This window comes from Podarcis bocagei, assembly GCF_964188305.1.
Source record: "Podarcis bocagei genome assembly, chromosome: W".
In the NCBI taxonomy this organism is placed as follows: Eukaryota; Metazoa; Chordata; class Lepidosauria; order Squamata; family Lacertidae; genus Podarcis; species Podarcis bocagei.
The window spans coordinates 66485872-66556932 of record NC_138131.1 but is presented as its reverse complement, the minus strand read 5'-3'; the positions used below and the strand labels follow the sequence as shown (position 1 = coordinate 66556932).

Here is a 71061-nt window from a genome sequence, read left to right as displayed (position 1 = left end):
TAGAGGAGACAATCTACTTGTATCCATTTTTTTTTTTTTTAAGACAATGGAAAGTTACTTTCATTTTTCAGATGTTTCAGATGTTTTTCAAGTATTTTGTTTCTTTAAAATGTAAAAGGCAACATTAGAATCAACTTGTTTCTCTTCATTAGCTGTCTGTCATAGTGTTACGTTCACAGTCAATGAACCTCTCCAACAGTTTCTGTCTCTGACACCCCGTTCCCAGGTTAGAGACGGTGGAAACTTATCCTTCTTCACTCCCTCTCCTGCTGGGGTTAAACAGAGTTCCCCCCCTTTTCTCCTCCTTCCAAGGGGGGTTTCAGTGGTTCTAAATGTAGGCAATTTAGTCTTTTTTAACAGCTTCCCGGCTTTAGCTTGCAAAATTTTTGCTTTAGTCTATATACAAAAAAGCGGAAGGCGGACTTCCTGTTTGCACCTTCCCGCTTCGATACCAAATTAATGTTCAGTTTCTGTTAATTGGTTCTCGTGGGAAACTTGCAGATTCTAGCTTCACCAATTAACTCAAGCTGGTGTCAATTTACTCTTGGCAGAAAGCCCAGGTCTGCTTGACCTAGAAACTACTCACTCTGATTGGTTAACGACCAGCACTCAACTCTGTTATCTAGGGATTGCTAGCACAGTTTGGGGTGAGGTGTGTTAGGAGTTAGAAGTGCTGTGTATGGTTTTGAGAGAGAGAAAGAGAGGATTTATTTTGCTTTTATTTGTATGCAGAAACTCTGCTGGTTTTATTTTTTCTTTTTTTAATAAATCCTGTAAATAGTTATTCTGAGTCTAGCTGACTAGTCATTACCGCCGCAACTAGCTTCCTCGCTGTGCAGGAAAACTCTGCTACGTTTGGGCTAAAGCCAGTAGGGCTATGCCTGACACTTCAAAGTTCCATGAGGTTATGGGCATTGTGCTGCCAGCCTGAGTTGCGGTGGTGTCAGCATCAACGGCGTTGGTTCCAGTAGTTCCAGAAGTTGTTGTTCTCTGGCTGGTTCCTGACCGTGGTGAGCTGGTGACGCAGCGGACACAAGGACAACAGCTGCAGCGTGTGAGTGCTGGGTGCTGTGGTTCCTGTTTTCTCTCTCGGTGGTCGTGAGTAGCTGGTTCCGGGTTCCAGGGACATCGCTCTCAAGATGGCCTCACAACCAGTTCAGATGGCTTTTGAGCGTCTGAATGACTCCAATTACTTGCTGTGGTCGGAACGCATGCAGGCAGTGCTGCAGAGGGATCGTCTCTGGCAAGTGGTGAGTAAGTTTCCTACGAAGCCTGATGATGAAGACCTCGATAAAGACCAAAGAGCAAGGGCCACAATTGTCTTGGGGCTGGAAGATTCCCAGTTGCCGTATGTGAGGGGAATCAAGACAGCTAGAGGTGTGTGGCAAGCACTTAAAGAACTCCATGTGCGTGAGACAGCGGTTTCCAAGCTGTTCATTCGCAAGGCATTGTACAAGGCAATGTTACAGCCTGGGGTTACAATGCAGGAACACCTACACAGTTTACAGTTAAAGTTTGTTGCGCTACAGGAAAGAGACTGTGCACTAGACCAGCAGGAGAAGGTGGCTATTATTTTGAGTTCTCTCCCGGAAAGCTGGGATAATTTAGTTTTGTCTCTAGAAGGCATACAGGAGCCTGATTTATCAGTCAGTTACGTTACTGGGCGTTTGATTGAAGAATGGCAGAAGAGGCAAGAAAGGTTGTTGGCTGCAGAGGCTTCTACAGGTGGACGGTTTGGAAGGAGTTCTCATGCCGTGCCAGAGGTGAAGCAAAAGCAGCGTACCGGTGAGGAGTCAGCGTTTGCTGTTAGGCGTTGTTTCCGATGTGGGTCTTCAGCGCATCTAAAACGACAATGTCCGGAGTTGGTCAAGTCTCAGTTGCCGGTGCAGGAGCAGAGACGAGATCAGCAGCAGCAGCAGCGTAAAAGGAAATTCTTCAAATGAAAACAGTCGGCTCAGCTGGTGACCGCCGTGGTCAAGATTGCTGATGAGAAACAAGCGGTCTGGGTGGTCGATTCGGGAGCGTCTCGCCACATCGTGAATTCAGATGAATTGTTTGTTTCCAAGAACTCAGCACAGCGCAGCCAGGTGGCTCTAGCAGACGGAAGTACTTCCGAAGTGATTTCGGGGGGTGCAGTTTTTGTTCCTTGTCTTCGTGAATGCCTGCAAAATGTACTTTGTGTGCCGTCATTAAGGAGCAATCTGATGTCTGTAGATTGTTTGCTAAAAGCTGGGTTTAAAGTGTATTTTGAAGGAGACAGTTGCATTATTAAGAAGGCTGGTGAGATTTTAGGCACTGCTAAGTCAGAGGGAGGCTTGTTTTGGCTTAAAGCAGGATCTCAAGTTGCAGCAGTAGTCAGTAAATCTCAGCCTGCAGTGAATAACAAAGCTATACATGACAACTGTGTGCACTTATTGCATAGGAAAATGGGGCATGCTTGCTGGAAAAGTGTACTAAAAATGTCTGAATTGGCTGATGGGGGTAATTTAAAGAGTTGTAACAAGTACCTAGATTGTAATGTTTGTAAAAAGGTTAAAACCCACAGAGTCTCTTACCCCAGAAGTGACAGAGTTAGTGAGTCACCGCTACAGCTGGTTCACATGGACGTAATTGGTCCATTTGCTGTAAGCAGGGGTGGATCGCGCTTTTCACTAACAATTGTGGATGATGCCACACGTTACTCTTGGGTTTTTCCCATGAAGAATAAGGGTGACGTGTTCACTAAGTTTAAAGGCTGGGTGGCATCTGTGGAAAGATTTCTGTCCATTAAACTCAAAAGGATTCAGACGGACAGAGGTGGCGAATTTATGTCAAATGCCTTTAGAGATTGGTTACAAAAGCGTGGCATTGGGCATAGAAAAACGAACGTTTTTTCCCCAGAGGAGAATGGCGTTGCAGAGCGAAAAAACAGATCTTTACAAGATATGATGTTTGCCATGCTTGATGATGCTGATTTGCCCATGTCTTATTGGGGGGAGAGCATGCTCACCGCGTGTTATCTCCAAAATAGGCTCTTTCATCAAACAATAGGTACAACCCCGTACTTTAAATTGTTTCAGAAAAAACCTAAAATTGACCATTTGCATGTGTTTGGATCAAAAGCCTGGGTATTAATTCCGAAACAAATGAGAAAGAAGGGAGATCCTAAGACCAAACAGTTAGTGTTTGTGGGTTACCAGGAGCTGGGAAAAGGTTTTCGCTTTGCTGAAGGGACAAATGGCATTGTGATCTCCAGGAATGCCAGTTTTTGTGAACATAGTGGCTGGGAGAGACTACATGCCAATACTGAGGTTTGGTTTGAACCTTCCCAGGAGCTTCATGACTCTGAAGGTAAACACAGAGAATCAGAGTCTGAGGGGGAGGAAAGTTCAGATAAGAGCTCTCAAGAAAGTGGAAGACCAGTTGCTAAGCAACAAAAGAGAGGTCGCAGTTCTGAGGAGGAAAGTGGGTCAGAAGAAAAATTTTCTCCCAGAAGATCTAAAAGACAAAACAAAGGAGTGCCTCCGGTGCGTTTTTCCCCAGATACTGCAAATGTGTTTAGTGTAAGTGCAGAACCCAAGAGTTTTCAGGAGGTGTTAAAGTTACCAAAAGAGGAGGCAGAGCGCTGGAAACAGGCAATGGAGGAAGAGATGTCCTCTCTGAATGAGCACAAGGTTTTTACACCAGTAGCAGCGCCTGAGGGGGCAAAGATTGTAGGCTTCAGGTGGGTGTACAAAAGACTTAGGCCCGGTTAGGACATATCTAGGGTTGGAAGTGTGCTGGGCCCAAGATGGCAGCTGCCTAATTAGTCAGCAGAACAAAGTTAAACAACTACTGACTACATACAGGATGCAGGATTGCAAAGGGGCAGCGGTGCCTATGGATCCAGGTTTCATAAAAACACTTCATACAGATGAGAGTCCTGAATTTGAACATCCTGATGTATATCACTCTGTAATTGGAAGTTTACTGTATATAGCACAGTGGTCCAGACCTGATATTAGCTATGCAGTAGGCATATTAAGTAGATTGGTCTCAAGGCCCACACTAAATGCCTGGAAAGGGGTAAAACAAGTTCTGAGGTATCTCAAACAGACAATTGGCTATATGTTACAATTAAATTCTTCCGAGGACGAAATGTTGAGTTGCTACTGTGATAGTGACTGGGGAAATTTGCCAGATAGAAAATCTGTCACAGGACTAGTCATAATGGTCGGTGGAGCTTTAATCAGCTGGCGGTCACGCAAGCAAGACGTTGTAAGTGTGTCATCAACGGAATCTGAGTACGCCGCATTGAGTGAATTGTGCAACGAGGTGATTTATTTCAAGCATTTGTTAGCAGATTTAAATGTAAATTGTGGAGAACCAGTACAAGTTTACATTGATAATCAAGCTTGTATAACCTTAAGTAAAACAGAGGGTTTCAAATCGCGTTCCAAACATATCTCTGTAAAATACCAAAATGTACGTTGCTGTGTACAAGATAATGTAATCACCTGTACTTATGTATCAAGTGAAGAAAATGTAGCAGATGTATTAACTAAACCATTGGCAAAGATAAAGAACAAGCGAATGTGCAAGGGTTTAGGTTTGCTGGAAAAATAATCTCGTACATAGGTGTATTTGGTGTTAATTGTTCAGCAGAATCTGTGAGGGGGTGTTCAGTTTCTGTTAATTGGTTCTCGTGGGAAACTTGCAGATTCTAGCTTCACCAATTAACTCAAGCTGGTGTCAATTTACTCTTGGCAGAAAGCCCAGGTCTGCTTGACCTAGAAACTACTCACTCTGATTGGTTAACGACCAGCACTCAACTCTGTTATCTAGGGATTGCTAGCACAGTTTGGGGTGAGGTGTGTTAGGAGTTAGAAGTGCTGTGTATGGTTTTGAGAGAGAGAAAGAGAGGATTTATTTTGCTTTTATTTGTATGCAGAAACTCTGCTGGTTTTATTTTTTCTTTTTTTAATAAATCCTGTAAATAGTTATTCTGAGTCTAGCTGACTAGTCATTACCGCCGCAACTAGCTTCCTCGCTGTGCAGGAAAACTCTGCTACGTTTGGGCTAAAGCCAGTAGGGCTATGCCTGACACTTCAAAGTTCCATGAATTAAAACAATTTCTTGATCCAATTTTCCGTTTCTACTCACGGGTACTTGTTTTAAGTCCAATTGTCCACAGGAAAAAGTCAGCGCTCTCTGGTAATGGCTGTGCGGCTCCTGTATGCTAATTTTGAGCAGCTCCTGCAGCCAAGCTGGTGCAAAACATATTGCTCTGCTTTCCTTTGGACCACACCAGCGAGGCTGAGCGGGGGATCTTGTCATCTGGGCATCTCAGGACCACCATACACACTGCCCAGGCTTGCACCTCAGGAAGGTCTCTTCGTTGTTGCCAATGCAGCAGTTTGACCTCACCTCTGGAGGCACACCCCATTGTCTCTCAAGACAGAAGGAAGTTAGCCAGAGGCCTCTGCACTATCCCTCAACTACCAGGAAATAGCTTTACAGCCTTGATTCAGGACCTGTTTGCAGAAAGTTCTTGTGGGGAAATGGGAAAATATCATAGTGTGCTTTCTAATAGGAATGGTAATTGCCAGATGCTTAAAAATCTTGGCGTTTGAGTCATTTCCAACTACTGTCTCCACTAAAGAGTATCTGGAACTTAGAAAGCTGTCTTCGTTCCAGCTAGCTCAGTCTTGCTGACACTGACTAGCTGTGACTCTCCAAGACCCCCCAATAAACCTCTGGAGGGTGTCTAGAGGTCTAGGTTCCCGGCGGTGTCAAAGCCGCTCATCCGGTTCGCCAGGTAACCCCTGAAAGGAGGCGAAGAGAGCGACGGAACGAGCAGCGGACAATCGGGCAGCCATTGCGGCGGCTAACTAGCGAAGCCCCGAGCCTGCAGAGAATAGCGCTCCGCTCTCGACACGAAGAAAGCCGGATTTGCTACCAAGAACTTTGAGAGTTAGTGACAAATAATAAGAAAGCTCCCGGCTAAAAAAGAGAAGAATCCGAGTTCAGCGGCTCGTCTGACATCATCGAAAAAGACGCAGCACTGTCTGCAGAGCCAAAAGAGAAAGTAAGTTGCCGCTAGCGGTTACTGTTTCTGTTTCCCCCGAGACTTTTTGGACTTGAGTTTAACTAAGTTAAAAAGTAACTTTCGGTAAAGAAAGAGGAGAAAAGAAGAAATTAAAGGGGGAACAGAGAAGCTTCGTGAGTAAGAGAGACCCAGTAATAACTGTAATTGAGGCTATAGGAGAATAGAGAGGACTATTGGTCACACCTCAGTGAAGAAGCTATTAAGCTAGAAAGAAACTCCGACGCCATATTAACTGGAGGATTAGAAGGACTTCCGACGCCATTCCAGACCACTCTAAAACATCTTTAAATAAAAAGGAAACTATTTGGAGGCCCCCCGGACTCCCCCCTTGCTTAAAACTCTGCTAAGGAACGTTCAATCAGTGTGAACTGAATTTAAAAAACAAACTAAAATGAACAGCTGGAAATAGGCAGTGTGGAAGTTTATTTAAAGACTCTCTTTCCCTAAGGTGGAAGAACCACTCTCTTTGTGATTTAGGTTGGAAGAATTACCCTCTCAGTTTGGTTTGGTTCAAGCCAAACACAAATTTGAAAATTAGGTGGCGGTGACTTAGGTTTGGCGAAATACTTAGGTGACAACTACGCAAGTGAGACACCCCCTCCACTACTGAACTACACTTTTGGGACTAGTATTAATATCAACTTAAAAACTACATTGGAAGATTTAAGCTGACCTACTCCTCAAATCTAGACATCGCCTTTTGGACTACTCAGAAATATAAAGTACAGTTCTACCTGTCTAACGCTTTGGTGGGATTTAGCCCGAATAGTGGCAAGAAGAGTATCTTGACCAGCTTGAACTGGATTAGCCCAGATAGGGGCAAGAAGAACGCGGATTAATAACTACCCCCCCCATATGGGTAGGGGAAGCGACAATATTTAGGACACTGAGAGGAAAGCTTAAGGAAATTGTGTTTTTGTAATTTGTTCTTTTTCTTGCTATACCTTTCCCCCCCCCCCTCTTATATAGGAGATATCTTCTGTTTTTGGGTGGTTAACCTAATAGCGTTTGAGAGTACTTAATAGTGACGCAAATACAAAACTACATAGTGTATACACAGTATATATTGGATATTGAGATACAGAGGAACATGTCGCATACACAGAAAAAAGGGACAGAAGGGGGGACACCAACAGACAGGAGAGCCTCAAAGCAGGAAACAGAATTTAGAATAGAAATATTGAAGATGTTTGCAGAAATAAAACAAAGTGAAAAGAATCTGGAGACAAAGTTAGAACAGGTAGACAATAAAATAGGGAAAATGGATAAAAAGATCGAGGAGACAGTCAGTGAACTGAAAGGACAGATTAAGGAGGTTTCTAGGAGAGTGGATGAGGGATTTAAGAAGACAAAGCAGGAAATGAAAGAGATGAAGCGAGAAGAGGAGAAGATGAGAAATGAGATTGCAGATTTAAATAAAATACAAGAGGAAATAAAAGACTCTATCGCAATGAACGAACTGAAACAGAGAGAAGTTAATTTAAGGTTGAGGCAAGTACCGGAAATGCAAAACGAGAATATAAGAGAAAGACTAATAAAGGAAATTGCGCAGTGGATGGAGATATCGGAAGAAGAATTGGCAAAGACAATACATAATGCATACAGAATCAAAATCAGATCAAGTAGGGTAAAGAAATTCCCAGGTGATTGTCTAATTACCTTTAAAGATAGAGAGATGAGAAACTTGATTTTGCAAAGGAACAGAGAGAAGAGACTTTACATTGATGGGAATTACATAATTATATTTAAAGATATTCCAATAAGGTTGTTGAAACGAAGAGAAGCCTACAAGCCACTGGTACAATTACTCAAGAAAAACAAGATTGATTTCAGATGGGAATTTCCGGAAGGTGTCTCATTCTTCTACAAAGGAGTAAAAAGAAGATTGCTAAGTCCTGAGGAAATTGGAAAATTCACAAGAAGATATAAAGAATTACAACAAGGGGAGGAAGAGAGCAAAGGAGCAGAAGGAGGAACAAGAAGGAGGGAAGAATTTGAATTAGGTGAAGAAGAAGAGCAGACTGAAAGAGAGTCGGAAGAGGAGGGAGAAGAAGAAGAAGGAGAAGAGACAGAAAGGTTTTAAGTCTAAATCTTTAAATCTAGATAGTGGTAAGGAGAATGACGCTAAAATTATGGAACTGGAACATCAATGGAATGAACGATAAGAAGAAACGGAACGGAATTGAACATATTCTAAAGAAGAAGAATCTGGACATCATATGCCTTCAAGAAACGCACGTGGCCAAAAAACATAGGAAAATCCTTATTAATAAAAGGTTAGGGAATGAATTTATATCTTCGGACAAAAAGAAAAAAAGAGGCGTTGTCCTATATATTAAAAACAAAATTGAGTCCCGTCAATTATTTAAAGATGAAGAAGGAAGAATAATAGCGGCCCAAATTAAATGGCAAGGCGAAGAATTGATAATTATCAGAATTTATGCTCCAAATGGGAATAAGACAGAATTTTTTAGACTACTGGAAGAAAAACTATTTGAATACTTGGATAAAAAAATTATAATAATGGGAGACATGAACGGTGTGGTATCAACAGAAATGGATAGATTAAGGAAAGCAAAGAGTAGGCATGCATATTTGTGGTATGACAAGGCGAAAGTTCATAAATTGTTTAAAAACCATATTGTCAGAAAATCAATTTTTGCCGTCTGGATGAAGTACAAGGATTTATTAGAAGGTAAGACCCCGAGGTGGCTATCACCGATGGAGGCCAAGGTTCTCAAAAAAAGGCCCAATATGGAGGCCTACTGGCCAAAATATTGGGAATTAATTGAAAGAACTGGAGACAACTGGAAGCTACAGAGCCAGGATAAACTAAAAAGTAAGGTGCGAGATTGGTTACATTATGCTCAAATTCAAGAGGTTTTTAAAATGGATAAAAAAGTTGGTTTCCAGGTGGAAAAATCGAAACTGGAGACGGAACTATTAGAACCAAAAACTAAGGTACTTTCGAGAATGTATAACTTGCTGCTTAAATGGAATACACAGGACGAGACAGTTAAATCTGCTATGATAAAATGGGCACAGGATGTTGGACATAACATTATGTCTGAGGACTGGGAAAGGTTGTGGAACACCGGTATGAAGTTTACGGCATGTAGTGCCTTGAAAGAGAACATTATGAAAATGGTATACCGGTGGTACATGACCCCAGTCAAGCTAGCTAAGATATACCACCTGTCTGATAACAAATGTTGGAAATGTAAGGAGGCAGAAGGGACATTCTTTCACCTCTGGTGGACCTGCCCGAAAGTGAAGGCCTTCTGGGAAATGATATATAATGAATTGAAAAAGGTATTTAAATATACCTTCCCCAAGAAACCGGAGGCCTTCCTTCTGGGCATGGTGGACCGGAAGGTGTTAAAGAAAGACAGAACTTTGTTTATGTATGCAACCACAGCAGCAAGAATTCTTATCGCAAAGTACTGGAAGACACAAGATTTACCCACACTGGAGGACTGGCAGACGCAGATGATGGACTACATGGAATTGGCAGAAATGACTGGCAGAATTCGAGATCTGAGCGAAGAAACAATTGAGGAGGACTGGAAAAAATTCAAGGACTATTTGCAAAAATATTATAAGTTGTTTGAATGTTAAGATGGTGCACGACTAAGAAACGTTATGCTTCCGCAACTTGATTAGGTAAATGACAAAGTAAGTTATGAAAAAAAAAAGGAGACAAACTTGAAACAAATATATTATGTTTATTTTAAAGGTATCAAATTGAATTACAAGTTTTTGAAATTGGCAACATAATAAATTGAAAGGTACAGTAAGCGGTGAAATAAGATGATAAATTGCTGATATTGTTAGTTTAAAGAACGCAATGTTGGGAGGATGTGAGGAGGTCCAGTGGAAAGTAACTTATAGAAGGATGATCTGAAACATAATTAACTTGTTTTTTTCTTTTTTCTTTTTCTTTATTTTTTTTTTAAAAAACTGTTTCTTGTTTCTTGCTTTGTAACTGAATCTGTGAACCTATGAAAAGAAATGCAATAAAAAATTTTATATATAAAAAAAAGGAAAGCAAAGAGTAAAGAAGGGAAGCTGCCTAAGACTTTTTTTACGATGATCAAGAACTGTAACCTAATTGATATCTGGAGATTCAGGCACCCTCTAGAAAAACAATTTACGTATCACTCGGAACCAAACCAATCAATGTCAAGAATAGACCAAATATGGGTCTCGAGTGAACTCATACCAAGAATCCAAAAAATTGAAATACAGGCTAAAGTTATCTCAGACCACAACCCGATCAAGATGGAGTTAAAAGGATTTGAAGAGCGAACTTTCAGATGGAGATTGAACGATAACTTATGGGCCGACCAAAAATTTGCTGAAAAAATACAGAAAAAACTGGTAGAATACTTTCAGGATAACTTAGATAAAGGGACAAAACTGAGTACTGTATGGGATGCAAGTAAGGCAGTGGTGAGGGGCCTATGTATCCAACAAAACGCATGGAAAAGAAAGAATAAAGAAAAAAAGACAAGAGAGATTTTGAGACAGATTACGGATAACGAACAAAAGCTGATTAAAAAACCCAATAATGAGAAGATAAAGCAGGAAATAAAGGCTCTACAAACCCAATTTGCTATGTTAATAAATAAAGAGGTCGAATGGAATATAAAAATGTTAAGACAAAAAAATTTCGAGTTTGCAAATAAATCTGGAAAATGGCTTGCCTGGCAGGTAAAAAGAAGAAAAGAACAAAAACTGATTAACAAAATTGAATTAAATGGAGAAGAAATTACCGACCCGAAAGAAATCAGGAAAGGGTTTGTGGACTACTATAAACAACTATACAGGAAAAGTGAAAGGAACAACAAAGAAAAAATAGAAAGATATCTGGAAGGAAAGATGTTGAGGAAGATTCCGATAGATCAAAAAGAACAGTTAAATGCCTTAATATGTAGAGAAGAGGTAGAAGAAGTGATAAAAGAATTAAAAAGAGGGAAGGCACCGGGCCCTGATGGGTTTACATCAAGTTATTACAAAGAAATGAAAGATACGTTGATAGCCCCGCTGATTGAAGTAATGAATAACATATTAAAAGAGAGGGATATTCCAGATACATGGAAAGAGGCATTTATTACAATAATCCCAAAACAAGACTCGGACCCAACTCAAATTAAGAACTACAGACCCATTTCTTTATTAAATACGGATTATAAGATCTTTGCTGGTGTTTTAGCTAAAAGAATAAAAAAGATACTATCAAAAATCATACATAAAGACCAAGCTGGTTTTCTGCCGGGAAGACAAATAAGTGATAACACAAGAAATATAGTTAATATCATCGAATTCCTATCCAGTAGGTGCGACAAACCAGCATGTCTAATTTTTGTAGACGCGGAAAAAGCGTTCGATAATGTGGTCTGGGATTTTATGATGAAAAACTTAGAGGTTATGGAGGTGGGCCAGGAATTTTTGAATGGCATAAGGGCAATCTACACAGAACAAAAAGCAAGACTGATAGTCAATAATGTTATATCTGAAGATATCAAAATAGCTAAGGGAACAAGACAGGGGTGCCCGCTTTCGCCACTGTTATTTATAGTGATTCTGGAAACCCTATTAAATGCAATAAGACAAAACAAACAAATTAAAGGGGTGACATTAGGTGCCAATGAATATAAAGTCAAAGCTTATGCAGATGATGTGGTCCTGACGGTGGAAGAGCCGATAGAAAGTACAAAGGAGATTTTGGACGAGATGGGGAAATTTGGTAATATAGCAGGATTTAAATTGAACAAAGGGAAAACAAAAATGATTGTTAAAAATTTGGATCAGGATAAGATTGAATTATTGCAGCAAAGAACAGGGATTGAGGTAGTTAGAAAGGTTAAGTACTTGGGAATATGGCTTTCTGTAAAGAATATTGATTTATATCAAAACAACTACACCCCAGTTTGGAATAGAATAAAAAAAGATTTGGAGACCTGGGCCAAAATGAAATTATCATTCTGGGGACGAATATCAATGGTTAAGATGATGGTGCTTCCTAAGTTGTTATTTTTGTTTCAAACTATACCCATAATAAAAGGTACAAAAGATTTTAGAGACTGGCAAAAGGTGATCTCAAGATATGTCTGGGAAGGGAAGAAGCCCAGAATTAAATTAAAATTATTGACAGAAATAAAAGAAAGAGGTGGCTTCTCCCTACCAGACATGAGACTGTATTACGAGGCAGCATGTTTGTGCTGGTTAAAAGAGTGGGTAAAGCTGGAAAACAAAGAACTTCTAGATTTGGAAGGATATAATAACAGATTTGGGTGGCACGCGTACCTATGGTGCGACAAAAAGAGGGTCCACAAGGGGTTTGGTGACCATGTTTTCAGAGGCGCGTTAATAGAGGTCTGGGATAGATATAAAAACATACTAGAACCAAAAACCCCCCACTGGCTATCCCCGTTAGAGATAATGGGGGTAAAGAAAATCAATATGAGAGGAAAGTGGGGAAAATACGAAGAAATGGTGACCAACGAAGGAGGAAAGTGGAAAATAAAATCATATGACCAAGTCAAAGTTTTTACATACGATTGGCTGCACTATTTTCAGATTAATGAAATGTTTAAAAAAGAGGTGAAGGAAAGGGGTTATGAGGAAAAAGAATCTAGATACCAAAAAGAGATAATAAACAATGAACATAAAAATCTGTCAAAAATGTATAAAATACTGCTGGAATGGAATACGAAGGACGAAGAAGTGAAATCAGTGATGGTTCAGTGGGCGAGGGACTTTGGATGCAGTATCCAATTGGAAGACTGGGATAGGTTATGGAAGGTGAATATAAAATTTACGGCGTGTACCCTATTGAAAGAAAACATGATGAAGATGCTTTACAGGTGGTATATGACACCAGTGAAGCTGGCAAAGATGTATAAGGTAGACAATAAATGTTGGAAGTGTAGACAGAAAGAAGGGACATTCTACCATCAATGGTGGGAATGTAAAAAAAATAAAAGGTTTTGGGAGGAGATTTACAACGAAATGAAAAAGATGCTGAGATACACCTTCGCTAAAAAACCAGAAATCTTCCTATTGGGTATTGTAAGAAAGGATATTGAAAGAAAAGATCACAAGCTTTTCCAGTATGCGGTAACGGCTGCTAGAATTGTGTTAGCTCAGAGATGGAAGCAGGAGGAAATCCCAACCGTGGAAGAGTGGAGAGAAAAATTGACAGAATATGTAGAACTTGACAGGTTAACAGGGAAAATTAGATATACTAAAGACCAAAAGTTTATTCAAGACTGGGGGAAATTTGTGGGTTATCTGGAAAATAACTGTGATGTAAATACAACGCTAATGGGTTTTAAAGAGGCACTGTAAAGATTCAATAAGTATTGTCTATTAGAAATAATGAAAGAAGGGAGGAAAAATGGCAATATGTAAGAATGGAATGTGTAAGAAAGGATAACTACGAATGATTGTCAGTAACGTTGAAGGAAGTCAAAAATGGACAAGAACGTTGTAACATGGATAAAATGTATAATTGGTTGGAAACCAATAAAATTTTAAAATGCAAAAAAAAAAAAAAAAAAATCTTGGTGTTTGAGTCATTTCCAACTACTGTCTCCACTAAAGAGTATCTGGAACTTAGAAAGCTGTCTTCGTTCCAGCTAGCTCAGTCTTGCTGACACTGACTAGCTGTGACTCTCCAAGATTTCAGGCAGGGACTCTCTCCCAGCCCTTCCTAGAGATACCAAGGATTGAACCTGGGAACTTCTGCATGTGGAGCCTGTGCTCTACCACATGACACAACTATGATGTACAATCTACTCTAACCAAAGCCCTTTAGTTCCCTTACATACACCCAGAACAAAATCATGGAACAAATGTTCCATGAGGCCTCACCGGGGATGTAACGTTGAGTGGCAGCAGAGCAGTTAACATCTGGTCCTGGATATGCTTTTCTTGAAGAGTGTAGCACTGGAAACTCCCCATCCATACCCTGAAGGCATTTCTGGCACTCCACAGAGCATTGATAATTTTGGGCTTTATTGGATTCTGGAGTATCATGGATCCAACTGATGCAGTGACAAAAGTTGGGCATCCTTCATATCCTGCTGCTAACTGAATTGATTTGTAGGTTTTTAAGATGCTTACCTCTTTATTTGTTGTTGTTGTTGTTTAGTCGTTTAGTCGTGTCCGACTCTTCGTGACCCCATGGACCAGAGCACGCCAGGCACTCCTGTCTTCCACTGCCTCCTGCAGTTTGGTCAGACTCATGTTTGTAGCTTCGAGAACAGTGTCCAACCATCTCGTCCTCTGTCGTCCCCTTCTCCTTGTGCCCTCCATCTTTCCCAACATCAGGGTCTTTTCCAGGGAGTCTTCTCTTCTCATGAGGTGGCCAAAGTCTTGGAGCCTCAGCTTCACGATCTGTCCTTCCAGTGAGCACTCAGGGCTGATTTCCTTAAGAATGGATACGTTTGATCTTCTTGCAGTCCATGGGACTCTCAAGAGTCTCCTCCAGCACCTCTTTATTACACTGAGGTAATTACATCATAAATGCAATTGACGGTAGCAAAACAGTCCCCTTTTCATTTTGGCACAGTTGTTTGCTATTACACTTCCTTATTAAGAAGCTGCCATTTGTTATCCGGGGGTGGAGGGATTTTCAGAGGAGAGGAATTCACCAGCTCATCTTTAATATTGGGGGAATCGTTCACAGCCCCTAATTTATGTTGACTTTTTAGCATATGGTATTGCAATTAAGTCAGATTAATGAAGGGTAAATTCCAGCTTCTCTATTAAAAAAAATAAGCCTTGTAAAGAACGTAATTAGCATGTTTGTTTGTTTAGCTGCTAATGGCTTAATTGCATCCTATCTTGCTATTCACAAATAGGGATCATGAAATGAGCATGAAAAGCAAAGTGTAGCATTCATACTAGCAGAAGAAGAAGGACGTGGAGGGTCAGCCATGGAGGGGAACTGTTGTTAAAACTTTTGAAAGCCATCTGAACTTTTTTTATGATGTTTATTGAGAATTTTAAAATTACAAAAAAAAACAAAGAAAAAAAGAGGGGGAAGAACAAGAAAAAAAAACAAATAACAATTAAACAATACAAATCGATAAAAGTCAAAAGCAAAAAGCAAAAACAAAACACATAGCACATCAAAATCAGAAAGCAAAAATAATGAAAGATTTTTTAGCGAAATTCCAGATCATGGGCATACAAGAGACCTGGTGCTTAGACTCTTCATCCCCCCCATCCCTACTGGGCTATGACGCCTTTGTGATTCCTGCGACCAAAACACATTTGTATGGGCGCCCTAGGGGAGGCCTGGTAACATTTGTTTCGCAGGAGCTACATCTTAATACCTCTCCTCTCTTTTGGTTAGAGAGTAATTGCATTCAAACTCTTCACATCACTAATAGCTCGGCTGGGGACTTCATATGTGTAAACTTGTACAATCCATCTGTCTATCCCTCTTCTCATTCAAATCAGTTTTGGGAGGATTTAAGATTTATCCTTGATAAATCTGTGGCTGAATTTCCAAAGTCAGAGATTCTTATAATGGGGGACTTTAATGCCAGAATCGGAGCAGATATAAGCTCATTTACCGATAAGTCGCAATTATTCATAGAAGAGGAGTGGTTTCCTACGTGGAATTCACATGACAAAATCATTAATAGGGCTGGCATCATACTGCTGGAGCTTACCATAAACTGCGGGCTGCATAGCTTGCATGGCACACCCAAAGACTGGTCCGGGGGATACTTTACTTTTCTAGGATCTAGAGGGGCAAGCGTTATAGATTACATCTGGTCCTCCTCGGCATTTAATGATAAGGTATATTGTTTCAATGTGTTCAACAGAACCGAAAGCGACCACCTTCCAATCGCCATCTCCTTCCACCACTCACTGCTGGGGCTTCCCAGCTCACCCCACCTCCAGGATTCACTGATCTTAGCCCCCGGACGTAAGAAGTGGGATATCTATTTGGAGCAAGAAATAAAAGTCCTTCTAAATTCCCCAGAGATCCTAGCCCTGAAAGCTCAGCTGTTAACAATGAATGTGAATCATTTCTCAAGTTTCCAGCAAATTCTGGCCTACTTGCTCCCTTCACTTACAAAACCTTCCCGTGCGATTCTAACCTGGAAGAATCAAACTTGGTTCGACCAAGAATGCAAACAGTGCAGAAGTAGGCTTAGATTTCTTCAGTCTGATATGAAATCAGACAGCACCCAGAGCAAAACCAGGGAGTTAGCTCAATTCCGTTCATACTACAAGAAGCTGCTCCAACATAAGAAATTGCTCTTTGTGAAAGATCGCTGGACGGCACTGTCAGTGGCCATTAAAACCCGTGACGACAAAAAATTCTGGAATTTAATTAATGCAGGTTTAAGACCCCCCCCTCATTCATCGTTAATAACATCTCAGCAGCCAGTTGGCACTCTCACTTTGCTCAGTTGTATTCCGCCCCAGATTCCGACGTAAACGTAGTCCCCACTCTCCCAGCATCTGCCTTGCCCACCTGGGAGCCAGTCTCCCCAGAGAGATGTATACAACTAATTAGCATGCTATCAGGGGATAAATCCCCGGGGGAGGATATGATTCCTCCTGAGGTATTCTTATCGAACCAGACGTGGTGGGCCCCTATTTTAGCATCTCTCTTTACCACTATTAATGCCACCCTTAAGATTCCACCTAACTGGAAACAGAGCATAGTCATCCCAATACATAAAAAGGGGGATCCACAAGTTCCGCGTAACTATCGACCTATCAGCCTGCTGGACATACCATACAAGGTTTACTCTAGATTCTTGCTAGAGAAATTATTCGAGTGGGCAGAAGAAACAAAGCTATTCCACCCGGAACAGGCTGGCTTCCGTAAAGGTCACAGCACATCCAGCCAATGTCTCGTTCTATCTACCCTGATTGATAAATACCTAAACAGGTTCAACTGCAAGCTACACGCGACTTTTGTGGACCTGACCTCCGCTTTTGACTCCATTCCCAGAGATAGGCTATGGCAGAAGCTTAGTTACACCAACATAGATAAGAGACTCCTCCTCCTTCTTATGGAAATTCATAATGACATATCGGCCAGAGTAAAATTCGGCCCTCTGGGAGCTCTTTCTGATTCTTTCCCTCTGAATAAAGGGGTCAAACAGGGCTGCCTCTTGGCCCCTTTTCTATTCAATTTCTATATCAACGACATCGTTACAACTATGAAGGCCCTAAATCAATCTGCCCCCTCTTTACAACAGCTTAAGATCCCCATATTACTCTATGCGGACGACATGGTGATATTGTCATTAACCAAGCAGGGCTTAAACAACATGCTCAGAGGGCTCATGACATATTGTGATACCAACTCCCTCAAAATCAATTTCGCCAAAACCAAAATTCTTACTTTTGGTACGAAAACTTGAATTGAATATTGTTCAGCATTCAAGTATTTGGGAATCACTTTTCAGCATGGGCTTAGCTGGTCAGCTCACCTAAATACGACCATCCTGGCTGCCCGTAGAACCATCAAAGCCTTGGAGAAATTCTTCTATGCAAAAGGCGGCCAGTTGGTTCCACCAGTCAGAAAAGCATTTATCAGTAAAGTCCTCCCGATGTTACTGTATGGGGTTGAAATCTGGGGGTGGAATTTAAAAACACTACAACGGCTGGAGATTCTGCAAAACTCTTTTGCACGAAAGATGCTGGGTCTCCCCAAGGGCTCGGTTGCTGCACAGTTAAGAACAGAACTGGGCCTCCCCTCCATTGTTGCGAGAGCCCACATTAGAATTATTAGTTTTTATTGTAAATTAATCAATGCCCCAGGTTCCCTACTAGCCAGGCAAGCCTTTTTAACTTGTTCTCATAGCAACAAATGGTCCAAGGCCATGGAGACTATTACTGCACGCTACTCCCTCCCAGATCTAGACACGCTGTCATCTTGGCACCAACATAAAATCCGGGCCTGGATTCTTACAAGAGACGAGGCCATGGACCGGGCACAGTCCTCCACAGCCCGTCTCTCCATGTGGCTCCCTAAAGTGAAAGTGGTAAGATCACTTGCCAACTACTTGATAGAACTAACGGAGCCCAATTTGAGAAGAGCGTTTACTATGGCCCGTTTCCATTCTATACCCACGGCCTTCCTTCAGGGGATTTACTCTAAGACCCCTATTACTCAGCGTCTATGTTCATGCACAATGAATGAAGTAGAGGACTTTATACATTTCTTTTTCTACTGCCCTATTTATGAGCCAATAAGATCTAAGCTCCTCCTCTTGATCCCGTCCACTATTACGTCTAAGGAAGACTGTTTGAAATCGCTTCTTGTGGACGCAAATCCCCAAATTTCACGTGGGGTGGCAATCTTCATAGTGCAGGCTCTGAAACTCAGGGCTACTCTGACAGGGTAGTGTGTCCTAGGCCTGGACCTGTTTTAATTCTTTATATATATCCGCACATTACATTTCTGGCGCTGGCAACTAAATCTTTGCATTATGGTCTTAGGGTAAGTTAAATGTCATTACGCCAGCAATATCGCCTTGAATTTTGCTTGGTTGCTTGTCTCTAGCATTTTTGTACTGTCCTATTTTGCTATGGCTGTATGCTAATGCAATAAAAGTTTTGATTTGATTTGAAAAATAAACCACAAAGATTTAAAAACAGATCCAATATTCCCAAATCCTTAACTGTCATTACCTTATTTCATCTACCTCCTCACACCTCCCTTTTTTGTATTCTAGTTGTTGATTGTCACAGCAAATCCTTTCCATTTTTCATAATATTCTGTCATTAAATAGCCTTAATCTATTTTAACCTTATCTTACCATAAAAAACCCTAAAACTTAAATCTTATTTATACCAATTTCTCATAACCATAGCATATTCTTACATAGTTCTTTTTAACATTTCTGCTAAAGCCAAATAATTTCGTTCCAACATTTTTCTAATACTCATTAATTTTAGAAAACATTCCTAAATAGAATTTTTTAAAACTTTCTTCCAATCTTCATCCAACGTCTCTTCCTCCTGGTCTCGGGTTTTGTCAGTCCTTTCTATCCCATCCATCTAGTTCATTAACCTGGTAACCTTATGTCCGAGGCCCTTAAGTCTCTTCCATGTCCCTTCCACAGATCTTCTTCATATTCTTCTTCATATTCTTGTAGTTTATCATATACAGCAGTAAACATACAAGCTATCTACAAGTTACTATTTACAACATGACTTCTTCACTCTCAGCAACGCCTCAGCACTAACCAAACCACTTACTCCTCAACACTAGTGTCATAGGTCATGCTGCCTATATGAGGGACCTCAGCCAATCACTGAGCTGTTGCTGGGTCTTCTTATCTCTAGGCAGATTCCTTTCATGCTCTGTCTTCCCAGGCTGTGGAGACACTAATTGCTAACTTGCAAAGCTGCAAGCAAACCATGAATTCCAGCACCCCCTCACAGCTTGCATAGTGCAATTAGTTTCTGAGCACATACAAAGTATTTTCACCAACTTTGTTTTGCAAACCCATGCATTCACACAGCATTTTGTTTTTCACAAATGACAATGGCTTTGTCATTATATCTGACATTCTTGGCACTTTCAACATATTCACATGCAATGACAGTCCTGTGTACATTAGTTCTGACATTCTAGTATTTTACTTCCACGTGTTTTGATTTCCCCTTGAACTGCTCAGTTTTACTTAGTGTTATACAGGCTTGGTTGTCCACAAAATCTTTTCCTGGAAAATCTCATTCAGTGCCAAAATCCAACAGTAACTGCTTAAAAAATATTAGCTCATTGCAGAGCTCGCTCAAAGCAGCGTATTCCGCTTCCGTGGAAGACACACTAACTATGCTTTGTTTCCTGGATTTCCATCCAATCAGTGATCCACCGAACATGATCACCAGCCCAGTTACAGACTTTCTGTCTGGCAGATTTTCCCAGTCGCTATCTGAGTAGCACTCAAGCATTTCTTCTCCTGCTGAGCTCAATTTCAGAGCAGTTTGCTTTAAGTACCTCAGTATCCTTTTTACTCACAGTGGGTTTGGATACCTGTCTGCTTAAAATCCTCACTGCATAGCAGATATCGGGTCTACTCCACTGTGATATGTACATTAGGCTCCCAATGGCTGATTGGTAGAGATCTGGATGCTCAAACTCAGAGCTTTTATCTGATTGCATTCCTTTAACAAAACCTACTTCCATGGGTGTACTTGCCCCATTACAATCTTGCATGTTAAAACGTTGCCAGCAGTTGCTTAATTTTGTTTTTCTGACTGAGCAGAAAACTACCATCACTGGCCTGGGACACTTCCACACCCAAATAGTTTTGTACGTAGCCCAGATCTTTTACTTTGAACTTTTTGGGCAATTGCGTGGAAAACTCCTTGATTTGCCTAGCCTCTTTGGCCACATATAGCAAATCATCCACAAATACCAAATAAAATTCTTGCTTGTTACCAGTGCCACGCATGTACCAACAGTTATCAGCAACACTGCGTTCGAAACCTAGAGAAACAAGAGTCTCATCTAAGCATGTGTTCCACTTGTGTGCTGATTGACGCAAACCATATAGGGCTTTGTGTAATCTGTACACTTTTCCTTATCCTGTTTCAAAACCTGGTGGCTCTGATAAATAAAGTTCTTCATAAGGACTGGCATTCAGATAAGCCATCTGGATGTCAAAATGATTAACTTTAAGATTGCGCTTTGCTGCAATTGCAAGCAACAAACGCATGCTCTCACTTCTAGCTGTGGGTGCAAACACTTCATCAAAATCCAGTCCTGGTCTCTGGGAAAAACTTTGTGCCACTAAATGCACCTTATATTTATAACCACCAGTAGCCAGAGGCTTTATTTTTTAAATCCATCTACATCCCACCACCATGGCACTCTTTGGCGGTGACGTAGATGTAAACACTCCATGCTCACGGAGAGAGTTCATCTCCTCTTCCATGGCACCCTTCCAGAGCAAAAATTTGCTCCTTAGGTAAATCCATTACTGGTTTGTAGCTTTGAGGCTCTATAGCTACATGGAACATGTGAGCTGTACCAGGCATAAAACGATCTGGCGGAATTCCTATGTTCTTCCTCTCTGATCTTCTTGGAGTAAAACTGGCCTCATCTTCACTATCATCCCCCTCAGATTTTCGCCCCCTTAGAGGAGAGTAAGACTCATCCTTTGATGTTGGTGAAAAATGACTGGCATTCTGTTCACTAGCCTCAGGAGATGCAGATTTTACAGCCCTGTCACCTTTTTCTTCAGTGTTTACATTGCCTGGTTCCCTTTTAACACTCAAATGTGAGGAACCACCCTTTGATGCCTGGAACCAAACCTCTGAATTAGCATGTAGCCCACTATTTCCAACCACAAAGCTCCACCCTTTGCCCAAATCCTGGTAACCAACAAACATAAGCTGCTGTGCTTTGGGGTCACCCTTTCTGCACTGTGATCGTGGCACATGAACCCATGCCTTCACACTGAATGTGCGCAAATGATCAGCTTTGGGCTTTTTTCTGAACAGCATAAAATAGGGTGTTGTTCCAATCGTGCTGTGGACCAAGCAGTTCTGAACATAATTGGCTGTCAAGATCGCCTCCCATCAATAGCGTTTGGACAAGCCAGAATCCTCTAGCATTGAGTCCATCATTTCTTGCAGAGACCTTTTCTTTCTCTCTGCCTCTCCATTCTTCTCTGGACTATGAGGGTTTGTCTTTCTGTGCCCAATTCCATTCCTTTGTAACCATGATTGGAATGCACCTGACAGAAATTCGCCTCCACGGTCAGATTGAAACTTTTAAACTTTGTGTGGGAATTGCCTCTCAACATATGCCACCCAGTCTTTAAACTTAGAGGAAAACCTCTGCCTTGTGCTTCATGGGATAAACCCAACTAAACCTTGTGGCATCATCAATTATAGTTAGCACATACTGGGAATTACCCCTGCTGAGTTTAAAAGGACCACACACATCAGCATGAACAAGCTGAAAAGGTTTCTCACTCACCTTCTCACTTCAAGGATAAGACCCTTGGTGGCTCTTGACCTAGAATCATAGAATCATAGAATCATAGAGTTGGAAGAGACCACAAGGGCCATCGAGTCCAACCCCCTGCCAAGCAGGAAACACCATCAGAGCACTCCTGACATATGGTTGTCAAGCCTCTGCTTAAAGACCTCCAAAGAAGGAGACTCCACCACACTCCTTGGCAGCAAATTCCACTGTCAAACAGCTCTTACTGTCAGGAAGTTCTTCCTAATGTTTAGGTGGAATCTTCTTTCTTGTAGTTTGGATCCATTGCTCCGTGTCCGCTTCTCTGGAGCAGCAGAAAACAACCTTTCTCCCTCCTCTATGTGACATCCTTTTATATATTTGAACATGGCTATCATATCACCCCTTAACCTCCTCTTCTCCAGGCTAAACATGCCCAGCTCCCTTAGCCGTTCCTCATAAGGCATCGTTTCCAGGCCTTTGACCATTTTGGTTGCCCTCCTCTGGACACGTTCCAGTTTGTCAGTGTCCTTCTTGAACTGTGGTGCCCAGAACTGGACACAGTACTCCAGGTGAGGTCTGACCAGAGCAGAATACAGTGGCACTATTACTTCCCTTGATCTAGATGCTATACTCCTATTGATGCAGCCCAGAATTGCATTGGCTTTTTTAGCTGCCGCGTCACACTGTTAGCTCATGTCAAGTTTGTGGTCAACCAAGACTCCTAGATCCTTTTCACATGTACTGCTCTCAAGCCAGGTGTCACCCATCTTGTATTTGTGCCTCTCATTTTTTTTGCCCAAGTGCAATACTTTACATTTCTCCCTGTTAAAATTCATCTTGTTTGTTTTGGCCCAGTTCTCTAATCTGTCAAGGTCGTTTTGAAGTGTGATCCTGTCCTCTGGGGTGTTAGCCACCCCTCCCAGTTTGGTGTCATCTGCAAATTTGATCAGGATGCCCTTGAGTCCATCATCCAAGTCGTTGATAAAGATGTTGAATAAGACCGGGCCCAAGACAGAACCCTGTGGCACCCCACTAGTCACTCTTCTCCAGGATGAAGAGGAACTATTGATGAGCACCCTTTGGGTTCGGTCAGTCAGCCAGTTACAAATCCACTGAGTGGTAGCATAGTCAAGACTGCATTTTACCAGCTTCTTTACAAGAATGTCATGGGTCACCTTGTCAAATGCCTTGCTGAAATCAAGGTAGGCTACATCCACTGCGTTCCCTTCATCTACCAGGCTTGTAATTCTGTCAAAAAACGAGATCAGGTTAGTCTGACATGACTTATTTTTCAGAAATCCATGCTGACTATTGGTGATCACAGCATTCCTTTCTAGGTGCTCACAGACTGTTTGCTTGATGATCTGCTCCAGAATCTTCCCTGGTATTGATGTCAGACTGACTGGGCGGTAATTATTTGGGTCCTCTCTTTCCCCCTTTTTGAAAATAGGGACAACATTTGCCCTCCTCCAGTCTGCCGGGACTTCGCCTGTTCTCCAGGAATTCTCAAAGATGACTGCCAGTGGTTCTGAGATCACATCTGCCAGTTCTTTTAATACTCTTGGATGCAGTTCATCTGGCCCTGGAGACTTGAATACATCTAAACTAGCCAAGTATTCTTGTACTATCTCCTTAGTTATTCTGGGCTGTGTTTCCTTTGCTGAATCATTTGCTCCAAATTCTTCAGGTCGGGCATTGTTTTCTTTATCGGAGAAGACTGAGGCAAAGAAGGCATTGAGGAGTTCAGCCCTTTCTGTGTCCCCTGTTTGCATTTCCCCATCTTCTCCTCTGAGTGACCCCACTGTTTCTTTGTTCTTCCTTTTGCTACGAACATACCCATAAAAGCCTTTTTTGTTGCTTTTAACCTCTCTAGCAAGCCTGAGTTCATTCTGTGCTTTAGCTTTTCTGACTTTGTGTCTACATGTGCTGGCTATTTGTTTGAATTCCTCTTTGGTGGTTTCCCCCCTTTTCCATTTTTTGTACACATCCTTTTTTAATCTTAACTCAGTTAAAAGTTCTTTAGATAGCCACCCTGGCTTCTTTAGGCACCTTCCATGTTTCCGTCTCATTGGTATTGCCTGACGTTGTGCTTTTACTATCTCCCTCTTCACAAACTCCCAGCCATCATGAACTCCCTTTCCTTTTAGTATTACTGTCCATGGGATCTCACCCAGCACTTCCCTAAGTTTTATGAAGTCGGCTTTCTTAAAGTCAAGAAATTGAGCCCTAGTATGCTTGGCTGCTCCTTTCCGCTGTATAGTAAACTTCAGAAGAGCATAATCACTCGCGCCTATTGATCCTTCCACTTCTACCCCACTAACCAGGTCATCAACATTGGTTAGGACCAGATCTAAAATGGCTGTTCCTCTTGTTGCTTCTCCCACTTTCTGGACAATGAAGTTGTCTGCAAGGCCAGTGAGGAATCTGTTTGACCTTATGCTCTTGGCTGAGTTTGACATCCAACAAATATCCGGGTAATTGAAGTCCCCCATTACTACTATCTCCCTTCCTTTTGCATGCTTGGCCATCTGTTCCAGGAAGGCATCATCTATGTCCTCCGTTTGGCTTGGGGAGCTATAGTAAACTCCCACAATGAGGTGACTGTTATTCTTCTCTCCCTTAATTTTGACCCAAATGCTCTCACTTTCGCTTTGAGGTTCTAAATCTTGGATCTCTTCACAGGTATACACATCCCTGACATATAACGCCACTCCTCCTCCTTTCTTGTCTGGTCTGTTTCTCTGAAATAGATTGTATCCCCCCCCCCCCATTATTACATTCCAATCGTGGGACTTATCCCACCAGGTTTCAGTGATGCCTATTATGTCATATTTAGTTTGCTGTACCAAGAGCTCAAGCTCATCTTGTTTAATTCCCATGCTTTGGGCATTAGTGTACAGACATTGAAGTCCATTAATCATTCCCCCGTGTCTCTTATTTGAGGATTTTTTCCTCCCACCAATAGGTCTGCGTGCTGTTTGCTCCATTTGGTCTATGACATTTGGATGATCATCTTCATCAACTGATAGACTCCTACCTTCAGGAGCACTGTCTCCCTCCCCCACATTAGTCAGTTTAAAGCCCTCCTGATGAGGTTTCTGAAATTTTTGACAAAAACATTTCTCCCAACCGTTGTGAGGTGCAGCCCATCGCTTGCCAGAAGTCCATCTTCAAGAAACTGCAGTCCGTGATCTAAGAATCCAAACCGTTCCTGTTTACACCATTTGCGAAGCCAGCTGTTCACTTCCACTCTTTTCCCCTCTCTCCCTGGGCCACGTCGTTCAACTGGGAGGACAGATGAGATGACAATTTGTGCATTTAGTTGCTTCAATTTCCTGCCCAGAGCCTCCTAGTCTCTTTTGATCTTCTGGAGGCTATTGCTTGCAGTGTCATTGGTTCCCACATGAGCCAAGATGTAGGGGTATTTGTCAGTGGGTTTTATGATTTCTTGCAGTCGTTCAGTTACATCTTGGATCTTAGCCCCGGGGAGACAGCACACTTCCCGAGACCTCTTGTCAGGCCCACAGATCACTGCTTCTGTTCCCCTCAGTAGGGAATCCCCTACCACCACTATACGCCTCCTCTTAGGTTTGGTCGGGGTTCTTCCGTGAGCTGTCCGTTCCAAGGTTGCCTGAACATTCCCTGAGGACTGACTTTGCTGCTCGTCTTCATATACCTGATCAACTGTAATGAGGGAGAGATCCTCAAATGGAGTCTGTTCTTCGTCTTCCATGCTAGGGGAGAGGACCTCAAAGCGATTGTGTATTTCTAAACAATCAGAGCGAACCCTGGGCCTCCTACTTCTTTGAGTCACGTTTCTCCATATATCTGGCTCCTGTGTTGGTGAACTAGCCTCCTTCTCAGGGGTGCCCCCTGTCTCCTCCTTGGTGGAGACGGTGTGCTCTGTTGCTTCCAAGAAGAGCTCCAGCTCTCTAATTCTTTGGAGCGTAGCTACACGTTCCTCCAGTTGCTGGACTTTGTCTTCTAAGAGGGCAATCAACATACTATTGCTGCAGGTAAAGCTGCCTGCAACCTTTGGCAAGATGGCAAACATTGCGCAGGAACCGCAGGCGACTGCAGCTGTTCCTTCACCCTCCATCTTGAAAACGTGTCATTGGGGGTGGCTACAGTGGTCCTCCATCTTAAAAAGCGTGAAGACAGGACAAATAACCCCCCCAAAAAACCTAGGTCTCCCCCAAGAAACGTTTGAGACTAGTTCCCCTAAATCTAAAATATGGATCAAGCTGCCCTGCAAGCTCTGATAAGCTCCTCCCACAGCTAATCACCTGACTCAACAGAAACCCTGCCCCCTCTGACCTTTGTACAGGGAGAGCAGCTAATCAGCCACAAAGAAACACACACACAAGAAAACTCTTTTGCTCCTTCTTCAGCTGCTGCCCTGCAAGCTCTGTCATTTTAAAAAAAATTAGTTTATTATTTTTAATTGGATTATGATCCGGATATGTTGATTGGCTGTTTTTATTGGAAAACCAATAAAAATGATTTTTTGAAAAACCAAAACCTGCCACATCAAGTGATACAAGGTTTTATGCTGTCCGAAGCGAGCTGTCGTGGCACTGACGTAGAACTTGGCCATCTTTCTCTGAAAAAAGCTCCATCCTGGTGCTTCACTCCCTCGGCGCAGCCAAATTGTCTTTGGCGAAGGCGTTGGCCACCGTCTGTTGCTGGAAATCAGAGGACCCCCCTCCCCAAAACTCTCCAGCTCTGATGCTTCCTTGCTAGTTCCCTCCGTGGGTTGCTCTTCCATGTCCCACCAGTCTGAACCAGGCTCAAAATCCTCTTCTTCCCCAGTGTCACTCCCTGGTCCCTCCTGGTTAACTGGCTGCCAGCACTACTTATCTAGCCAGTTCCTGACATTGGCTCAGTGTGGGCACAGACTCTGACAGGGCTACGTCTCCTGCTCTGCAAGACAGTTCTGTTCCAGCCCCTTTCCCTTTCCCCTTCAGAGCTTGAGAGGGTAGAGCAGAGAAAAGGGCAAAGCAATTTAGAGCTGAGTCACAGAAGGCTGCCGGGAGGGAGGCTTAAAAGAGGGAAGGAGAAGTCGGAAACTCAATCCTGCAACTTACTAATGTGGAGTGTGCCTGGCTATCTCTGTGTGTGAAGCAATAAAAAGTTCATTGCTGGTCAAGTCTTTGTCAGCTTCTGAATTCCAGCAACAGATAATGTTCTGAAGAAGTGTGCATGCACACGAAAGCTCATACCAGTAACTAACTTAGTTAGTCTCTAAGGTGCTACTGGAAGGAATGTTTTTATTAAGTTTCTTGTAGGCAGAGAATATTAAAATTTATGTAGTATTCTTTAAAATTCATATCTTTTAACTTGGGGGATCATCCTGCCACATTCCATGATAAGACCTTGCATGTATTGTTGAGGACAGGTTGATTGTGCGGCTGGCCTGCTGAATTCCTTATTGGAGTTATAACTTCATAGTCAGACAAGGCTTGAACTTCATGTGCCCCCCCCCCCCTAGGTTTGTGTGGCACTGGGTGCTGAAAACTCTATTGAACTGTTCATTACAAGAATCATTATATCAATCCAGTTCTACAATTTGATTTGATTCCCCAACTTTGTCCACAAACACAGACCCGCCTCCTATCAAAGGGTTAGAGAACTCCTTTTTAGTAGTTAGAATTTGGGTTGTTGATTTCAGGTCAGGGAGAGCTAATTCTTCCAGATTAAGAAATCTTCTTTGGAGCCAGTCAACAGAGGTTATAGAATAACTTGAAGGGACAGCATAGTTATACTCTCTGATAGGAGGGTGTTCCTTATCAATTTGATTATCTTTGTTTATTGGGGGGGGGGGTTCTCCACCTCTTCCCTTTGTTTACCTCTGTGTTGGTTAGACATTATTTCCATAATTTGATCCGTGATTGTATTAGCTTTCTCTGGAGGCCGAAAGTGAATAAGGGTGTATTGTAAGGAAGTCATTCTGCTAATGATTTCTTCCTGTGACTGGTAAGGGAGGGCTAAAAAGTGTCTCTTTTCATCAAAGGCAAGGGAATCGTCAAACTCATTTTTGGAATGGTGTTCTTCTTGGCTTTTAGCAGGTGCTGAAAAGAGTAGAGTATTGTTAGTAGGCAGGGAGCCCCAAAGTGTAGGTGCTGCCATGCTAAAAGATTGATTTCCTTCAACGGCAGAACGAGTATTATGTGACACCTGTATCGGTGTCAGTTCTGCAGACTGAAGCAGTCAAATGGGCATACATGGGGTAAGGCCATCTCTCAAGTAAACTGGTTGCAAGTTGTTCAGTGTTTTATATATCAAATGGGCAACCAGTGCAGGTATGTGAGCATAGGTGTTATATGCTGACACGGTCTCATTCCTGTCAGCAACCATGATGCACCATTCTGCACTAACTGCAGCTTCTGGATCAAGCGCAAGGAATGTCACACATAGAGTGCATTGTAGTAATGCAATCTTGAAGCAACCATCCTTTTGCAGGAAGCGTGTTCTAACAGGCCCATCTATCTACTCCAGTATGGAGGACTTGACCTGGCATGTGTAACCTGACTTGGTTGGATGAAGCAGATGGGCCTGTCCTTGCCGCTGCTTGTCCACCAGGTTTCTCTTACCCACAGCCACCCAGGTCATATGGGGGGGGGGGGTTGCAGTGATTTTTAGGAAGTCATTAGCGTACACCGGGCGTCCTATTGGGAAGACCCAGTTTACTGAGTGCATGTTCTGGAAGTTGGGCAATAGGGGCAGTACAGGATTTCTTTTGGTGTACCAACTTCCCCGCTGCACCAAGGATTCCCTGCCCAAGCTGCTTCAAGTCGTAGCAGATGTTCTCCTGGAGACACCTAGTTTGGTTATCCTAGGGCAGGCATGTCTATCTTCAAGTAGGCTGTGAGCTACGATCCAATATAAAAAACTGGCAGTAATCTACCACCCTGGGATGGGTTCAGGGTGGGCGGGCAGGCGCTGGCTGCTTCCCCCAAAGGCGCAGGGCAAACTTTGATACCATCAACCAAGACATCCTTCTGGGCCGTCTAGAGGGGCTGGGAGCTGGGGGCACTGTTATACAGTGGTTCTGCTCCTTCCTCCTGGCCCGTGTTCAGAAAGTGGTGTTGGGGGATAAGTGTTCAGAAACCTGGGCTCTCACTTGTGGGGTGCCTCAGGGCTCTGTCCTCCCCCCCATGTTTTTTAACATCTATATGACGCCTCTGGGAGAAATCATCAGGGGGTTTGGGCTATGTGTTCATCAGTATGCAAATGTTACCTAGCTCTACCTCTCTTCCAAATCAGAACCAGTGAAGGCAGTGAAGGTCCTGTGTGAGTGTCTGGAGGCGGTTGCAGGATGGGTGGCGGCTAACAGATTGAGGTTGAATCCTGACAAGACAGAAGTACTGTTTTGGGGGGACAGGAGGCAGGCAGGTGTGGAAGATTCCCTGGTCCTGAATGGGGCAACTGGGCCCCTGCAGGACCAGGGGCACAGCCTGGGAGTCATTTTGGACTCACAGCTGTCCATGGAGGCGCAGGTCATTTCTGTGTCCAGGGCAGCTGCCTACCAGCTCCATCTGGTATGCGCAGGCTGAGACCCTCCCTGCCCGTGGACTCTCTTGCAAGAGTGATGCATGCTCTAGTTATCTCCTGCTTGGACTACTGCAATATGCTCTATGTGGGGCTACCTTTGATGGTGACCCGGAAACTACAACAAATCCAGAATGCAGCAGCTAGACTGGTGACTGGGAGTGGCCGCCGAGACCAAATAACACTGGTCCTGAAAGACCTACATTGGCTCCCAGAATGTTCCGGAGCACAATTCGAAGAGTTGGTGCTGACCTTTAAAGCCCTAAACGGCCTTGGTCCAGTATACCTGAAGGAGCGTCTTCACCCCCATCTTTCAGCCCGGACACTGAGGTCCAGCTCCGAGGGCCTTCTGGCGGTTCCCTCCTTGCGAGAAGTGAGGTTACAGGGAACCAGGCAGAGGGCCTTCTCAGTGGTGGTGCCCACCCTGTGGAATGCCCTCCCATCAAATGTCAAGGAAATAAACAACTATCTGACTTTTAGAAGACATCTGAAGGCACCCCTGTTTAGGGAAGTTTTTAATGTTTGATGTTTTATCGTGTTTTCAATATTCTGTTGGGACCCGTCCCGAGTGGCTGGGGAAACCCAGCCAGATGGGCGGGGTAATAAATAATAATAATAATAATAATAATAATAATAATAATAATAATAATAATAATAATAAATTTGTTGTTGTTGTTATAACCTCTTCTCAGAGTGTCCAGCCAGATGCCCCAGTGGGAAACCCACAAGCAGGACCCAAGCAAAAGAGCATCTACGTTCCTGTGGTTTCCAGCAACTGGCAATCAGAAGCATTATTGCTTCAGACTATGAAGGCACACATGTTGAAAACCTCTGATTTAGGGGACTAGCCTAGTCCCCCATGTCCATTGACCACATGCCACTGTGTGGGAGCAAGTTCCATAGTTTAACTGTGCACTGTGTCAAGGAGGATCTATTTCATCTGTCATCTGTTTAGGACAGCTTAATCCTACGTAGCAAAACTGAAAAGGAAGAAAAGAATAACCGGAAAAAGGAAATTAAAGCAGCTCACCACTTCATTAGGATGTACCATGAGCAGATAGATCCCAGGGTGTTTCCCAGCCACCTGGTAGGAGCAGTTGATTTCCTCCATTTTACAAAGAGCCTCCACACACAGCTCACCTAACAATTTAAAAAAGAGAACGCCAAATGTTAGGGCTGTTGGAACCACCATAATATGAAGGCAAATGATCCCTGCATAAGATGAAAGTCATCCTCAAAGAATCATAGAACAGGAACAGTCACTATGCAGATGGTTTTATCCTATAAAGCGTCTTAAGGGAGATACCTGACTCGCCTTTTCATGAAGTTCAGAAAGGAGTGTGTTTAGCTTCGCTTTGTTTTGTTTGCAAAATGAATCACATGGTCAGGCATTTGGGGAAGGGGGCTTTCTTTGTTTTGATCCACTACCTTTTTATTATTAGTGTTTTGTCCCAAAAGCAGCAGCTCTGGTCTGTGTAAATACAAGTGATCACTGATGTCTTCTGTTAATCCTGGTGTCCTCTATTAATCCTGCCAATTAATTGTTTTTGAAAGATGCTTCCCCCCGCCCTTCTCACACACAGAACTAAATGCATATTTTATGAGGGCACATGTCGCCTACAATTGTTAGAACTGGTTGTGGGATTTTTAAAAAGTCATCTGCATCGTGAGTGCTGGAGAAGGCCTCTCCCCCCTCAGGCTCACCTTCCATCTGGCCTAGGGGGCGGGGCCCAGACTCACCTTCGCCACAGCTTTAAGAGGCCTCATTGGGGTCTGGGACATCGCTGCTGCTGCATCGTGAGTGTCGGAGAAGGCCTCTCCCCCCTCAGGCTCACCTTCCATCTGGCCTAGGGGGCGGGGCCCAGGCTCACCCCCGTAATAGCTTTAAGGACACTGGTGCTGCTGCAGCATATGTTAAACATGTTTTTATATATTTTAAGGTGTTTTAAAGGTGTTTTTATTGTTTATTTTGTTGTACCACCGTGAACGGTGGTTTTTATCCATGTATTTTGTTTTGTTTTGTTTTGTTTTGGGGTCGGTCATTGAGTGGGGTGGGGATTGGTTTTGTTTGGGCACAATTGTTTTTGGTAGTTTTGTTTTCTATTTTATAAATGGAGGCTTGTATGAGGCCTGGGATTGCTACCGTGGAGGGGCGAGGGAGGTATGGCGGTGGGGGCAGATATTATAGGCGAAGGGGATCGAGATACGGATATGCTCGTACCCCTTCCAATCTGCGCCCCATCCCGAGGGACGAGGGTAGGGTGAGCAAGGATTACTCACCTCCTTCACTGGTGTTGTGCAATGCCAGGTCTATAGGCAACAAAACCGCTACCCTGCGAGATTTCTTTACCTCGCAGGGGGTCAACCTGGCTTGTGTGACGGAGACCTGGGTGCGCGAAGGGGTAACTGTTACCTTACGAGAGATGGCGCCCCCGGGTTTCTCCGTCCTCCACCAGTCACGGACTGTGGGCCGGGGTGGCAGTATTAATCCGGGAAGATTGTTCTTTCAGGGCTCTACCATCGCCATCGATCCCCGGCATTGAATGTGTTGGCCTAGTGTGGGGCTCCGAGGAGAGCTTGGCTGTCTGGCTGGTGTACCGGCCACCTAGCACACCAGCAGCCACCCTGTCAGGCCTGCAGGAGGCGGTGGCCGGCTGGGCCTTGGAGTTCCCTAACCTATTGGTATTGGGAGACTTCAACTTCCACGCTGATGCCACTCCCTCCTCACAGGCTCTGGACCTGGTGTCTTCCATGGCGACACTAGGGCTCTCCCAGTTTGTTTCGGGCCCCACACATCAAGCAGGCCACACGCTGGATTTGATCTTTGGCGCCGGTATAGATGTGATCATGTCTCCTTCGATGAAGGTGCCATGGTCTGATCACTACGCTCTGAAAGCCAGGATTGACTTTCCACCCCCACCCTGCTTAGGTGGCGAGCCGATTTGGGCTCGCCCGCAGAGGCTGATGGACCCTGATAGATTCCGTCAAGCATTGCGGGACCTTGCTCCCCCTGGCGACTCATTGACTGAGCTTGTTGAGGGCTGGAATACCCAGCTCCTGGCAGCCATCGATGAGATCGCACCTAAGCGCCCTCTGCGACCCCGCAGAAATCGGGCTCCCTGGTTTACCGAGGAGCTTCGGAAAATGAAGCGGGACCTCAGATGGCTAGAGCGAGTGTGGCGGGGTGCCCGTGACGGAGCCTCAAGAACATCTTATAGGGTTTTTATGAAAACCTATGAGATGGCAGTGAAGGCCGCTAAGAAGTCTTACTTCTCGGCCTCCATTGCATCCGCTAGCTCTCGCCCGGCGCAATTATTTAGTATAATTCGGTCTTTAACGTCCCTTGAAGGACAGCCAAATTTAAATAACAATCTGACACACAGCTGTGAGGCATTTGCGAGCTTTTTTGCGGAGAAGGTCCTGTTGCTCCGCCATGACCTCCCTGCCAATTTGGATACAATAAAGGAACTGGAGGCCCCTCAACTGTCCTCAGGTCCAGTATTGGACCACTTTGACCGGATATCTCCAGCCGATGTGGACAGATTCCTCCAAGCTGGAAAGCCCACCACCTGTCCTCTTGACCCGTGCCCGTCATGGCTGATTAGAGCGTGTCCAGACGAGGTGCGGGCCCCTCTGGGGGATATCATCAATTTGTCCCTTGGCACCGGGATATTCCCAGGGGAACTGAAGGAGGCGGTGGTGCATCCGCTCTTAAAGAAAACATCGTTAGATCCCTTAGATCTATCCAATTACCGCCCGGTCTCGAATCTTCCATTCCTGGGTAAGGTGATTGAGAGAGCGGTTGCTGAACAGCTTGGTAGGTTTCTGGATGAAACATCTGCTTTGGATCCATTCCAGTCCGGCTTCCGTGCTGGTCATGGGACCGAGACGGCTCTGGTCGCCCTAACAGATGATCTCCGCAGGCAGCTGGATCGAGGCGGGTCAGGGCTGCTGATTCTTCTAGATCTGTCAGCAGCCTTTGACATGGTCGATCACGAACTCCTGGACCACCGCCTTGCCGACGTGGGGATCCAGGGCACAGTCCTTCAATGGCTGCGCTCGTTTCTCTCTGATCGGGGACAGAGGGTGGCGCTTGGGGGGGAATTGTCATCGCGCCACTCCTTGGTGTGTGGAGTGCCTCAGGGTGCGATTCTCTCCCCGATGCTTTTTAACATCTTTATGCGCCCCCTCGCCCAGCTTGTCCGGAGTTTTGGGCTGGGTTGCCATCAGTATGCTGATGACACCCAACTCTATCTGTTGATGGATGGCCATCCTAACTCAGCCCCAGACACACTGACCAGATGTCTGGAAGCTGTGGCTGGATGGTTACGTGGGAGCCGGTTGAAGTTAAATCCTTCGAAGACAGAGGTCCTCTGGCTGGGGCGGGACGATATGGGATCGAGGGGGCAACTCCCATCTCTTGCGGGGGTGCAATTAGTGCCAGCACCGTCCGTTAAGAGTTTGGGTGTAATCTTCGATACCTCCCTCTCTATGGAGGCGCAGATTACAGCTATAACAAAGGCGGCATTTTTCCATCTCCGCCAAGCTAAGCAGTTGGCCCCTTATCTCTCTCGCCCTGACCTAGCCACTGTGATCCATGCGACGGTCACCTCCAGACTGGATTATTGTAACTCGCTCTACGTGGGGCTGCCCTTGAGACTGACCCAGAAACTCCAGCGGGTGCAGAATGCCGCAGCGAGACTCCTTACGGGGTCTTCGCTGCGGGATCACATTCATCCGGTGCTATACCAGCTGCACTGGCTCCCGGTGGAGTACAGGATCAGGTTTAAGGTGCTGGTTTTAACCTTTAAAGCCCTATACGGCCTAGGACCCTCGTACCTACGGGACCGCCTCTCCTGGTATGCCCCACAGAGAAACCTACGGTCTACAAATAATAACACCCTCAAGGTCCCAGGCCTCAGAGAGGTTAGGCTGGCCTCAACTAGAGCCAGGGCCTTCTCGGCTGCAGCTCCAACCTGGTGGAATGCTCTGTCACAAGAGACTAGGGCCCTGCGGGACTTGACATCTTTCCGCAGGGCCTGCAAGACAGAGTTGTTCCGCCAGGCCTTTGGTCAGGGCGCAGCCTGACTCCCTCCTCTGGCAACCTGCACAGAATTTTGTTTAATCGGTTGCCATCAATTTGATTTTAACTAATTTTTATATTGAAATATTTTTAGAATGTGTTATTATTTGATTGTTTATTTGATTGTTGTTAGCCGCCCTGAGCCCGGCTCAGCTGGGGAGGGCGGGATATAAATAAAATTTTTTATTATTATTATTATCATTTTTTCCAGCACTTCTTATACCCCTGTATTGCAGACCAACCTTGCTACCCCTTAGATTACAAATGGAGGAAGAGGAAGCAGAGACTGGCAGAACCGCTATAACTGAGTTACTTTCCTCTAGACAAATGGTGAAACTCCAAATGGTGACCTGCTTAGGGAAGCTATTCCTGTCTGTTTAAATAGGCAGGACTTGGTTTGCCCAATACAGTGGTACCTCGGGTTACAGAAGCTTCAGGTTACAGACTCCGCTAACCCAGAAATAGTACCCAGCTCTACTGATACTGAGCTCTACCTCTCTTCCAAATCAGAACCAGTGAAGGCGGTGAAGGTCCTGTGTGAGTGCCTGGAGGCGGTTGGAGGATGGATGGCGGCTAACGGATTGAGGTTGAATCCTGACAAGAAAGAAGCACGGTCTTTGGGGGGGCGGGCGGGTGTGGGGGACTCCCTGGTCCTGAATGGGGTAACTGTGCCCCTGAAGGACCAGGGGCGCAGCCTGGGAGTCATTTTGGACTCACAGCTGTCCATGGAGGCGCAGGTTAATTCTGTGTCCACCTGGTACGCAGGCTGAGACCCTACCTGCCCGCGAACTGTCTCGCCAGAGTGGTGCATGCTCTAGTTATCTCACGCTTGGACTACTGCAACGCGCTCTACGTGGGGCTACCTTTGAAGGTGACCCAGAAACTGCAATTAATCCAGAATGCGGCAGCTAGACTGGTGACTGGGAGCGGCCGCCCAGACCACAGAACTTGAAAGACCTACATTGGCTCCCAGTCCATTTCCGAGCACGATTCAAAGTGTTGGTGCTGACCTTTAAAGCCCTAAACGGCCTCGGTCCTGTATACCTGAAGGAGCGTCTCCACCCCCATTGTTCAGCCCGGACACTGAGATCCAGCGCCGAGGGCCTTCTGGCGGTTCCCTCATTGTGAGAAGTGAGGCTACAGGGAACCAGACAGAGGACCTTCTCGGTACTGGCGCCCGCCCTGTGGAACGGCATCCCATCAGATATCAAAGAGATAAATAATTACCTGACATTCAGAAGACATCTTAAGGCAGCCCTGTTCAGGGAAGTTTTTAATATGTAACGCTGTACTGTTTTTAACACTGATTGGGAGCTGCCCAGAGTGGCTGGGGAAACTCAGCCAGATGGGCGGGGTATAAATAATAAATTATTATATTATTATTATTATTATTCTTTGGCACTGCCCTTCTTTGGGATTCAGATGTAGACTGATCTTCTCCAATCCTCTGGTCACTTATGAGTTTTCCAAACTTGCTGGCATATTGAGTGTAGCACCGTAACAGCATCATCATTTAACATTTTAAATAGTTCAGCTGGAATACCATCACTTCCACTGGCCTTGTTATTTGCAGTGCTTTCTAAGGCCCACTTGACCTCACTCTACTCAGAGTAGACACATTTAAATTAATGTACACCAGTCATGTTCATAAAGTTCAATTGGTTTACTCTGAGTGGGACTAACATTGGCTACAGCCCAATGAAATTTAGGGGTAAGAAAAATTAAGGAACAGCATCTTCACAGAAAAGAAGAGTACAATAATTAGCCTGTGAATTAAATGTGAAATAAAACTGTATTAAAGCATATGGTGACATGCATTGATTAGAGCAGGCAAAATTAGTTATTGCTGAGACAATTCTGCTCCTGGCCTTCCTCCTCCACCCCACCCCCCCTAAAAGTATATTAGGTTTCCAAAGGGAGAAAAAGAAAAACAGCTAACTATTCAAAGCAGAAGTTTAAATCAATCCAGCAAAGGAAGCCCAGGGAAAATTAATCCAGTTAATACATTAGAGTAAAAAATAGCTTTAAAAGTGAAAATAGTTTTGTCTGAGCATCACCAGAGAACAAAGGAAACAAAATGAAATCAAAAAACCAAAATTAACCTGACTTCTGTAATGAGAAAAGAGAGACTGAAAAAAAATGAAATACAACTGTTCCTAAGCCAATCCCCAACACAGGATGGCAGCTCAAAAGTTAGACTGAGCAACAAAATAATGAAGGGATGGGTGTTTGAAATCATTAAATTCTATCTTCTCTCAAAGAGAAGGCAAAAGCTGGGACTAGAAGGAGGAAATAATGCAGCAGTATACCAGAAAAACCAGAACTAAATACTGGGCCAAAAGTTAAATCAAGTAACAATGCAGAAGTGCAGCAACCAAAAACCTTTTCCTACTCTAACCTCAAATCCCTGACTGTCTAAAGACTGTCTCTCTGTTTGGGTATTTTGAGGAGGAGACTGGTGATGCTTATCAGGAACACTCTGGGCCCGTGAAGCTGTTGGGAGAAAGGAAGCATCTCAGCCTTGTATAGTGGTACCTCGGGTTAAGTACTTAATCCGTTCCAGAGGTCTGTTCTTAACCTGAAACTGGTCTTAACCTGAAGCACCACTTTAGCTAATGGGGCCTCCTGCTGCCGCCGCACTGCCGAAGCACAATTTCTGTTCTCATCCTGAAGCAAAGTTCTTAACCTGAAGCACTATTTCTGGGTTAGCGGAGTCAGTGACCTGAAGCGTATGTAACCTGATATCTGAGGTTGTTGAGGGCAGCAGTTGAGCTTGCAGGGCAGCAGTTGAAGAAGGAGCAAAAAGGGGTGTGGGTTTTTTTTTTGTGTGTGTGTGTGTGTGTGTGTGTGTGTGTGTGTGTGTTTCTTTGTGGCTGATTAGCTGTTCTCCCTGTGCAAAGGTCAGAGGGGGCAGGATTTCTGTTGAGGCAGGTGATTAGCTGTTGGAGGAGCTTATCAGAGCTTGCAGGGTAGTTTGATCCATCTTTTAGATTTAGGGGAGCTAGTCTCAAACGTTTGTTGGAGGAGACCTAGGTTTTTTTGTGGGGGGAGTTATTTGTCCTGTCTTCACGCTTTTTATGATGGAGGACCGCTGTAGCCACCCCCAAAGACACGTTCTCAAGATGGAGGGGGAGGGAACAGCTGCAGTCGCCTGCGGTTTCTGCGCAATGTTTGCCATCTTGCCAAAGGTTGCAGGCAGCTTTACCTGCAGCAATTGCATGTTGATTGCCCTCTTAAAAGACAAAGTCCAGCAACTGGAGGAACATGTAGCTACGCTCCAAAGAATTAGAGAGCTGGAGCTCTTCTTGGAAGCAACAGAGCACACCGTCTCCACCAAGGAGGAGACATGGGACTCCCCTGAGAAGGAGGCTAGTTCACCAACACAGGAGCCAGATATATGGAGAAACGTGACTCAAAGAAGTAGGAGGACCAGGGTTCGCTCTGATTGTTTAGAAATACACAATCGCTTTGAGGTCCTCTCCCCTAGCATGGAAGACAAAGAGCAGACTCCATTTGAGGATCTCTCCCTCATTACAGTCAATCAGGTATATGAAGACGAGCAGCAAAGTCAGTCCTCAGGGAATGTGCAGGCGACCTTGGAACGGACAGCTCACGGAAGAACCCCGACCAAACCTAAGAGGAGGCGTGTAGTGGTGATAGGGGATTCCCTACTGAGGGGAACAGAAGCAGTGATCTGTGGGCCTGACAAGATGTCTCGGGAAGCGTGCTGGAAAAATAGTGGAAGTGAACAGCTGGCTTCGCAAATGGTGTAAACAGGAACGGTTTGGATTCTTAGATCACGGACTGCAGTTTCTTGAAGATGGACTTCTGGCAAGCGATGGGCTACACCTCACAACGGTTGGGAGAAATGTTTTTGCCAAAAATCTCAGAAACCTCATCAGGAGGGCTTTAAACTGACTAATGTGGGGGAGGGAGACAGTGCTCCTGAAGGTAGGAGTCTATCAATTGATGAAGATGATCATCCAAATGTCATAGACCAAATGGAGCAAACAGCACGCAGACCTAGTGGTGGGAGGAAAAAATCCTTAAATAAGAGACACGGGGGAATGATTAATGGACTTCAATGTCTGTACACTAATGCGCAAAGCATGGGAAATAAACAAGATGAGCTTGAGCTCTTGGTACAGCAAACTAAATATGACATAATAGGCATCACTGAAACCTGGTGGGATAAGTCCCACGATTGGAATGTAATAATGGAGGGATACAATCTATTTCAGAGAAACAGAGCAGACAAGAAAGGAGGAGGAGTAGCGTTATATGTCAGGGATGTGTATACCTGTGAAGAGATCCAAGATTTAGAACCTCAAAGCCAAAGTGAGAGCATTTGGGTCAAAATTAAGGGAGAGAAGAATAACAGTGACCTCATTGTGGGAGTTTACTATAGATCCCCAAGCCAAATGGAGGACATAGATGATGCCTTCCTGGAACAGATGGCCAAGCATGCAAAAGGAAGGGAGATAGTAGTAATGGGGGACTTCAATTGCTGTGATCACCAATAGTCAGCATGGATTTCTGAAAAATAAGTCATGTCAGACTAACCTGATCTCGTTTTTTGACAGAATTACAAGCCTGGTAGATGAAGGGAATGCAGTGGATGTAGCCTACCTTGATTTCAGCAAGGCATTTGACAAGGTGCCCATGATATTCTTGTAAAGAAGCTGGTAAAATGTGGTCTTGACTATGCTACCACTCAGTGGATTTGTAACTGGCTGACTGACCGAACCCAAAGGGTGCTCATCAATAGTTCCTCTTCATCCTGGAGAAGAGTGACTAGTGGGGTGCCACAGGGTTCTGTCTTGGGCCCGGTCTTATTCAACATCTTTATCAACGACTTGGATGATGGACTCAAGGGCATCCTGATCAAATTTGCAGATGACACCAAACTGGGAGGGGTGGCTAACACCCCAGAGGACAGGATCACACTTCAAAACAACCTTGACAGATTAGAGAACTGGGCAAAAACAAACAAGATGAATTTTAACAGGGAGAAATGTAAAGTATTGCACTTGGGCAAAAAAAATGAGAGGCACAAATACAAGATGGGTGACACCTGGCTTGAGAGCAGTACATGTGAAAAGGATCTAGGAGTCTTGGTGGACCACAAACTTGACATGAGCTAACAGTGTGACGCGGCAGCTAAAAAAGCCAATGCAATTCTGGGCTGCATCAATAGGAGTATAGCATCTAGATCAAGGGAAGTAATAGTGCCACTGTATTCTGCTCTGGTCAGACCTCACCTGGAGTACTGTGTCCAGTTCTGGGACCACAGTTCAAGAAGGACACTGACAAACTGGAACGTGTCCAGAGGAGGGCAACCAAAATGGTCAAAGGCCTGGAAACGATGCCTTATGAGGAACGGCTAAGGGAGCTGGGCATGTTTAGCCTGGAGAAGAGGAGGTTAAGGGGTGATATGATAGCCATGTTCAAATATATAAAAGGATGTCACATAGAGGAGGGAGAAAGGTTGTTTTCTGCTGCTCCAGAGAAGCGGACACGGAGCAATGGATCCAAACTACAAGAAAGAAGATTCCACCTAAACATTAGGAAGAACTTCCTGACAGTAAGAGCTGTTTGACAGTGGAATTTGCTGCCAAGGAGTGTGGTGGAGTCTCCTACTTTGGAGGTCTTTAAGCAGAGGCTTGACAACCATATGTCAGGAGTGCTCTGATGGTGTTTCCTGCTTGGCAGGGGGTTGGACTCGATGGCCCTTGTGGTCTCTTCCAACTCTATGATTCTATGATTCTATATTTCTTCTGGCAATCTCATCCAGCCCAGCCTTTCGCATGATGAATTATGGATATAAGTTAAATAAGCAGGGAGACCATGTATAGCCTTGTCGTACTCCTTTCCCAATTTTGAACCAATCAGTTGTTCCATATCCAGTTCTAACTGTAGCTTCTTGTCCCACATAGAGATTTCTCAGGAGACAGATGAGGCACTCCCAGTTCTTTAAGAACTTGCCATGGGCTGTCTGGCTCAAGGTCAGCAACCACACTACCTGGGGTGTACAAGACATCCATATCTTTCTGGTATAATTCCTCTGTGTATTCTTGCCACCTCTTCTTGATGTCTTCTGCTTCTGTTAGGTCCTTTCCACTTTTGTCTTTTATTATGGTAATCTTTGTACAAAATGTTCCTTTCATATCTCCAGTTTTCTTGAACAGATCTCTGGTTCTTCCCATTCTGTCGTTTTCCTATACAGTGGTGCCTCGCAAGATGAAAAGAATCCGTTCTGTGATTCTCTTCGTCTAGCAGTTTTTTTCGTCTTGCGAAACAAGCCCATTGAAGGATTAGCGGATTAGCGCTATTAGCGCTATTAGAGGCTTTTAGAGGCTTTTAGCGGCTTATCTGGTGATCGGATCAGCTGATAAGCGGCTTAGCGGCTTAGAAAAAGGGGGGGGGAGAAAAAAACCAGCAGGAACTCGCAAGACATTGTCGTCTTGCGAAGCAAGCCCATAAGAGATTCGTTTTGCGAAGCACCTCCAAAACGGAAAACTCTTTCGTCTAGCGAGTTTTCCGTCTTGCGAGGCATTCGTCTTGTGGGGCACCACTGTATTTCTTTGCATTGCTCGTTTAAGAAGGCCTTCTTGTCTCTCCTTGCTATTTTTTTTTGAAATCTGCATTCAATTTCCTGTATCTTTCACTATCTCCCTCACATTTTGCTTGCCTTCTCTCCCCCGCTATTTGTAAGGCCTTGTTGGACAGCCACTTTGCTTTCTTGCATTTCCTTTTCATTGGGATGGTTTTCGTTGCTGCCTCCTGTATAATGTTACGAGCCTCCATCCATAGTTCTTCAGGCACTCTGTCCACCAAATCTAAATCCTTAAACCTGTTCCTCACTTCCACTGTGTATTCATAAGGGATTTGATTTAGATTGCATCTTACCGGCCCAGTGGTTTTTCCTACTTTCTTCAGTTTAAGCTTGAATTTTGCTATAAGAAGCTGATGATCTGAGCCACAGTCAGCTCCAGGTCTTGTTTTTGCTGACTGTATAGAGCTTCTCCATCTTTGGCTGCAGAGAATATAATCAATCTGATTTCGATGCTGCCCATCTGGTGATGTCCATGTGTAGAGTCGTCTCTTGTGTGTTGGGAAAGAGTGTTTGTGGTGACCAGCTTGTTCTCTTGGCAGAACTCTATTAGCCTTTGCCCTGCTTTGTTTTGAACTCCAAGGCCAAACTTGCCAGTTGTTCCTTTTATCTCTTGACTCCCTACTTTAGCATTCCAATCCCCTATAATGAGAAGAACATCCTTCTTTGGTGTCATTTCTATAAGGTGTTGTAAGTCTTCATAGAATTGGTCAATTTCAGTTCAGTGGTTGGTGCATAAACTTGGATTACTGTGATGTTAAAAGGTCTGCCTTGGATTCGTATCGAGATCATTCTATCATTTTTGAGATTGCATCCCAGTACAGCTTTCGCCACTCTTTTTTTGACTATGAGGGCCACTCCATTTCTTTTATGGGTTTCTTGCCCACAGTAGTCATCTCATCTGTCCTCCCAGTTGAACGACGTGGCCCAGGGAGAGAGGGAAAAATAGTGGAAGTGAACAGCTGGCTTCGCAAATGGTGTAAACAGGAACGGTTTGGATTCTTAGATCACGGACTGCAGTTTCTTGAAGATGGACTTCTGGCAAGCGATGGGCTGCACCTCACAATGGTTGGGAGAAATGTTTTTGCCAAAAATCTCAGAAACCTCATCAGGAGGGCTTTAAACTGACTAATGTGGGGGAGGGAGACAGTGCTCCTGAAGGTAGGAGTCTATCAATTAATGAAGATGATCATCCAAATGTCATAGACCAAATGGAGCAAACAGCACGCAGACCTAGTGGTGGGAGGAAAAAATCCTTAAATAAGAGACACGGGGGAATGATTAATGGACTTCAATGTCTGTACACTAATGTGCAAAGCATGGGAAATAAACAAGATGAGCTTGAGCTCTTGGTACAGCAAACTAAATATGACATAATAGGCATCACTGAAACCTGGTGGGATAAGTCCCACGATTGGAATGTAATAATGGGGGGATACAATCTATTTCAGAGAAACAGACCAGACAAGAAAGGAGGAGGAGTGGCGTTATATGTCAGGGATCTGTATACCTGTGAAGAGATCCAGGATTTAGAACCTCAAAGCCAAAGTGAGAGCATTTGGGTCAAAATTAAGGGAGAGAAGAATAACAGAGACCTCATTGTGGGAGTTTACTATAGATCCCCAAGCCAAACGGAGGACATAGATGATGCCTTCCTGGGACAGATGGCCAAGCATGCAAAAGGAAGGGAGATAGTAGTAATGGGGGACTTCAATTACCCGGATATTTGTTGGATGTCAAACTCAGCCAAGAGCATAAGGTCAAACAGATTCCTCACTGGCCTTGCAGACAACTTCATTGTCCAGAAAGTGGGAGGAACAACAAGAGGAACAGCCATTTTAGATCTGGTCCTAACCAATGTTGATGACCTGGTTAGTGGGGTAGAAGTGGAAGGATCATTAGGCGCGAGTGATCATGCTCTTCTGAAGTTTACTATACAGCGGAAAGGAGCAGCCAAGCATACTAGGACTATGGGTATGTTTGTAGGGTATGTTCGTAGCAAAAGGAAGAACAAAGAAACAGTGGGGTCACTCAGAGGAGAAGATGGTGAAATGCAAACAGGGGACACAGAAAGGGCTGAACTCCTCAATGCCTTCTTTGCCTCAGTCTTCTCCGATAAAGAAAAGAATGCCCAACCTGAAGAATTTGGAGCAAATGATTCAGCAAAGGAAACACAGCCCAGAATAACTAAGGAGATAGTACAAGAATACTTGGCTAGTTTAGATAATAATAATAATAATAATAATAATAATAATAATAATAATAATAATAATAAATTTTATTTATATCCTGCCCTCCCCAGCCAAGCCGGGCTCAGGGCGGCTAACAACAATCAAATAAACAATCAAATAATAACACATTCTAAAAATATTTCATTATAAAAATTAGTTAAAATCAAATTGATGGCAACCGATTAAACAAAATTCTGTGCAGGTTGCCAGAGGAGGGAGTCAGGCTGCGCCCTGACCAAAGGCCTGGCGGAACAACTCTGTCTTGCAGGCCCTGCGGAAAGATGTCAGGTCCCGCAGGGCCCTGGTCTCATGAGGCAGAGCATTCCACCAGATTGGAGCCGCAGCCGAGAAGGCCCTGGCTCTAGTTGAGCCAGCCTAACCTCTCTGAGGCCTGGGACCTTGAGGATGTTATTATTTGCAGACCGTAGGTTCCTCTGTGGGGCATACCGGGAGAGGCGGTCCCGTAGGTACGAGGGTCCTAGGCCGTGTAGGGCTTTGAAGGTTAAAACCAGCACCTTAAACCTGATCCTGTACTCCACCGGGAGCCAGTGCAGCTGGTATAGTACCGGATGAATGTGATCTCGCAGCGAAGACCCCATAAGGAGTCTCGCCGCGGCATTCTGCACCCGCTGGAGTTTCTGGGTCAGTCTCAAGGGCAGCCCCACGTAGAGCGAGTTACAATAATCCAGTCTGGAGGTGACCGTCGCATGGATCACAGTGGCTAGGTCAGGGCGAGAGAGATAAGGGGCCAACTGCTTAGCTTGGCGGAGATGGAAAAATGCCGCCTTTGTTATAGCTGTAATCTGCGCCTCCATAGAGAGGGAGGTATCGAAGATTACACCCAAACTCTTAACGGACGGTGCTGGCACTAATTGCACCCTCGCAAGAGATGGGAGTTGCCCCCTCGATCCCATATCGTCCCGCCCCAGCCAGAGGACCTCTGTCTTCGAAGGATTTAACTTCAACCGGCTCCCACGTAGCCATCCAGCCACAGCTTCCAGACATCTGGTCAGTGTGTCTGGGGCCGAGTCAGGATGGCCATCCATCAACAGATAGTGTCAGGGGTTCAGGAGCAGAGACGCAGAGAAGGGAGGAGACAGAGAGCGAGGGGGAGGAATACGAAGGAAAGATGAGTGGGGATGACGACCCGAGATCACCGAGCCTGTCCAGTGAGTCCGAGGATTCCCAGAAGGGAGCGCCAGCGGACAGAGCAAGGGGGGAAAGCAGGGGGACACCCCAGGAAGAAGGGTCCAGAGAGGGATCAGAGAGCAGCAGTTGGAGATCGGGACCCACGTGCCCAGCCGGGAGCAGCGGGGAGAAAGGGGACCAGATATCGGGTTCCGGAGGCTTTCAGAAGGAGGGAGGGCATGAGTCAGGAGTAGTCACGCCCACCTCGGGGAGCGACGAAACGATCAAGAGGAAGGTAGAGAGTTGGGCGCGCGCGCCAAGTTCAAATGTAGCGGAAGCTGGCGCAGTAAGCAGCCCAGAGAGTGAGCCAGGTCCCAAAGCCCGCCGCAAGGAGGCGGAAGGGTCAGGGGGATCCGCGTCAGAAGAGAGTAGGAAAGAAGAGACCCCGGGGGGCAGAAGGACCCAGAGACGGAAGGAAAGGCGCAGGAGGTGGAGCAAGGCTAGGGTATTAAGCTGGTGTGCTAGAGGCGGAGACTCAGACGGGTCTTCGCCGGTCTGACCTAGAAGAAGTAGGGCTGCACATTGCAGTTTGGAAATGGAACCTGTAATCCAATAAAGACTCTTTTAACCGGAACGCTGGCTAACGTGGTCCTATGTGAGCTGGGACTGAGTGGCAGCCCTGACAGATAGAGTTGGGTGTCATCAGCATACTGATGGCAGCCCAGCCCAAAACTCCGGACAAGCTGGGCGAGGGGGCGCATAAAGATGTTAAAAAGCATCGGGGAGAGAATCGCACCCTGAGGCACTCCACACACCAAGGAGTGACGCGATGACAATTCCCCCCCAAGCGCCACCCTCTGTCCCCGATCAGAGAGAAACGAGATGTATTCAAGTCTCCAGGGTCAGATGAACTGCATCCAAGAGTATTAAAAGAACTGGCAGATGTGATCTCAGAACCACTGGCAGTCATCTTTGAGAATTCCTGGAGAACAGGCGAAGTCCCGGCAGACTGGAGGAGGGCAAATGTTGTCCCTATTTTCAAAAAGGGGAAAAGAGAGGACCCAAATAATTATCGCCCAGTCAGTCTGACATCAATACCAGGGAAGATTCTGGAGCAGATCATTAAGCAAACAGTCTGTGCGCACCTAGAAAGGAATGCTGTGATCACCAATAGTCAGCATGGATTTCTGAAAAATAAGTCATGTTAGACTAACCTGATCTCGTTTTTTGACAGAATTACAAGCCTGGTAGATGAAGGGAATGCAGTGGATGTAGCCTACCTTGATTTCAGCAAGGCATTTGACAAGGTGCCCCATGATCTTGTAAAGAAGCTGGTAAAATGCGGTCTTGACTATGCTACCACTCAGTGGATTTGTAACTGGCTGACTGACCGAACCCAAAGGGTGCTCATCAATGGTTCCTCTTCATCCTGGAGAAGAGTGACTAGTGGGGTGCCACAGGGTTCTGTCTTGGGCCCGGTCTTATTCAACATCTTTATCGACGACTTGGATGATGGACTCAAGGGCATCCTGATCAAATTTGCAGATGACACCAAACTGGGAGGGGTGGCTAACACCCCAGAGGACAGGATCACACTTCAAAACGACCTTGACAGATTAGAGAACTGGGCAAAAACAAACAAGATGAATTTTAAAACACACGGCCAATCCCCAACACTAAAGGGATCCTAGACTTTTATCGGGTCCCATCCCCTGCAATTCAAGAATGTTTTGCCCCGCCTGGGACTCGAACCCACAACCCTGAGATTCGGAGTCTCGCCCCCCCCCCTCTTCTCCTCCTGCCCCCAGGATCCCTCCCCCCACCCACCGGCCTCTCACCTCGCCCAGCAGGAGGCTGTCCCAGTTCTCGCTGGCGAAGGGCAGGATCTCGCGCTCAAAGTCAAAGTACTTCTTCTTGCAGCAGATGCTGAGGTGGTAGAGGACCAGGTGGGCTACGTCCTGTCAGTGTTTGTAGAAAGCAAAAAAAAGAAGGAAAGGGTTCTGACCTCCCTTTATCTTCTCAGACTCCTTGTCGGCACAAAAAGAGTCCACGGGAATATCCTTGCAGAGTTTTATTCTTAAAAGTCTTTGTGCAAAACATGACTGAATAACTATACACACCAGCACCAACCAACCCAAACACCAGCCACAGCCCAAACTAACATTTCTCACTTATATATACAACTTGGTTCAGACCGCTGAGTCATGCTGACCCAGCTTTATTCGCATTAAAGAAACAGCGGCCGTTTTAGCCGTGACACCCCTTCTGTTTCTTAAATGCGAAAAACCCCAACAGAAACAATACATTATATACATAAACCCAGTTTTGTCATCAATTCATTATGGCATGTTGCTGGCAAAGGCTTGGTAAACAAATCAGCAATATTATCTTGTGATTGACAGTACTCCAGTTTGATTACCCCATTCTGTACACAATCTCTCACATTCGCATGACGGATAGCAATATGTTTTGATGCGGATTTCATTATTTCCGAGCCCGCTAATGCAATGCACGATTGGCTATCTTCATACACTTGGATAGGCAAATCTACTTTACAATCTAGATCTTTTAGTATCTGTATAAACCACATGATTTCTTTGCATGCTAGCGACAGGCTCCCATATTCTGCCTCACAGGATGAGGTCGCAACAAATCCTTGTTTCTTTGACCTCCATCCAATTATGGAATTGGCAAACATCATAACCATTCCACTTGTAGATTTTCTAGTAGCTACACAGCTTCCCCAGTCCGCATCAACAAATACTTCTAGTTTTTCATCTTGTGTACTAGATATCTTTAAACATGCATTTAATGTCCCCTTTAGATATCTGATAAGCCTTTTCAAAGCACACCAATCGGCAGTACTGGGTTTAGATACACGTTGGCTCAGAACATTTGTAGCACATGCAATGTCTGGCCTTGACCACTGGCTTAAATACAACAGTGATCCTATTTTTGAGTGATACAATTCAGGCTGATCAAATTCATCATCACACAGTGTCTTTGGGAAATCTGGTGTCATGGGAGTCTGAACTGGCTTACAGTTTTCCATGCCAAACTGCTCTATTAAATGAAGAATTTTCTCTTTCTGACTCAATAGGAAGCTTCCATCAGCTTCCTGCCTTACTTCTACTCCCAAGTAATTGCTTACAGGCCCCAAGGCTTTAAGCTTAAACCTCTTTTCTAGTTGACTTGTGAGCTTCTGGATCTCATCTGTGGAACTCCCTGCCACAAGCAAATCATCAACAAAGACTAAGAGCATTAGATATTTGTTGCCTGTCCCCTTGGTGTACAGGCATGGATCAGCCACACTCCTTTTAAAACCAAGTTTTACAAGGGCTTCATTTAAACACTGGTTCCAACACCTTCCACTTTGTTTGAGACCATAAACAGCCTTTCTCAAACGCCAGACTGCACCATTCTCCTCTTCAAACCCAGGGGGTTGTCTCATTAACACTTCATGGTCTAAATTTGCATGCAGATATGCAGCATCAACATCAAAATGGTGCACTGCTAGTTGTCTTACAGCAGCAATGGAAAGCATTAAACGAAAAGTTTCACTCTTTACCGTGGGAGAAAACACTTCATCATAACTCTCCCCTTTAATCTGAGTGAACCCTCTGGCTACTAATCTGGCTCGAAAACGTGGTTCCCCAGATGCAAGGGTTTTCCTTTTGTAAACCCACTTGCATGTGACCACTCTGCCACCAGGTGGCGGCATTATGACCTCAAACACTTTGTTACGTTTAAAAGAGTCCATTTCTTCTTTCATAGCTTGTTCCCACAAAGCACGTTCCCCAGGGGGTAAGTCTAAGACTTCATTATAACTTTGTGGTTCCACACAACTCACATTGCATACTCTCACTCCTCCTAGGGTCAAACGCTGAGGAGGTACACCCTTGTTTGAACGCTGGGAGCGCTTAGGTACAACTACTTCTTCTTCCCCCCTTATCTCTGGCTCTTCTTCCTCTTCCTCTAGAGAAGTATTATCTATTGCCACATCTTTTGGGGAAATCTGTGCCTCCTCCTCATTCTGCTCCTGTGTTGCCAATGGCTGAGAAGAAGCCTCTTCTCTTACTTGCAGGGGCAGTAGGCAGTCAGGGTTGGCATGGATCGCAGTCCATCTGTCCTGGTCAGCGAAGTCTGCGCTTCGTGACAGAACCACGCGTCCTGGGCGTAAATTGAAACGCCACCCTTTGCCATAGGACTGATATCCCACAAACCGCAGTTTCTGTGCTCTAGCGCCCCCTTTCTGGCGCTGAGCTTTGGGGATATTTACATGTGCCCAAGAACCCCAATTATGGAGCATTGTCCACTCTGGTTCTTTCCCAAACAACACACAATATGGAATATCTTTTATAGAGCTAGACCAGGTTCTATTAATCAAAAAGTTCGCGGTCAGAAAAGCCTCGCCCCACAGCCTATGGTTGTGGCCCAATCCTGCATCCACTAGCAGGCAGTCCTTTACTGACTGTATCACAGCCCCACATCTTTCACACAGACCATTTTCAGCAGGGCTATAAGGGTTAGTCAAACGGTGAGTGATCCCCTTACGTCGCAACCATGTCCCAAATTGTTTGTTCAGAAATTCTCCGCCCCTATCTGTTTGCAGCTGCACAACAGGCCGAGCGAAGAGCTTTTCAGCTTGGGCAACCCATTCTCTGAATGTGGGGAAACACTCAGATTTCTGCTTTAACAAAAACAGCCAACTAAAACGTGATTTGTCATCTATTACCAGAAAAACATATCTGGCGCCCCCTTCAGTCTTCTGTGGAAAAGGGCCTATCACGTCACAATGGACAAGTTCTAAAACCTCTTTAGATACTCTGTCGCTTTTAGAAGCCACAGGCTTCCTCTTAGATTTGGCCATTTTACATACATTGCAATCTAGAAAACAGTTACAGCTATTTACTTTTAGGTTCTTGCACACCTTTTGCATCTCTGAAAGCACACGGAAATTGGCGTGACCCAGTTTTCTGTGCAGTTGATGTACACACCCCTTATGAACTGGCGAATTATCCTGAACCACCTGGGCTGCTTTAACAGGCTTGTCCTGCATTACATATAACCCATTTTCCAACTTTGCATGGCCACATACCTGAGTTCCATTCTTTATCAGACAGCCATCCTGCGTGAACTTAACACTATACCCTGCATTAATCAAACAGCTTACAGACAGTAAACAATAGTCCAAACTGCTGATAAACAGAGTCTCTGGTAGAGTAGTGTTCAAGCACTGCAGGAAACATGTTCCCTGGCCATCAATCTTGCTTCTACGACCATCAGCAAGATAAATTGAGTCTTTTCCATCAGCTGGCTTCTCCAGGGTCTTAAAGTCCTCCTGACTATTGCAGATAATCCTGCTGCTGCCAGAGTCCAGCAACCATGTTCCTCGAGGTATCTTTCTCTCCTCCCTAGAAAATGCAGACACAAACTGAGTAGAACGCGTGTTCTTCTTCCCTGAAGAGAACCCCTTCTGCTTACGTTTCTGCGTCGATTGCTGTCTCTGCTCCATGTCGTCTCCTGGAAGTCTTGCCCTGCATTGACGTTGGAGATGCCCGGGTTGGTTGCATCTATAGCATCTCCTCACCGCCATGGCCAAGTCCAAACCTTGGCGTTGCTCCATTGGCAGATTCTGCTGCTGGCCCCCTCGGCTGTAACTCCTCCGCTCTTGGAGTTCAGCCTGCCTATCTGACCTTCTTTCTGCTTCTTCGGTCAATCTGCCAACCACATACTCAAGGGTCAGATCTCGGGGACGCATACTCTCCATGCTGTTAATCACAGGCAACCAGCTTTCAGGCAAACTTGAAAGGATAATGTAGGTTTGGTCAGTCTCATCATAACGCTTACCTCTCTGCTGTAGTTGAAGAAACAGAGATTTCAGCATTTGAAGATGAGTTGCCAAACTCTCACCTTCCTTCATAACAGTCCTGAACAGCCTTCTGGTCAGAGAAATGATAGTTCCGGCAGTTTCTCTGACATGCATTGCCCTTAATAAATTCCAGCACTCAAATGCTGTGCTGGCATTTGCTACATGCAATAACTGAGAGTTTCTCAAACACAGCATAATTTGGGCACGGGCCCTTTCATCCAGCCGTTTTTTCTCAGCAGAGTCAGTTCTCAAAACCTCAGTTTCAACACAGTCCCATAGTCCATCTCTCCTTAACAACTGCTGCATTTTAATTGACCAACTCAGCCAGTTGCTTTCTGAGAGAAGTTCAAAAGGGATGCCTCCCCCAATATTTACAACTTGGGAAGACTGGAAATCTGCCATCTCTGCTGGTGCTTGCTGAGCCCCTTCTGTGGGGCCTCCAGCAATCTCTCCTGACTCTCTCTTTAGAGTCCAACTGGATGGTCCTGGCTGGCACTCACCGGCTTCTAGCTGCTGCCTCTGTTGACCCTCAAGTCCCGCCTGGCTCTGCAACTGGTGTAGCCGCTCTGTGAGTCGCCTGCTGTGGTCCTCTAGCAGTTCAAACTGTTCCAGTAGCTGACGCTGAGTGCTTTCCTGATCCTCAGATCCTAGCCGCTCCAGCGTCGCTGCAGACAGTTACAGCTTGCCACCAACTGCTCCAACGCACAGCCACTGTCTCCGTACACCACCAGGACTCACCAGCTCTTTGCTGAAATGCTGTTAGTCGTTTTGCACTCTGCACATGCTCAGAAACACTGGGCCCATAACCTGTCAGTGTTTGTAGAAAGCAAAAAAAAGAAGGAAAGGGTTCTGACCTCCCTTTATCTTCTCAGACTCCTTGTCGTCACAAAAAGAGTCCACGGGAATATCCTTGCAGAGTTTTATTCTTAAAAGTCTTTGTGCAAAACATGACTGAATAACTATACACACCAGCACCAACCAACCCAAACACCAGCCACAGCCCAAACTAACATTTCTCACTTATATATACAACTTGGTTCAGACCGCTGAGTCATGCTGACCCAGCTTTATTCGCATTAAAGAAACAGCGGCCGTTTTAGCCGTGACACGTCCACCCTGCGGGGGGGGGCAGGCGGGAATCCCTCAGCGCAGCCAGCGCAGCCCCCCACCCTCCCGGCCCCCCACTCCCGCCCGGTGCCTCCTGGCCCTTGAGGTGGCGGCTTCCTTCGCTCTGGCGCCAAAACCTCCTTCCCCCTTCTGCTCTCTCTTCGCTTTCCAGATCAGCTGCTGAATTCTGACCGACTTATTCTAAGTGTCCCAATTATCCCAAGCGGAGTATTAGGAAATCAAGTGAGAAGCAGGAAGCTGTTAATTAAAGGGCCCAAGTGGATCCGGATACACTCCAGATGTGGGGTTGTTGTTTTTTTAAGGACCCACCTTCCTTTGGCTCTCTTTAAGCTGCTTTTATATGGAATCACAGTTGGCAGGTACCCCGAGGGTCATCCAGTCCAGCCCCCCAAGATGCAGGGACGTCCTGCCCAACGGGGGCCCCGATCCCGTGACCGAGTCTGGGGCCAGGCCGCTGCATTGCTTTCTTGTGCTCATGCCCCCCTGCCGCCCCAAAGCGCCCCCTCACCATCTCAGGGGGAGACGCCGGACGCTCTCTGGGCCTCCCGTGCAGACGCAGCACTCAAAGACGTAGAACCTGCCGGGTGGAGCCGGGTGTGTGGGGGGTCAGTCACAAGATGCCCTCGCCCTCTGACCCCCACCCTCCCCCCCCCACCCAGGGCTGCCCCTCACCTGTCCCCGTAGAGCAGCGGCTTGCTGAGGCACTGGGTGCAGGCCTCGTGGAACCACTGGGCGCAGCCGCGGCACTGCAGCATCTTCAGGTTCCACCTGAGGCAGAGGGAGAGAGGGGGCCGGTCAGCTGAGCGCCCCCCTCCGGTTCCAGAGGCGCCCTCCCTCCTCCCCACAAGCCCCCCTCTTCCGGGGGGGGCAGACTCACTCTCCGGGGCCCCCGCAGTAGCAGTAGCACTGCTGGCGGTTGGCGAGGTGCTCAGCGTCCCACTCCAGGGTCTTCAGCTGGTAGGGCAGGACCAGTTTCATGCCCAGCATGGCCTTGGCGTAGGGCCCCTTCTTGAGGGCGCCGCCCCGCTGCAGAAGGAGGAAAGCCGTGGGGCAGAGTCAGTGCGCGGGGCTGGGACAGAGGACCTCGGGGGGGGGCAGAGGAGACCACACTTACCTTGGTGGCCACAGCAAAGACACACTGCCGGCACGTCCAGGCCCCATCGCTCTGCACCCGGGGCAGGTGGCATTCCTGGTGGTAGGCTGCGGGGGGGGGGAGAGGAAGGAGGGTCATCAGTGGGGCAGTGGGGGGGAGAACGGGGAACCAGGGGCAGCTTGTGGGGCTCCTTTGGCGGACTCACCGTGGCTGCATTTCTCACACCGCACCAGCCGGTTGTCTGGGCTCACGGCCTCCGAGTGGCACACGCAGCAGGACTGCTCCTCCCCAGGCACAGCCGCTAGGAGAAAAGGCAGGGGGGGGCGTGAGGGGCCAGTCCCCCCCCCAGGGCAGCTGGGTTCCTGCCCCAAGAGCCTCAGGAGCAAGATAGACTGCCTCTGGAGGTGGAGGCTCCATCGGGAGATAAGAAGTGTCTTCTGGATGGGATCCTCTGATCCAGCCCCCCCGCCTCACCCTGGGGAGCCAGGGAATGCCCCCCCCAAAAAAAGCGGCTTCCAGGAACCGGCCCTTCAGAACCACTGATATCTCGGCAGTGGGAGGGAGTTCCACAGGTGAACTCTGCACTGGGGTCATCCCTACAGAACAAGGCGGGGGGTGGGGGGGTGGGGAGCAGCCAGGCCTGCAGGGGGCGGAGACTGGGGGGGGGACCCCAAAGTGGGGGTGGTGGGGGTGGGGGGCTTCACTGCCCACTGACCTGGGTTGATGTCCTTCCAGAGCACGAGGAACTGGGAGTCGTCCTCAAACTGCACCAGGCACAACTTCCGGGTTGGCGCGATCGGGAAATGGCGGATTCCCTCCGAGCTCCGGAGGGAATCGGCTCAGCGGTGGATGGGTCTTTGCCGTGCCGGCGACACGGGGACCCTTAAAAACCGCAGGCGCGGAAGCCTGCGGACTGAAGACTCGGCGGGTGCCTTAAGCGCCCCCCCTGATTCGCAATGAGCCTTTTTAAAGGCTACGGAGGGGATACAGGGGACGGCGTGGCACTGAGAGTCGACCGCTACCGCCGCTGAGCGAAGCCGCGAGCCATAACTGGAGAGCGCTGACTTCCTTCCTTGAAATTCGGACTGAAAAAAGAACCCGTGAGTAATTTGGAACTGAACTTTAAAACTTTTACCTTTTGAATTTGAGACGACCGGGGGGTGTGCTAAAAGGAAGTCCCCACCCCCCCCCTTGCAGACGATCCAGAGCAACGAAATAAGAACTAAGCTGGAGTGCCTACCCTGTAAAGGGTGAGTTTTAAAAAGACAGTAACTTCCAAGATTTAGAAAGGTAAATTTGAGCAGGAGAGTGGAGTGTTGGAAGAGTCTTTGTTTTGTGGTAAACAACCCTCCCTCCCGGGCCCGGGAGCGACCTGCTTTGGAGCCTGTATAGAGGAGCAGAATTTGACAGCTGTCAAAAGCTGTCAAATGGACTATTAATAGTGAAAAAAATTGCTGTTTAAGACCTCTCCGGATTAAAAGGAGTTACAATTGAACTAAAATTTTGAGAAACAAAGAAACAATAATAGGACAGAGGATTGTTGGAGAAAAGGTTACTCAGTAACCAGATTCCCTCTAGGGGGAATTCTGTGGAATTACAATGGCTGTGGGTGGAAAGATACTGAGAGAAATCGAAAGAATGTTCTCACTGGTGGGAACCCTACAGGAGCAGACTACAGCTATGAGTAAACAATTGACGACCTTGGATTTGGAAACAAGTAGTTCTGCTGAAAGTAATGAGGGCCTGAGTGAGAAAGAACCCACAGCTGAATTTGAAACAATAAACAAAGAAGAGGAGAAGACAAAACAAGAAAGAGAACAAGTCATCTGGGAAAGTACTAACCAGAAGCTGACATCTGGAGAACACAAGCAAGGAGACTATCGGATTAAATCCACTCTAAGCCTACGAAAGATACAGAAGATGAAAGTGGAGGCCCTGGGACTTTATGGAATTCAGGAGCTCGAAATAAAGAAGTACAATTGGGGCCTCCACATAGACTTTGATTTTGACTATCAGCAAGACTTAGGCCTTGTGGAAATTCCTCAGCAGTTGTCTTTAAATATGGGAAGAGACTATGGACTGATTGGATTGATTGTTAAGGAAATCTTTCGAGACTCGATGACAGACAAAAAGGACTACCAACAAAACCGGCGGAGAGGGACTAAAAGAGAATTGAGAGCCTCGGATATCCGGAATCCAGGCTAAAAACTGTTAATTTGGACATGTCTCGGGAAAGGACGCAAAGCGGGGAGGGGAGGGAGGGAAGTATCAAATTTAAACAACACTCAAGACCAGGGGGTTTAGTATTAAGAAAATTATGTAAGAAAAAATGAGAAATCGAGGGAAGAGAATTGGGGTCCAACTTAGGGAAAATTTATTTTTGTTTTTTATAAAAGGACTAATATTAAGATGGAAGAAATGCCAACTTGCTGACATAAGTTTGGGAATAGGGATGCAGGGGAGGGGGCGGGGGGAAGTCAAGGACTAGGGTTAGAAAATAAGATTTTCGGGAACTATTCTTGTTCGTTGTTTTTTATGTTTGTTTTGGTGTGTTGTTTGTGTTTATATAAAATGTGAAAACCCAATAAAAATATTTAAAAAAAAAAAAAACAAACTGCACCAGGCACACCTGCCGGAGGGGGTCCACCTGCGGGGGGGGGCGGAGGGGGTGAGCAGAGACCCCCAGCCGGGGGGGGACGGGGGCGGACCCCCCTGCCCCCCCCCCCGAGGGGAGGGGCAGCCACTGACCTTCTTGATGGTGCCCAGGTAGAGGTCCAGCGCGCCAGGACATCCTGGCCCTCCCAGAAGCGGGGCCAGCCGGGCGAGGGGGGCGCCCCTCCGCTGCCGGCCGCCGGCCGCTTCCAGGGCCCCGAGGTCAGGCGGGCGCTGGTCCGGGTCAGGCGGGCCGAGGCGGGGGAGGGGCGGGGGGCGCCCCCTTGCCGGCTCCGCTCTGGGGGTCCCTCTCGCCGCGGGGGGGCGGGGGGTCTCAGGGGCGGCGGAGCGGGACCCTCGGCGGCTCCAGCCTCCCGCCGAGCGCCAGTGACGCAGCAGCCGGAGCGGGGGGCCGCCAGGGGGGATGCCGAGGGCCGGGCGGCCCAGCCCCCCCCCAGCGCCCCCACCCGGGCCCGCCACGCCCCCGCCGGGCTGGGGGGGGCAGCGGGGGAAAGACCGTGGCAGCGCCCGGGGGTCCCCCCAATGCCAGGACCCCCCGGCCCCCCTCCAAGGGGATCGCCCCGCTGCAGCGTCCCTGTGTGCCCCCCCCTGCCTCAGGCCCCCCCCCGATCCCCCTTCATGGGGGGGAGGGGAAAGGGGCCAGGGTCACTCGGGGTCCCCCCCTCCAGGCCCCGCCCCACCTGCGCAGAGGGGCAGGCGGGTGTTCAACGGGGGAAGCTGCTGCCCCGGTGGCCAAGGCGCGCTCCGCCGGCCTCCCCCGGGGGGCCCCTCCCGTTTGTTTATTGATCTCCCTAGACATTGATCTCTCTCCCCCTAGATCTCCCTGGCCCCGCCCCTCCGGCGCAGGCCCCGCCCCCGCCCGCCCCCCCGCCCGCTCCCTGCGCGCCGCGGCCGTTGCCAGGGAGGGGCGGGGCCGCCTGCGGCACGCGCGCGCGCGCACTCACGCTCGCCCTCCCGCCGACGCTCCTTCCGGCGGAGGCGGGCTCGCGGCGCGCGTGCGCAGTGCGTCCTCCGCTCGGGCCGTGCGCCAAGGAGGGACTTGGGGGCGGAGCCGTGGGCGTAAGACGAAGAGGGCGGGTCCGGCCCGCGCGACGGGCAGCGCGGATTGGTCTCCTCCTCTCGCCGCCTGGCCATTGGCTGCCGGGCGGCGCCGCGGAGGAGGACGGGAGCTGTCTGTTTAAATCGACGGCGTTTGGGTCGGAGAGGGAGACGGAGGGCGAGGCGGAGGAGCCGGAGGGGCGCCGGTGAGGCCTCGGGGCGCGGGCAGAGGGCAGAGGGGCCCCTTCCTCGGGCGGGAGGGAGGGGGGACCAGCCAAGCCCCAGCAGATCGGGGGGAGGCGGCCTGAGGCCCGCGGGCGGATCCGGCCCCCGTCGCCTTCTCCCTCCGGCCCGCGGAGGGCCCGGCAATCAGCGCCCTTGGACATGCGCAGAAGGTGTCCTTTCCTTGAAAAGGCATCTCTGGCTTCTTTGCGGGGCAGAGGAATTCGCTCTCTTCCCCCCCCTCCCCGTGTAGTCCGGCCCCCCCAGGGCCTGCGGGACAGCGGACCGGCCCCCTGCGGGAAAGGGTTGCTGCCTCCCGGCCCAGAGGCAGCCTATCTCGGTGCTGGGGGCCATTTGGACTAGCCGGGCCTCCTTTGACCTTGCAGGCTGGGCTTCATTTCCTTACTGGCCTCCCACTGGCTTCTCCCCGAAGGCCTTGCCTGGAGCTGATGGATGGTCCACCTCCCGTGAGTCCCTTTCGGGGGCCGGGGGGGCGCCTCTCTCTTGCCTGCCTCGGCCTTCGACTCCCCCCCCCCTCCACCCTGCTTCTGAGATGCTTCATTAAATGAACTCAGCGGCCTTCCTCAGTTGCCACTCCGGGAGCAGAAGATGAACTCTGAGGGGAAAAGTTTCCTGCTGCCGAAAGGCCCCTCCCGGCTCCCTGTGTCTGCGCTGCACCTCAAGCGCCCGGCCAGCGATGAGAATGAGCCCCCCAAGGTGGACCGGGTGAGTTCCCAAGCCCCTCCCTTCTGCAGCATGGGGGGGGGGTGCGAATGGGGCGTTGCCATTTCCAGCAGAGAGGGACGTGGAATAGGACCGGTGAGGGGGCATCCAGCCTGGCCCTGGAGAATAACAAGCGGCTGCCCTTTCCTTCCTTCCAGAAACGGGCTCGGGCTCCCCTGGAGCCTACCAAGCAGGGAGGACCTGTGACAGCAGCCCCCTCCGTTCCGAAGCCTCCGCCAGCGGCCCCTGCGCTCCGAGGCCACCGCCAGGCCGGTAAGCTCAGGTCGGGGGGGGGGCGGGGCAGAACCTGGGGAGCCCTTCTGGACTTTGCTGTAACACCGCTTTCTTGGCAGGGGGGCGCCGCCGCTCGAGCACTCGGACCCGGGGGACTGCGGGTGTGGCAGGGCCGTCCACCACAGGTAGGCAGCGGGCTGCAGAAGCGTCCCTGTTAAGGGTGCCATATCGTACCTGTAAGGAATTGATCATTTAGAGGAGCAGCACCCATCGTGTTATTTTTCAAAAATATTATAAATATTGTTGTATTGATTTCCATTACAGTGGTACCTTGCTTCTCAAACGGCTTAGTTGTTGAACAAATTGGCTCCTGAACGCTGGAAACTTGGAAGTAAGCTTTCCAGTTTGCGAACGTTTTTTAGAAGCTGAACATCCGACACAGCTTCCGAATGAGTGCAGGATGCTCCTGCAGCCAGTCGGAAGCCGTCCCTTGGTTTGCGAATGGTTTCTGGAGTCTTGGACTCCAGGAACGGATGAAGTTTGAGAACCAAGCCACCTCTGTATAAAAAACAATGGCATTGCATAGCTAACCTATGGAACTTCCTCCCACAGGAGGTAGTGATAGCTACTAACTTGGATGGCTTTACAAGAGGATTAAACAGATGCACATCCGAGAGGGCAATCAGTGGCTACTAGCCGTGATGTCTGTGCTCTGCTTCTATGGCTGGAGGCAGAAATTCTTCTGGATACCTGTTGCTGGAAGCCACAAAGGGGGAGAGGGCTCTTGGACTTGAATCCTGCTCTCTGGTTTCCCACAGGAAACTGTTTGGCCACTGAGAACAGGATGCTGGGCTAGACAGGCCCCCTTGGGCCTGATCCAGTTATGTTCTTACAACACCAGGCAGCTATCTTTGCTGGACTCTTTTTGGCACCTGCTGAAGCCATTTTAGTTTTTTCAAGCTGATTCAGATGTGTAGAATGTGGGTTCCCCGTAATCCTGCATCTGGTGCCCCTTTAACTTGTGTGCATTCAGTGTAGGAAACAATATAAAAAGTTTGGAGAGGGGCTGGGGAAAATGCTCTGGCAATCCTGCCCACCATTAAATCCAGCATATTTCAGCTATACGTGATTTTGACTTTAGGCGCAATCCGTGGAAGGGAACCCCCACATATGTTGCTTTAATCTGTCTTGAGTTCCTTGCTGATTTTATGTTTTGAAGTATTACTATTGTTTGGAGATGTTTCATGAAGCAACGGAGGGGAGACAGGGTCCCCTTGGGAATCCTTTCACTGCTTCATGTCTCGTTCCTTGTTTCCCAGCAGGATCCCGTCGGACGGTGGCTGCGGCAGCCCCTAAGCCAGGTAAGGCCTAGAGAAGGGAGGGAGGTGCCCCCCCCCCGTGCCATCCTTGAGCCGCCACCGGGACCCTCACACTGTCCTCTCTCTCTCCCTCTCCCCTTGGCAGCCGCTGCTCCTGCCGCTGCTGGCGGGGGTGAGAAGAAGCGGGCCCCCTGGGACTTGAAGGGGCAAGTGAGCGACTTGCGGGCCAAAGGGGGGACCTACAAGGAGAAGGCCCAGGGGCTGGCCGGGGAGAATGAGGCCCTGAGGCATCAGCTGAGCCAGCTGGAGGGGGAGCTGAAGCAGGCGACGGCCCGCAACCAGCAGCTGGAGGGGCAGAACAGGTGAGCGAGCAGCAGCCTGAGAAGGGCATGGCGGGCTCCGTCTGCTCCTCCTGCAGCAGGACCTGACCTCTGCCCTACCCTCTCTTGGCAGTGCCCTGGCCTTGGAGCTGCAGACCTGCCAAGCGCAGGCCACAGAGAGCCGGCAGAGGGTGGAGCAGCTGGTGAAGCAGGAGCAGCAGCTGGAGGAGACCGTCAAGAGCCAGAGCCAGACGATCCAGGAGCTGGAAACCGCTGGCCGCAAAGCCAGGGAGGCCAAGGAGGATTTGGCTGCCCAGCTGGAGGCCAGAGAGGTGAGGGGGGGGGGCTGGGGACCCTTCCACCCGCCCTTGAATGGTGATTGGAATCCCAAGGTGAGGCGAGGAATCCTTGGGACTAGCCAACATCCGCTTGTGACGCCTGCATTCCAGCGGGTTGGACTAGATGTCCCGTAGGTACCCTTCTGATTCCACAATGCCAGACTCAAGATCACAGTTAAGGGTCCTCAGCCCCAGAAAAGAGAGCTAGATACCTTAAAAAATGTTTTTTTAAAAAAATTATTAAATATTTTCAACATATAATACAAACCAAACTAGTTTTAAAAAAGATAATAAGATGAGAGAAAGATGTTGCAAACACTCTTGGAAAACAAGAATTTTTTAATAAAAGATAATAAGAAATACAGAAAAAAGCAATAAAAGGTGGGAAGATAAGGAGAAAAAGCAAGAAAATAAATAAAAATCACAACAGTAATAGTAATAATCGCAATAAAACACAAAATTTTATGTGTCTAGCCCTCTATCATAATTATATCTTAATCTTCAATCCCCCCCATACAGAGAAGTGTATCCCTCTCGGCTCTCGCTGGAAGCGCTTCCCTTCTCCTCAGCCTCACACCCTGTTTCTCACACAAGTCCCTTTTCTATCCATCGCAAGAGGGCCCTAGATATCTGTCTGGGGGAAGTGCTAACCTCTGCTGTGTCTGTTCCTGCTGGTGCTTTTCCTTTCCCAGCTGAGGAAGCCTGCATTTGCCGCCTCCTCCCTGAATTGTTGCCTGGCTGAGAGGGCGGGTGGGCGGCTCTGGGTTTGAGGTGGCCCGTCCCTCACTGGCCCTGGGGTTTCTCTGACGCAGGCGGAACTGCGCCTGGCGCAGGAGAGCCTGGCCCGGCGGGCGCAGGAGAATGAGGCGCTGGCAGCACACAAGGCCCAGCTGGAGCAGAAGCAGCACGAGTCGGAGATGGAGCGGCGCTCCCTGCACAACGCCGTCCAGGAGCTGAAGGTGGGCCGGTGGTGGTGGGGGGCTGGCACTGGGGGACCCTTTGTGGGGCTGGGTGCTGACGACTCCCCGCTCCCTCCAGGGCAACATCCGTGTCTTCTGCCGCGTGCGCCCCCTGCTGAGCAGCGAGAAGGAGGCCCAGAAACAGGGGGTGAGCCACCTCCGCTTCCCGCCAGACAACAGCAAGAGCCTGGTCTTATCCAAGGCGGAGGAGGTCAGTCTGGGGGTGGGGGGACAAGGCGGTTGTCGAAGTCTTGGTGGCATCTTGGGCTGTCACAGTTGCCAGGGGACGTCAGGAAGTCTCCACCTGCTGCAAAGCCTGCCGAGAGCCAGTGTGGGGTAGTGCTTAAGAGCGGTGGCCTCGTAATCTGGGGAACCGGGTTCGCATCTCCGCTCCTCCACATGCAGCTGCTGGGTGACCTTGGGCCAGTCGCACTTCTTGAAGTCTCTCAGCCCCACTCACCTCATAGAGTGTTTGTTGTGGGGGAGGAAGGGAAAGGAGAACGTTAGCCACTTTGAGACTCCTTTGGGTAATGATAAAGCGGGATATCAAATCCAAACTCTTCTTCTTCTTCAAATAAGCCAGTGTTGTTCCTGCAATGACCTTTGCAGGAGCAGGAGAAACCCAAATGTTGATGGCCGGCCCAAGGCCAACAGACCCAATGCCAGCTGGAGGATATGTGTGTGTGTGCGAGAGAGAGCATTGTGGCCCCGGGAGAGCTGGCCAAGGGGGAACGCGGCCCCTGTCACCACTTAGTCGGTAGAGGCTCATAATCTCAGAGTTGTGGGTTCAAGTCTTGCTTGGGGGTGGACTAGATGAGCCTCGTGGGTCTTCCAACTCTGCAATTCTTTGATTCTCTGCCAGTCCCACGTTGGTCGGGAGCGAAAAGAGGACATTGTCTATGAGTTCAACTTTGACCAGGTCTTCCCTCCGTCCAGCTCCCAGGAGGAGGTCTTTGAGGAGATCTCTCTGCTTGTGCAGGTAAGGAAAAGCATATTATTCTGTCAACCACCCTGAAGAGCACATAAATCAATCAAATAAATATATAGAATAAATACATTAAGGGGGGAAGCGGCCCAGTTCTTCTAGTTTGTTATTATGTTGAGCATGGTACAGTCGTATCTTGGCCCTCAAACACCTTGGTACTCGTACACTTTGGCCCCTGAACGCTGAAAACCTGGAAGTAAGTGTTCCAACTCCCCAACATTCTTTGGCAGCCTTAGTTTTTGAACGGACTCGGTTCGACAACCAAGGTGCCACTGTATGATGATGATGATCGTGAGGATGATTCCCTGGCTGATTTGGCTGGTTTGTCCTGTGAGTCGTGGCTGAAGGATGGTCTGGAAATTCCACATAGGGCGGCTCTCCCCCTCCGGGGGCAGGTGGGGTCTGGTGGACGCCAGCCTGACGGCTTCCCTTCCTCCCCGCAGTCGGCCTTGGACGGCTACCACGTCTGCATCTTTGCCTACGGGCAGACGGGGAGCGGCAAGACGTACACCATGGAGGGCCCCGACTGCCAGGACCCTTCCACGGCCGGCATGATCCCCCGCGCAGTGCAGCAGATCTTCAGGAAAGCCCGGGAGATGGAGGCCAAAGGCTGGAAGGTGGGGGCAGAGAGGGAAAGCGGATGCAGGTGTCCAAAGGGGGTGGAGACCCCCGCTGCATTCACTCGCCATGCTGCAATTGCCAGGGGGGTTTCGCACTGGGCTTGGGAGCTCCCAGAGAGGGCGCTGGTGAGAGAGGGCTGCCTCCTTCACCCTCACCCACCCCACAGGATGGTGAGACCGCCAGTGTTTTTCTGCAGGGCCTTCCGTTCAGCCTCACAAGATCCCCTGAACACCCGAGGGCTGGCCTGTCTGAACTCCTGGGCCTCACCTTTGGAAGCCTCCTCTTGGAATAGCCATGCCAGTTGGTCCCCGAGTCTGAGCTGGGAGCGATGTGCTGGCTGGGCACGCGCCACCCCAGCCGCCTTCCCTGGTCTGATCCTGCCCCTCTGCCTGTCTCCTCCCAGTACCATTTCACTGCCAACTTCCTGGAGATCTACAATGAGTCTCTGCGGGACCTGCTGGTGTTGCGCCCTGAGCAGGGCTCTGAGCTGGAGATCCGGCGAGTGAGCCAATGCACGGAGGAGCTGCACGTTCCCAACCTCTGCTACGTCCCCGTTGCTTCGGAGCAAGAGGTACCGCGGTGGGGGGGGGGCAGCTGTCTGTCTGGGATTTTCCTGGGGGGTTCCAGCGGTGCAGGGGGTCGGGTAGATGACCCTTGGGGGTCCCCTTCCAACACTACTCTTCTCCCGCTCTCTGCACTGTGTCCGGCCACCAGCCTGCTTGCAAGGGGTGGAGGAGAGGCAGAAGCCAGAGAACCAGCCCCATTGTGACCCGTTTTAGGGCCTTGGTCTGGGGACAAGGCAGCCAGAGTGTGTCTGCATCCAAAGCCTCTGAGGGGAGGAGCAGAGGGAGGAATCTGGGGTTGGGCTAGATGACCCTGGGGGCTCCCCTCCGACTGTGCCGTTCTCTGAGAGGCTTCTGCATGAAGGCCTGAGCCATCCTGCCTGTCTGGAGAGCTCAGATCACCTGGGTCTTGGCCCCTCGGCTCCTTATGGGGCTTCTGCCTGCCCTAGAGTTCCCAGAGGAAGAACTCCCCCCCCCCCATGCTTCCCTTTCTATTTGCAGGCAATGGTAGAAACTCCAGTGTAGAGGCTAGGCACCAAGCGGCTCCTTAAACCAAGCTTAAACTCACCCAAATGGGATGTCTCGTTGCCATTTTGGGGCCAGGCGTTCTAAAGTCTTATTTTTCAAATGATGGCCTGACTGACTGACTGATTCTCAGTTAAACATCTGGCCAGTTCAGATGACCACCTTGAGCTGGGATTGGGGCAGTCCACATATCTTGGCCTATTCCAACTTCTCTTTCTTAACTGTACATTCAGAATATAAGAATATTCTTTGCAGCTGAGCGTGGGGCAGTGGGGGCAGCGGGGGAGTGAAGTCAGGTGAGAACAAGGAGCTGCCATTGTTCACTGCTCCTGCTCAGGCTGCTGAGAGAAACCGTTTTGGTTCCTGATACTCATTCTGATTGTGTAACGGATAGAATTCTATAGGACGAGGTCCTCGTGTGTGGAAAGAGTCTTGCTCCGAGGATTCCCAGGCTTCCCCTCCAGGCGGTGATGTCCAACGCCATCGGGCGCCCGGGCATCTCAGTCTGGTCGCAAGTAGCCAATAGCCGGGGGGGGGGAATGTGCCCGGCTAGCCTCTTCACGCTGTTTGCCTGGGGCTGGCTAGGGCCAGAGGATCTCTGGGGTCCCTTCCGACCGCCATTCTCCGCCTCCTGCCCCCCGCTTGCCCCTTCAGGTCCTGAAGCTGCTCCAGAGAGCCAAAGCCAACCGCTCAGTGGCCAAGACGAATCTCAACGAGCGCTCTTCCCGCAGCCACAGCCTCTTCCAGCTGCGCATCGAGGGCCACAACCCCAACCGGGAGCTGCACACCTCCTGTGAGTGTGGCCGGCCCCACGACCCCCTTCGCCGGAGGCCTCTGTCCCTGCCCTGGCCCAGAGGCGCTCCCTTGCTCTCCCTCCTCTTCTAGGCCAGGCCCTCTGTGGGTCCCTGGTCCCCAGCACCCCCCCCTTCTCCCTCCACCCTCACCCCTCCTTTGTCCCCCCCCCCCCGCAGCCGTGCTGAGCTTGGTGGACCTGGCTGGCAGTGAGCGCCTGGACAGGTCCCTCTCCACCGGCGACCGCCTCAAGGAGACCCAGGCCATCAACAGCAGCCTCTCCAACCTGGGCCTGGTCATCACCGCCCTCAGCAACAAGGTAGGCGGGAGAGGGGGGTCGCGTGTGCCTCCGGGGGGGGGAGTCCTGGCCAGCCATGGGGCAGCCCTTTGCAGCCCCACAGCCCGCCTCCCGCAGTGCGCTGGTCTTCTGCGAGGGTGAGGATGTGGCGTCCAGCACTGTCTCACGTGTGGGGTGCCCACCTATCGGGGGCTCTAGAGCTGTGATTCCTTCCAACTCTACAATTCAATCGGGAATGGGACAGCCTCATGATGCTGGCGGAACCGGCCTGCCCTAAGTGGGGAGGAGGGTCCCCACACATTTCCCCCTCCTGCACCCATCCTTGTCCGCTTCCTTTGCCCCCTTGCAGGAGGCCCATGTGCCCTACCGGAACAGCAAGCTGACCTACCTCCTCCAGAACTCCTTAGGCGGCAATTCCAAGATGTGAGTCGGCAAGGAGGGAGTTGATGGCTCCCCCTCCCCTTTGAGGCCTGGTCTGCGCTGTCCTGCCAGGAACGCAGGGGGTTGGGCTAGATGACCCCTTTCAACCCAGAGGTCTCTGACAGGGGGGCCATGCACCCCCCTTGAGGCAGCCTCTGTTTCTCCTCACCCTCTCCTCTGGCCTTTCCCCCCAGGCTGATGTTTGTTAACATCTCGCCCTCGGAGGAGAACTTTGCCGAGTCCCTCAATTCCCTTCGCTTTGCCAGAAAGGTAAGTGGCTGCAGCATCCGGCTGGGGGGGGGGCGGGGGTGTCCCTTTCTCTGGGCTGCTTGCAGAATCTCCTCTGCGGAAGGGGCATCCTGACCGCAGCTGGATGGAGGAGGTGGCGGCAGCAGCAGCTGTGGGGACCAGTTTCTGGCCCCCCAAATCTGCCCGGTCTTGCCTTGCAGGTCAATGACTGTGTCATTGGCACAGCATCAAAGCGGAAGTGAGGGCGGCGGAGGCGGCTGGTCTTTCTGCGTCTCGGATAGCGACTCCCATTCTTACTCTTTTGTCTTCTAAAGTCATGATACTTTTTTTGTAATAAATGTTTATATGTCTGCATTTATATTCTGAAATTTTCTTCTTCCACTGCTGAATTTGGCTTTTTCTGCTGTCTTCCTCCGGTGAGCTGCGTGCCCAGGCTCCACTTCAGGGCGTCTCCTCCCTCTCAAGCCTCCCTGCCCTTTCGTTGGCAGCAGTGCAGTGGCCTGTGTGGTGTAGTGGTTAAGAGCAGTGGACTCGTAATCTGGGGAACCGGGTTCATGTCTCCGCTCCTCCACATGCAGCTGCTGGGTGACCTTGGGCCAGTCACCCTTCTCTGAAGTCTCTCAGCCCCACTCACCTCACAGAGGGTTTCTGGTGGGGGAGGAAGGGAAAGGAGATTGTTAGCCACTTTGAGACTCCTTCTGGTAGTGATAAAGCAGGATATCAAATCCAAACTCCTCCTCTTCCTCCCCCTCTTCTTCTTCTTCTTCTTCTTCTTCTTCTTCTTCTTCTTCTTCTTCTTCTTCTTCAGGGGTAAGGGAAATAGGTGGCTTGAGCTTGAGTTTGGCCCTTCTGGAAAGGAGCCTGTGGCAACGGGAGGACTTTAACTGTGGCTGAGGCAGGAAAGCCTTGTAGGTAACCGTAAGACCCTTGTGGTCAGAGGAGGCTTCAAGGGCTCTCAGCAACCAACTCTTGCATGATGTGGCTTTGCTAGCAAGGCCAAAACATGCAGAAATGGCCCGCCAGGAAAGATGGGCTACTCCTGTTGAACTCCTTCCTGCAAAAAGCTGCCACAGCACCTCGCCAGAGACTCCTGAACAGGCTATTATGTTCTTATGTACGAAGAGATAAAAGTTTAGCTGTGTTTCAGAGGAGAAAAACATGCTGGTTGTGTCAGGGCTTGTTTGTGAGTTGGGGGGTTCATCCAAGCAAAAATACACACCATAGTAACAAACAACATACTGTTACGGAAGAATCTAGGTGGGAGGCTGCTCAGTCCCCCAACCGGTCGGGCAGAGCCAGAATAAAGGAGGAGTCCAGCCACCAACCGGAGCAAATAGCTGTAGACCAAAGTTTATTGCGCAACAGGGTCAAAGAGGAATTTGGAACCCCGAGGATGGGGTGGCGACTTTTTAAAACTTTCCCACCATATCCCAGAATACAGTTCAAAGGGGAGGGGTTAACCTTGGCAAACATGTCCAGACAAGTCCTTGGTACAACATCAGCATAAGCAGACATGTCAGGGCAAGACCCAGGTGTTAGATTAGCATAGGCAAACACTTCTGAAGTCCCACCACCCAAAGTAAAACAGAACTTCCTTTGCATGTCTGGCCCCTTGGCAAGTTTGGGGATGGGATTAGGCTCTCCTTGGTATGTAGCCTTTTTAATCCATGGGTAGGAAAAATTGTTGCACCCGAGCAGAGACAAAAGGAGCCAAACGACACCAAGGGGTTAATCCAGAGAAAGAGTGTTTTATTCTGCCATGGGGGGGGGGGCAGAGGCACCTGTGTGATTCAGTTCACAAAAGACAGGCCGCAGCAAAAAGTATTTTACATCAGGTTTTTATCCTGTTCTCCAAAGCCCCTCCTTCCCTCTCCCCCTTCACAGATTCTTACATAGAAATGTTGCTTTTCGTTCTCTGACTCTGTTCCCGGAAGTATGTTGCAAGTCAATGTACCAGGACAAGGTTATCTTGGATCTGGGAAGCGAAAGGCTTTACTGTTCTCAGCTGTAGGTTTGTTACAGCGTTTTTGTTACAGAGAGGACTGCTTAGCTCATGCTTTTTGTCTTAGAGGAAAATGCAGTTTTAAAATGCGTACGCCGAGGCCTGGCTGGGGGGGGGGGGAATTCACAAACAGTTTTTAGGGCTTTCTGGGGTAACCCTAACTACCCCTTCATTCCACACCTCTCAATTTTGGGCAGCCTCCAAGGCTCGTCCCAGGAAGGCACAGGCTGATATACTCGGGTCAGAGCTATAATCTGGGGGCGAAGCATGCGTGAAATCATATTGCGTGTCATTGTATGCAAGCATTGCAGCAGGCAAGGTACAGAAAAGCAAAAAATTAGCAAGATGAACAGTGGGCCAAGCAGCAGCAAAAACAGGCCTTTTACCCATCCTAGGTTTGGCAACCAGTCAAGCCATGACATGTCCCATCCCTCCCAGGTTTCGGTAGGAATATGGGCCACTGTTTCAAGTCCTGCTGCCAAATTGCGAATGGCTTCACCATGATCAGAGATGTTAAAGCAACAGGCCCCACCCGTGAGATTTAACGCTGCACAAAAGCCGCCATATTGCGCCAGGAGAAAGTCCAACGCTAAGCGGACTGAGAGAAACGCGTGTCTCATCCAATTGCGTGGCAATTAACCTAAGGGCCGTGGCTGTTGTGTTAGCAACAATCTCTACCACTGCCTGGAGTCTGATTACGCGGTTCAAGTTCTAGATCAGCCCCCTTGCCCCAGAGATTTTCTCTCCCCGATTCCATGAGGCTGGAGAATAATGGGCCAGTATCCTTTCTGGAGGCCACTGATTTTTGCCCCAATTCTGGGAACTCCCACCTGCAATTGTTGCCAGGTCAGTCGAAACGCCTCCTTCTAGGGAGTGCAGAGGCAATCTGGTCAGGAATCCACATGGGGGGGTATTAAGTAGGCTGGAAAACAGACCCCGTACCATCCTCTTGGGAGGGCATAGAATCATAGAAGAGTTGGAAGAGACCACAAGGGCCATCGAGTCCAACCCCCTGCCAAGCAGGAAACACCATCAGAGCACTCCTGACATATGGTTGTCAAGCCTCTGCTTAAAGACCTCCAAAGAAGGAGACTCCACCACACTCCTTGGCAGCAAATTCCACTGTCAAACAGCTCTTACTGTCAGGAAGTTCTTCCTAATGTTGAGGTGGAATCTTCTTTCTTGTAGTTTGGATCCATTGCTCCGTGTCCGCTTCTCTGGAGCAGCAGAAAACAACCTTTCTCCCTCCTCTATGTGACATCCTTTTATATATTTGAACATGGCTATCATATCACCCCTTAACCTCCTCTTCTTCAGGCTAAACACGCCCAGCTCCCTTAGCCGTTCCTCATAAGGCATCGTTTCCAGGCCTTTGACCATTTTGGTTGCCCTCCTCTGGACACGTTCCAGTTTGTCAGTGTCCTTCTTGAATTGTGGTGCCCAGAACTGGACACAGTACTCCAGGTGTGGTCTGACCAGAGCAGAATACAGTGGCACTATTACTTCCCTTGATCTAGATGCTATACTCCTATTGATGCAGCCCAGAATTGCATTGGCTTTTTTAGCTGCCGCGTCACACTGTTGGCTCATGTCAAGTTTGTGGTCAACCAAGACTCCTAGATCCTTTTCACATGTACTGCTCTCAAGCCAGGTGTCACCCATCTTGTATTTGTGCTTCTCATTTCTTTTGCCCAAGTGCAATACTTTACATTTCTCCCTGTTAAAATTCATTTTGTTTGTTTTGGCCCAGTTCTCTAATTTGTCAAGGTCGTTTTGAAGTGTGATCCTGTCCTCTGGGGTGTTAGCCACCCCTCCCAGTTTGGTGTCATCTGCAAATTTGATCAGGATGCCCTTGATAGGCCTTCCTGCCACACACCCAGTAAACGTCCTGACCATGGGCAGATATGGTGCCTGTTAGCAAGCGGGCCAGGCATGCAGTCAAATTGGAACCAGAAAAAGTTCCTGTCTCGGACTCAGGCATGTTTGTTGGGGCTGGGAAGGTACGATCACAGTGGGAAGTGCCCACATAGGTCTGAGCGTCACTGGCGTCATTCGATTTGTTGACACAAAGGCAGCCAGTGATCCGGTGAACCAGGAAAGGGACAGAATGATTCCATAAAGAAGAATGGTTGCCCAGAGGCTGGAAGGCAACAAGTGGAGTTGTGACCAAGGACTCATTCCAAGGCACAGGGAGGAGTGGCATTCCTCCCAGAGCATCTACAGGGGCCAGGGTGCAGACGGCACAATTGGTCCAATTCGCAGAGAACGCAACCATCTCGGCAACCTGAACCCACTTATTATTTGTGTGGTGGGCCCCCCACGATTGAAGCAGTTGTCTGGTCAGTGTGAGTGGTATTGGCATTTCTAAGGTCAAAGGCAACAAAAATACCAGCACGGGTACCAACAGTCGTATCTGAGCCATTTTATGCACGGGGAGGGGCTTAGGTAAGTGCCAGAGAGCGGGCTGGGGTGTAATTACGCTGAAAGAAAAGACCCACTAGACACCCCCCTCTGCAGGGGTGGCGTAAAGCAAACCAGGCCCAGGTACCTTCAATAAAGTTCAGTTATGCAAAAGGAAAGGAAAGAAAATGTCCCCTTTCAATCCACGCTGGTTGCAGGAGCTGGAGTGCAGTCTGGAGCACGTCTGGAAATGGTGAGTCGAAGCGGCTCTTGTTGATGCGGTGTAACAGTCCAATCCGAGAAGGCCTTCTTTACACGGGTATGATGTATCCAAGGAGCTATGCCGGAGACTTTAACAGCCGTGGGAGTAGAAAGTAAGACGATGTGTGGTCCTTTCCAACAGGGCTGGAGCGGCGTCTGGGCCCAATCACGTATCCAGACCTCATCACCCGGTAAAAACGAATGGAGGGGCTCAACCAAGGAGCAAGGCGTCCTGGCAAATTGCCACCTGTTGAGAGAAGAAAACACACGCGAGAGAGACTGCAAATAGTTTTCAATATGCATATCATGAGTTGAATGTGGAGATATCATTTGCACATAAGGCAGGGGCCTAGCAAACATTAATTCAAAAGGACTCAGATGAATATGCTTAGCGGGAATACTTCGAACGCGAAGCAATGCGAGAGGCAACATGCTAACCCAATTTTAGTTCGTTTCTTGGGTTAGTTTTGACAGCTGGTTTTTCAAAGTCCTATTCATACGTTCAACTTTCCCAGAGCTTTGAGGCCTGTAGGCTGTGTGAAGTTTCCAGCTTCCACCCTTCCTGTGTAAGTGCAGACAGCCACTAAGAGATCATGGTATAAGCCACACCTGGGCAGTTCAGTGAAATCAATAATTAAGTCCTCCATGGGAGCTGTCCCTTGATGTTGAATTCCGGAAGGAGGTAAGGGTCCTGTTCTGGGATTCTTTTTCTGGCAGAGAACACAACGCCTCCAGGCCTCAGACGCTAACCTTGGATCTATAGTAACTGCTCCCAAGATCTTTGGCCAGAGCATCGGGCCCCACGTGACAGGAGTCGTGGTACCGACGCACAACTTGGGGGGCTAGGGACTCTGCCACCCATAGGCAGTTGTCAGGTGTAAGATACCATCCCTCATCAGTAGTTGCCAACTTCTCAGCTTCTGCCACTTGTCGCTCCTGTGTGGTGTATGGTGGTCTAAGGCTAGTATCCACAATCTTCTCTGGTATCAGGGATCCCAGGAAGAGAGCAGGTGCCTCTTGTCTAGCTGCTTGTTTAGCTGTTTTGTCGGCTAGGCGATTGCCCCTGGCCGCATCACTTAGTCCAGTTTGATGTCCATAACAATGTATCACAGCCACTTGGCTGGGAGCCCATACTGCAGTTAAAAGATCCATAAGGGCTTGGGGGTGCTGCACCTGGCTCCCCTTTGACGTGAGCATGCCACGCTCCTTCCAAAGTGCTCTGTGGGCATGCAGGGTAAGAAAAGCATATTTTGAGTCAGTATATATATTAATGTCTATGCCTTCAGCCAACTGTAGTGCAAGCTGAGCGGATGAAGAAGGGGGAAGTGGGGAGGCTTCAATGATTTCCCCTTCCAGGGCTACTACAGCGTACCCCGCTTTTCG

The 71061-nt window shown here is 47.9% G+C and overlaps 2 protein-coding genes across 2 annotated transcripts; one reads left to right on the top strand and one right to left on the bottom strand.

The window, feature by feature from the left end:
* Positions 1-52097: 52097 nt before the first annotated feature.
* On the bottom strand, positions 52098-56543 carry LOC308578210 (PHD finger protein 1-like; the record flags this gene model as incomplete). The annotated part of the gene is made up of 9 exons (XM_081178463.1): positions 52098-52220; positions 52316-52411; positions 52521-52669; positions 52758-52843; positions 52942-53037; positions 53452-53558; positions 55352-55383; positions 55485-55594; positions 56354-56543. The coding sequence occupies 9 exons, from the start codon at positions 56541-56543 to the stop codon at positions 52148-52150; spliced, it is 939 nt and encodes a 312-aa protein (XP_081034589.1). The 3' UTR covers positions 52098-52147.
* A 548-nt stretch (positions 56544-57091) lies between these two features.
* LOC308577959 (carboxy-terminal kinesin 2-like) lies at positions 57092-65293 on the top strand. Its single transcript, XM_081178291.1, has 17 exons — positions 57092-57136; positions 57258-57395; positions 57551-57665; positions 57746-57811; positions 58946-58987; positions 59091-59307; positions 59399-59597; positions 60416-60562; positions 60642-60773; positions 61425-61541; positions 61991-62164; positions 62572-62739; positions 63911-64049; positions 64228-64367; positions 64696-64769; positions 64961-65036; positions 65216-65293. Exons 1-17 carry the CDS (start codon positions 57119-57121, stop codon positions 65255-65257), a joined length of 2004 nt encoding a protein of 667 aa, XP_081034417.1. The 5' UTR covers positions 57092-57118; the 3' UTR covers positions 65258-65293.
* The last annotated feature ends 5768 nt before the right edge of the window (positions 65294-71061 follow it).

Coding starts and splice junctions, on each gene's coding strand:
- LOC308577959 (XM_081178291.1), top strand. Junction 57,396..57,550: donor AGCCCCCCAAGGTGGACCGG/GTGAGTTCCCAA, acceptor CCTTCCTTCCAG/AAACGGGCTCGGGCTCCCCT. Junction 61,542..61,990: donor AGATCTCTCTGCTTGTGCAG/GTAAGGAAAAGC, acceptor TCCTCCCCGCAG/TCGGCCTTGGACGGCTACCA.